The sequence below is a fragment of the Gossypium arboreum genome, chromosome 12, assembly GCF_025698485.1.
Source record: "Gossypium arboreum isolate Shixiya-1 chromosome 12, ASM2569848v2, whole genome shotgun sequence".
Taxonomy (NCBI): domain Eukaryota; kingdom Viridiplantae; phylum Streptophyta; class Magnoliopsida; order Malvales; family Malvaceae; genus Gossypium; species Gossypium arboreum.
The window spans coordinates 114030868-114101219 of NC_069081.1; the positions used below are offsets into that span (position 1 = coordinate 114030868).

The 70352-nt window shown below is 33.5% G+C and overlaps 7 protein-coding genes across 19 annotated transcripts; 4 read left to right on the top strand and 3 right to left on the bottom strand.

Annotated features, from left to right (window-relative positions):
- The first annotated feature begins 16324 nt into the window (after positions 1–16324).
- On the top strand, positions 16325–34932 carry LOC108479299 (uncharacterized). Of its 4 annotated transcripts, XM_017781808.2 has the most exons (35): positions 16325–16712; positions 16866–16956; positions 17339–17433; positions 17550–18079; positions 18183–18393; positions 18500–18811; positions 19606–19759; positions 19865–20002; positions 20634–20715; positions 21749–22035; positions 22158–22271; positions 23052–23296; positions 24153–24395; positions 24522–24677; positions 24941–25078; positions 25158–25400; positions 26366–26493; positions 26882–27005; positions 27965–28126; positions 28272–28419; positions 28510–28610; positions 29016–29177; positions 29699–29746; positions 29843–29950; positions 30508–30582; positions 30929–30979; positions 31397–31540; positions 31633–31763; positions 32318–32405; positions 32837–32896; positions 32964–33210; positions 33440–33591; positions 33732–33802; positions 34119–34275; positions 34509–34932. In XM_017781808.2, exons 1-35 carry the CDS (start codon positions 16557–16559, stop codon positions 34668–34670), a joined length of 5514 nt encoding a protein of 1837 aa, XP_017637297.1. In that variant the 5' UTR covers positions 16325–16556; the 3' UTR covers positions 34671–34932. The 4 variants fall into 4 exon arrangements, with proteins under 4 accessions (XP_017637297.1, XP_017637298.1, XP_017637301.1 ...); XM_017781809.2 differs by lacking the exon at positions 29699–29746; XM_017781812.2 differs by lacking the exon at positions 16325–16712 and having other exon boundaries at positions 16922–16956; positions 17557–17679.
- A 2155-nt stretch (positions 34933–37087) lies between these two features.
- On the top strand, positions 37088–40059 carry LOC108476511 (glutamate dehydrogenase 2-like). Of its 2 annotated transcripts, none has more exons than XM_017778726.2 (9): positions 37088–37479; positions 37573–37686; positions 37951–38172; positions 38248–38322; positions 38422–38538; positions 38619–38869; positions 38972–39047; positions 39140–39226; positions 39391–40059. In XM_017778726.2, the coding sequence occupies exons 1-9, from the start codon at positions 37372–37374 to the stop codon at positions 39574–39576; spliced, it is 1236 nt and encodes a 411-aa protein (XP_017634215.1). In that variant the 5' UTR covers positions 37088–37371; the 3' UTR covers positions 39577–40059. The 2 variants fall into 2 exon arrangements, with proteins under 2 accessions (XP_017634215.1, XP_017634218.1); XM_017778729.2 differs by having other exon boundaries at positions 37460–37479; positions 37573–37848.
- Positions 39792–41054, bottom strand: LOC108476512 (light-harvesting complex-like protein 3 isotype 2, chloroplastic). The gene is made up of 3 exons (XM_017778730.2): positions 40543–41054; positions 40293–40430; positions 39792–40198 (listed from the first exon to the last, which is right to left on the bottom strand). The coding sequence occupies exons 1-3, from the start codon at positions 40907–40909 to the stop codon at positions 39951–39953; spliced, it is 753 nt and encodes a 250-aa protein (XP_017634219.1). The 5' UTR covers positions 40910–41054; the 3' UTR covers positions 39792–39950.
- Positions 41055–42007: 953 nt separating this feature from the next.
- LOC108477859 (ankyrin repeat-containing protein BDA1-like) lies at positions 42008–44134 on the top strand. Its single transcript, XM_017780340.2, has 4 exons — positions 42008–42279; positions 42546–42594; positions 42679–43264; positions 43349–44134. The coding sequence occupies exons 2-4, from the start codon at positions 42548–42550 to the stop codon at positions 44132–44134; spliced, it is 1419 nt and encodes a 472-aa protein (XP_017635829.2). The 5' UTR covers positions 42008–42279; positions 42546–42547.
- A 709-nt stretch (positions 44135–44843) lies between these two features.
- LOC108476924 (ATP-dependent Clp protease proteolytic subunit-related protein 4, chloroplastic) lies at positions 44844–47620 on the top strand. Of its 4 annotated transcripts, none has more exons than XM_017779298.2 (8): positions 44851–45259; positions 45544–45747; positions 46024–46079; positions 46491–46617; positions 46734–46811; positions 47047–47160; positions 47249–47361; positions 47492–47620. In XM_017779298.2, exons 1-7 carry the CDS (start codon positions 44990–44992, stop codon positions 47318–47320), a joined length of 921 nt encoding a protein of 306 aa, XP_017634787.1. In that variant the 5' UTR covers positions 44851–44989; the 3' UTR covers positions 47321–47361; positions 47492–47620. The 4 variants fall into 4 exon arrangements, with proteins under 4 accessions (XP_052879010.1, XP_017634788.1, XP_017634787.1 ...); XM_017779297.2 differs by having other exon boundaries at positions 44854–45259; positions 47453–47620; XM_053023050.1 differs by lacking the exon at positions 47047–47160 and having other exon boundaries at positions 44844–45259.
- A 2988-nt stretch (positions 47621–50608) lies between these two features.
- On the bottom strand, positions 50609–54738 carry LOC108476770 (histone-lysine N-methyltransferase, H3 lysine-9 specific SUVH6-like). Of its 6 annotated transcripts, none has more exons than XM_017779092.2 (3): positions 54568–54738; positions 53648–53890; positions 50609–53538 (listed from the first exon to the last, which is right to left on the bottom strand). In XM_017779092.2, the coding sequence occupies exons 2-3, from the start codon at positions 53852–53854 to the stop codon at positions 50986–50988; spliced, it is 2760 nt and encodes a 919-aa protein (XP_017634581.1). In that variant the 5' UTR covers positions 53855–53890; positions 54568–54738; the 3' UTR covers positions 50609–50985. The 6 variants fall into 6 exon arrangements, with proteins under 6 accessions (XP_017634581.1, XP_017634579.1, XP_017634580.1 ...); XM_017779090.2 differs by having other exon boundaries at positions 54501–54738; XM_017779091.2 differs by lacking the exon at positions 54568–54738 and adding an exon at positions 54396–54512.
- Positions 54739–63573: 8835 nt separating this feature from the next.
- LOC108479710 (GATA transcription factor 26) lies at positions 63574–69277 on the bottom strand. The gene is made up of 8 exons (XM_017782452.2): positions 68542–69277; positions 66858–67220; positions 66099–66531; positions 65285–65357; positions 64934–65037; positions 64498–64684; positions 64299–64413; positions 63574–64202 (listed from the first exon to the last, which is right to left on the bottom strand). Exons 1-8 carry the CDS (start codon positions 68579–68581, stop codon positions 63898–63900), a joined length of 1620 nt encoding a protein of 539 aa, XP_017637941.1. The 5' UTR covers positions 68582–69277; the 3' UTR covers positions 63574–63897.
- Between the last annotated feature and the right edge of the window lie 1075 nt (positions 69278–70352).

Sequence of the window (70352 nt, forward strand, 5' to 3'; positions counted from 1 at the left end):
ATCATCAAATCAACAAGTTCTATATAACATATTCATATTAATTGAGTACCAACATCATTCGAACGTATATATAATTATACATCTCAAACATTTTTCTTTCATCTCATTTTCACATTTAACATTTGATAGCTTATGCATAACATTTCACTCACATTCATTTCAAACTTATCATTCGATTATAAAAGCACATTGCATATTTACCAACATGTTATACTTGCCATTAGGCCATATAAGCATGATACAATACACTATCATTTCATCTTTAACATTCGGCTAAACCCTTATCTTACAAGGAACACCGAATTCACATAACATATCATTTCACCAAAGATTACGCACGCTAGGCACGAAGGCACGAATACACATCATCGGCACGAAGCTCGCTAGGCACGAAGCTTCGCTAAGCACGGAAGGGCGAATACACATCACCGACACGAAGCTCGCTGAGCACGAAGGCTGAATACACATCACCAAGACGAAGCTCGCTAGGCACGAAGGTCGAATACACATCACCGCACGAAGCCTACTAGGCACGAAGGTCGAATATAATACCAAAGACTAGGCTCATGGATTTATCCCAGATATAATACCAGCACGAAGCCTGCGGGTCTTTAAGCCCGGGTACATATCAAATATCATGCATATTTAATTATATATTAACACATCTCATTCAACATATCACATTTCCATTTCACCATTCAAACTTAACCCATAGTGACCATTCGACTATAAGTCATATGAATAAATTATTTATCGCGCAACTTAGTTCAAGTAGAACCAAAATGTCACGATTCATCTAATATATACATATTGCTCACTGATTCGCACACAACCTTTCAAATTAGCAATTATAAGATGGTTCCGCACATAGCCCATCCTTATCGATAATTTACGATGGTTTTACCCTTACTCACATATATGTCATAGGCATTTTCACCTATGCTTCTCAATTCACATTCATGATTCAATTCCAATCGATTTAACATGCCTAAGTACATATCGCATACGAATAATTTACTTTACTGAACGAATCCACATATCGATTAGCCCATAGTCTTATAGCACCACACTTTTAATGGTTTACCTCATCGAAGTTCACATTTAATCACTTTAGTGCCAAGCCATATTCGGCTATCACAAAGGACTAATAATAATAATTTTATACACATAATGGTTTCCTTTAGGTATTTAATAATCACAAATCGTGATATCTCCACCACCACATATACGGCATAGTTTATTCATTGTAACACTCATTTAGTGCATCAAATTTCCAAATCCAATTCAACTTAAGCATAATAGCCATAATCGGCTTATAGCCTTAAATCATTACATATTCGCACATTAACTAAATAAAATTTACATTCCTTTACCATATTAATTTAACTCTTGGGCATATAAAAAGGAATCAAGCTTAAACACTTAAGAACTTACCTCGAATGTTGCCGAATGATTACAACGGCTATTCGATTACTTTCTCTTTTCTCTTATCCGAATTTGCCCCTCTATGCTCTTGAGCTTAAAATTTAAAGATTTTAAACTAGTCATTATTCGACTATTCAAGCATCACTTTCAAAATATAATATATATATATATATATATTCAACTTTCACACCTACTGATCATAGTAAGCTTATAAGAAATCAATAAGCAACTCATTAACAAATTTTTGTCAATGTTTACCACATAATCATAATTTCACTGCAAGCTATCTTCCTGAGCAATAGTCACTAAATCATTTATAACTGGAGCTATGAAACTCCAAATCAAGTTCCATTAATTTTATCTGAAAATAGACCCATATATCTTTTACCCATAAAATTTTCAGGATTTTTGGTTTGGCCAATCAATACCAGATTTTTCTTAAAGTTTCCCTTATTTCACTGTTTGACTAATCTGACCACTCTTCACTACGAATCAAATTTCTCATTGTAAAAAATTCAAAATATTTTCTCGTTTATTTCATTTGAAACTAGACTCATTAAGGAGTCTAAGCATATAAACTTCATCTTATAACCATTTTTGTACAATTTATAATGATTTTATAAAAACAGAATAGAGGATCTAGAAGTCATTCTGACCCTGTCCCATATCATTTCAAATATCTCATCATCGGAAATTATTTTGCTTACACGGTTTATTTTATAAGAAACTAGACTCATTAAGCTTTAATTACATAATTTATTCAGCTTATAACTCATCTCCCACAATTTATGGTAATTTTCCAAAATCACATTACTGCTGCTGTCCCAAGCAGATTTATTATCAATTCTCTCTTTCACACATACCTTGCATGCATGTTATTTAAACATGCATATCACAAATCAATCATCACATACCTATAACTTCACTTAAGCATAATCTTCCTTTCATCATTTTAAAGCACAACATTACTCAATATTATCCAAGTTCACATTCGGCCATAATACACACAACATGTTAGCCGATTTTTCCCCTTAGCATCTAAAGCACATGCATGCTCATTTGCTTGGCTCAACTTCATCTATTCTCCATTTTTCATCAAAAGAACATGAAACAACAACCATTTCTCTCATTTCCATTCATGACCGAATGCTCACAACACAACCAAATATCAAAAATATGCTTCATGGGTTAAGGTAGAAACAAGAAAAACCCATGAACATCAAAATAGAAGCAAAGCACTATGAACTTACCTTGGATTTTCTTCCCCAAGTGACCGAACATTCAAGAGCTCTTTTCCTCTCCTTTCTCTTCCATTTTCGGCTACCATGAACAAGGATGGACAAAACTTTTCCTTCACTTCCTTTTGTTACTCTTATTATTCTAATTACCCAACAATTTATGACACAAAATGGCATATAATATTTGTGCCATACTCATGCCATAATTTTAATAAAAAAATTTGCACATGTTGTCTACCACCAACATGATGGCCGACCACTACATGTAAAATGGGAGGTTTGACATGCAAATCCTCCTATTTTACACTACAAATTATTTGGCCACTACAATCTGGCCTATAGCATTTTCAGAAATTTTCAAATAGGTCCTATTTCATAATTTTACTCTCAAATGACAAAATCAAAGCATGAAATTTTCACACATGCACTTTCACATATAATAAACACAGAATATAACATTTAATTATTTTTGTGACTCGGTTTTGTGATCCTGAAACCACTTTCCGACTAGGGCCAAATTAGGGCTGTCACACATTTACTATTCATTTTTTACGCTAATCAAAACCATCTCAATTGCATTAGCTCAAGTAACCAAAATATCCTAATTGAAGTCATTAATTATAATTGACTTACTTGAGAGAAGTAATCCACCATACCGATTGAAACTCGCACTTTTATCACTTATGCCTTTACTGTTGTCAAATCCTTACACGAAAATTTGAGAAATTCCAATATCAAAATCACCACATTACCAAGATCAAATCAGAAGTATAGTCATGCTTGTCATGATTATCATAAGCTGAAGAACGCACTTCGAACATAAGTCATAATTGACAAATTATGGAATAAAGATAACAAGAAAGCCGAATAAAGAAATCCAAGATTGAGAAACCCAGAATAAAGAAATCCAGAATAAAGAAACCCAAGATACGATACTATGTCGGAAAATCAAAAACCAAACTCATAGGAAAATATAGAAGATCTCGAAAATTCCTCAGAGAAAAGAAGTCCAGAAGAAAACATCATTTAATCCGACCGGAATCAAATATAACAAGAACAATGTATCTTCCCATACGTATATATTCAAATAGAGCATTAAGTAGAAGAAACAGCATCATAATATCATACATATCCTCTCATCAATTCTTATCAGACGAAATGTAATAAAATGCCCGAGGAAATACAGTAATACAAATTATAAACCACTCGGACTACCAATGCAGCCATCTAACACCAGGATTAGAAAACATTCCCATATAACAAGAATTTCTTCAAAAGATCAACAGCCATAGAAATTTTTTTTTTTGAGAACGGATAAATACATAGAACATCTCGTAAGAAACTCATAAATCATCCAACAGAATCGTCACACTCAGATATTACACATTTCAAATATCATTTCCCACAACTAGTTCTGCCATCACAAATTTCATGTTAGACCTTTCACTAAAGAAGACCAGTTCTGAATCAATTTTGATTTACACTTTTCTCGACCTTGTATCTGAGTAATTCAATTTACCAAAGTAAATTCATTCTTTAACTGAGATAGTACATAGCTCCAATAGCTCCAATAATCTTTATATCAACCTAATACTTTTCTAGCTCTAACTTTATTTACCAACTCATTCTTAATCTCTAATCATGTTTATGATTATTCTATCACTGAACTTTTTGGTTTCTCAACCGGACACTTATTCAGTACAAATATCATGAAATTCCATTATAAGCTCCACTTCGGTAAGGGGGAGGGGTTGTAGAGCCTCTGACTCGACTTTCTCATACATATACATATGACACAATTTCCATCATCATAACAACATCATCAAAATCATATCATTCATTCAGGCAATGCATCATTCATGTTGGTTTACACAAATTTTCTAGTTATCCCATTTAGACAAGTATACTAATGCATGCATCCTATTTTTTTTGGATAGCTTGACTTATCCATTCATTTACTCAAACAAATCATACTCATGACATCATATAAGGGCTAAACAAACATAGATATTTGCATCACAATCGCAACTTTCATTTCGTGCATCATCATATACATATCATTACAATCATATAATTCAGTCCAAACAATTTAACATAGATAAATTCATTTCATTATAATTATTTATCTCATAAAAAATATCATTGACATTCATCAACATTCAGCGTTCAATCAAGGCAATGACATTTTCATTCATATCATGATATTAGGAACCTTTACTCATACCTCTACGAATTTCTCGTTATCCCGTTCATCTTATCAAGTAAGCCAAGTGCACTACATCATATGAGCATTAAGCAAGTATGAATATTTATCACAACATGAACTTTCATCTCACGTGTTATCACATATATATATATATATATCATAAACTTTTATTCATACTTTTCTGAATCGAGACTCATCATAATCATAATTTTATTCAAACACCTTCGCATCACATTGAACATGGTCAGTGCAGCTCGGTTGGAGAGTACCTTTGTCTAAACAAGACGGTGCTCATACGCGTTGGGAGGCATCACACTATCACGGATTCGTGGCATGTATAGCTAGACTCTTACACAAGCTAGGTTAGTCCGAGAACTGACTAAACCATAGCTCTGATACTATCAAATGTAACGCCCTGCAACCGAGACTGTCTCCGGAGTCGAGTACGAGGTGTTACTAAATTTAATTCATTAATTAAACAGCTTAAACAATTTATTTTAGAATTTCCAGACAATCTAGCTAACTGCATCACAGTCGCTTAAAAATTCATATCTCGAGTTTTGAAACTCTAAATTAATATCCGTAAATTTTTCTTGAAACTAGACTCATATATACATCTACTAAATTTTTTCTAGAATTTTTGGTTAAGCCAATTAGTACAGTTTATTAGTTAAAATATCCCCTGTTTCAGGGTTCGACTACCCTGACCCCTGTGTATTACAAATCAGATATCTCCCTGTACAGAGTTTCAATGATTATGCTGTTTGTTTCTCATAAAACTACGCTCAATAAGGAATCTATAAATATAAAACATGACTTCTAATTATTTTTGTACAATTTATGGTGAATTTTTAAATTCAGAATAGGGGATTCAGAGACCATTCTAACCCTGTTCCACCAAAACTTAAATATCTCATAAAATATAACTCATTTAACTGTTTTGTTTATCCATATGAAAATAGACTCATCAAGCTTTGATTTCATAACTTATTCATTATTTAATTCCATTTTTACTATTTTTAGTGATTTTTCAAATTTATGTCCTTTTCTTTGTCTCGATTCTGCTTTTGTGGCCAATTTTACCTTTCCAAGGATTTTCATGGTTTAGTTAAGACATAAAGCATGCATGTTATCATATATAAACTTGATTAGCCATTCCAATAGCTAATCATTTACAAACCCTTTTCTTACCAATCCATAACCATATCATATGATCATATACACAAAAGGATTATAATGCTATACATGCCATATTCCTAAAATATGCAAGCCACCATACCGAGATGGTCCGTTGATAGTGTCAGCGTGCCTCCGACCGTCCTGATCTCCAAACCAGCTTGTCAAAACTACAAGGAATGGAAGGGAGGGAGGCATAAATGCTTAGTAAGTTCACATGCAAATAACAAATAACTTAACAAAGCAATTATACCAACCAACATTAGCATAATATCACCAAAACATATATCACATTTCTATTCATCATTCATCGTCTTACTACATTATTGTTGTCGTATCAAGTCTCAACCCAAGGGTTAAGTACATACCTGTCCAAAGTGCCCATTCCACAACACTTACCAATACGTCACTTGCATCTTGAGTATTCTTCCATTTCACTAGAATTTTACCCGTTGAACACATCGGAATATAACTCGGATACATGGAAAGTTTGCACATAAGTGCCACATATGTAGCCAAGCTACCATGTAACCCTCCCATAAGCGAACTCGGACTCAACTCAACGAGCTCGGGTGTTCACATCCATAAGTGAACTCGGACTCACTCAACAAGCTCGGATACCTAGTTACATCTCACGAACTTGGACCCAACTCAACGAGCTCGGACATTCGCATCCATAAGTGAACTCGGACTCAACTCAACGTGTTCAGATGTTCGCATCCATAAGTGAAATCAGAATCAACTCAACGAGTTCAGAAACCCAAATATCCGAATCTATTCCTAAGGTTCAACGGGACTTTCCTCGTTCGCACTCCTTTACCATTCTCCTTGGAATACCAATGACGATACTTCGATCATCTTTCACATTTTTCACATAATTCATAAAATTTTTGCATACTGTCCAACAATGACCACAAAGCATAGAATTGCATGATAACAATCATAATATCGTATAAATAGCATTAAATGATTTAAAATAACGGTTATATTACAATATTTACATATGAACTTACCTCGATACAAAATATTAGCAATCCAGCCTATTCCTCGTAAACTTTGTTTTTCCCTCGATCACGACTTGAATCTTGTTTCTCTTGATCTATAATACCAATTTAATTTATTTAATACATACATTCATCAAAACAGCCCCTAGTAAAAACTTTGGCAAAATTACTATTTTGTCCCTAAACTTTTACATATTTACACTTTTACCCCTAGGCTCAGGAATTAAGCTTCATCCCTTATTCTTACATTTTATGACATGCTGATCATTTTTCCCTTCTATAGAAACATCAAATTCACACTCTAACATGTACTTATGAATATTAGGTATTTTTACGATTAAGCCCTTTTACTCGTTTTCACTTAAAACAGAGTAGTACAAGTTGTCTAGCATAATTTAAAACCTCATATTCTATCATAAAACACTAAAATACACAAATTTTACCTATGGGTATTTTTTTTAAATATGAACCCTAGGTTGAATTATTGCTAGCATAAGCTAAATCGAGCTACCGGGATTTCAAAAACATAAAAATCATTAAAAACGGGCATAGAAATCACTTACAATCAAGGTTTAAAAGTGTTAAAACCCTAGCTATGGTGGAGAGCAAAATTTGGCAGCAACTTATGGAGAAGATGATCATTTTTGTGTTATTTTTCCCATTTTATTTCATTTAATATCCAAATGAGCAAAATGTCATTTCTTACTAAACTTTCAAAAATTCCATCCATGTCCAATTTTTGTCCATAAACTTAGAAATTGGTCAAATTGCTATTTAAGACCTCCTAATTAATATTTCAAATCAATTTCATACTAGAAACTTCTAGAATGCAAGTTTTGTAACTTATTCAAATTAGTCCCTAACTTCAAATTAAGCACTTTATGCATAGAATTTCTTCACGAAATTTTCACACAATCATACAATAATATCATAGACCTCAAAATAATCATAAAATAATTATTTCTGTCTCAGATTTGTGGTCCCGAAATCACTATTCTGATTAGGCCCTAATTTGGGATATCACAATTAGATTTCTGTACAGAAAGAAATTTGATTCGTAGTGCACAGGGGTCAGAGTAGTCGAACACTGAAACAGAGGAGACTTTAACTAATAAACTGTACTAATTGGCCTGACCAAAAATTCTAGAAAAAAATTATTAAATAGATATATGAGTCTAGTTTCAGGAAAAATTCACGGATCTTAATTTCGAGTTTCGGAACTCGAGATATGAATTTTTAAGCGATTGTGACACAGTTAGCCAGCTTGCCTGGAAATTTTAAAAATAAATTGTTTGAGCTATTTAATTAATGAATTAAGTCCGTTAAAACCTCGTGCTCGACTCCGGCGATGGTCTCGGGTACGGGGGCGTTATATTTGGTGGTATCAGAGCTATGGTTTAGTCGATTCTTGGACTAACCTAGCATGTGTAAGAGTCTAGCTATACATGCCACGGATCCGTGATAGTGTGATGCCTCCCGACGCGTATGAGCACCGTCTTGTTTAGACAGAGGTACTCTCCAACCGAGCTACACTGACCATGTTCAATGTGATGCGAAGGTATTTGAATAAAATTACGATTATGATGAGTCTCGATTCAGAAAAGTATGAATAAAAGTTTATGATATGTATATGATGATGCACGAAATGAAAGTTGTGATTGTAATGCAAATATCTATGTTTGTTTAGCCCTTATATGATGTCATAAGTATGATTTGTTTGAGTAAATGAATGGATAAGTCAAGCTATCCAGAAAACATAGGATGCATGCATAAGTATACTTGTCTAAATGGGATAACTAGAAAATTTGTGTAAACCAACATAAATGATGCATTGCCTGAATGAATGATATGATTTTGATGATGTTGTTATGATGATGGAAATTGTGTCATATGTATATGTATGAGAAAGTCGAGTCGAGGCCCTACAACCCTCCCCTCACCAAGTGGAGCTTATAATGGAATTTCATTAGATTTGTCTTGAATAAGTTTCGGTTGAGAAACCAAAGAGTTCAGTGATAGAATAATCATAAACATGATTAGAGACTGAGAATGAGTTGGTAAATAAAGTTACAGCTAGAAAAGTATTAGGTTGATATAAAGATTATTAGAGCTATGCACTGTCCCAATTAAAGAATGAATTTACTTTGGTAAATTGAATTACTCAGATACAAGGTTGAGAAAAGTGTAAATCAAAATTTATTCAGAACTGGTCTTCTTTAGTGAAAGGTCTAACATGAAATTTGTGATGGCAGAACTAGTTATGGGAAATGATATTTGAAATGTGTAATATCTGAGTGTGACGATTCTGTGGATGATTTAATAGATTTCTTCTGAGATGTTCTATATATTTATCCGTTCTCAGAAAAAAATTTCTATGGCTGTTGATCTTTTGAATAAATTCTTGTTATATGGGAATGTTTTCTAATCCTGGTGTTAGATGGATGCATTGGTAGTCCGACTGGTTTATAATTTGTATTACTGTATTTCCTCGGGCATTTTATTACATTTCATCTGATAAGAATCGATGAGAGGATATGTATGATATTATGATACTGTTTCTTCTACTTAATGCTCCATTTGATATATATGTATGGGAAGATACATTGTTCTTGTTATATTTGATTCCGGTCGGATTAAATGATATTTTCTTCTGGACTTCTTTTCTCTGAGGAATTTTTGAGATCTTCTATATTTTCCTATGAGTTAGGTTTTTGATTTTCTAACATAGTATCGTATCTTGGATTTCTTTATTCAGTTTTCTTGTTATCTTTATTCCATAATTTGTCAATTATGACATATGTTCGAAATGCGCTCTTCAGCTCGTGATAATCATGACAAGCATAACTATACTTTTGATTTGATATTGGTAATGTGGTGATTTTAATATTGGAATTTCTCAAATTTCTGTGTAAGGATTTGACAATAGTAAAGGCATAAATGATAAAAGTGCAAGTTTCAATCGGTATGGTGGATTACTTCTCTCAAGTAAGTCAATTATAATTAACGACTTTAATTGAGATATTTTGGTTACTTGAGCTAATGCAATTGAGATGGTTTTGATTAGCGTAAGAAATGAATAGTAAAAGGCTACATGATGAATTGTTTAGTAACTAGAAGAAAGGATTACTTGAAATGTCATTCAACGGTGTTTAGATTGGCTCGGGTGTTTAATCTGTGTGAATTATTTATCTGAAAGATTTCATATGACAATTATATCAGGATCATTTTTTTAAGTCTGATAATAGAATTTCATTTCTTTACGAATAAAAGGCAAATAGTCTGAACGAGAAGTGTATATCTCTTAGAAAATTTTGATATGAGTTGAAGCTACTAAGAATGATAAAGTTTTCATCTTACGAAAGCTGAAAAGTTTATTACATGTTAGCAAGGTTTGGACAGATGAGAATATTGCTAACCAAAGCGTCTGAACTGGACTAGTCTGCATTGAGTAAAGATTTCTAATTTTCAAGAATGCAATCGTTGTATGAATGGTGATATGTTTCATGAAAATAAGGTAATGTGATAGTTTGGAGCTTTTGATGTCACAGAAAATTTGAGTTGTTGATGGGGTTAAAGCCGAGTATCAGGATCTACCAGAATTATATTTGTCAGTATTGATATTAGGATGAGAATGAGAAGGATTATTTTCGAGGCTATATCAGAATTATTTCCGTAGCGGAAACAGGATAATGTGATAGTGAGTAGTAAACTAAAAGAGTACAGTGAGGATCAACTTCTGATGTTGAATTTCAAATTGGATCCGATTCATGGTATTATTATTCCGAGGCTTATACAAAAAGAATTGTATGAAGCTTACAGTGAAAATTTGCCTATTCATTCAGAGAGTAATAACGTGTACTGTAATTTGATTCAGATGTCATTGGATTGTGATTTATCGATGATGAAAATTTGTATGATTATTTTGGAAGAGTGCAGGTCCCTTTGATTGTTGGATTTCTTGAAATTCTAGTCTCCATTAACCAAATTGAGATCTGAGTTTTATGTCAAGAAGACAAGGGAAATTGAGAAGGGTTGAAAATTTAAGTACAATTTAGCGATGAGTCCGTAGGCTTTCAGAATATATGAGAAATTAAAGAGATATATTGGAGGCACCGCCTGAGCGAAAGTTCTTAGGCACCGAATATGAAATTGATGAATCTAAATGAAGACCACTTTTCCGGTAAGATTTTCGGGGACGAAAATCCCTAAAGGGGGGAGAGTTGTGATATCCCGAATTAGGGCCTAATCGGAATAGTTGTTTCGGGACCACAAATATGAGATAGAAATAATTATTTTATGATTATTTTAAGGTCTATGATATGATTTCATGATTGTGTGAAAATTTCGTGAAGAAATTATATGCATAAAGTGCTTAATTTCAAGTTAGGGACTAAATTGAATAAGTTACAAAACTTGCATTCTAGAAGTTTCTAGTATGAAATTGATTTGAAATATTAATTAGGATGTGTTAAATAGAAATTTGACCAGTTTCTAAGTTTATGGACAAAAATTGGACATGGATGGAATTTTTGAAAGTTTAATAAGGAAGGGCATTTTGGTCATTTTGATATTAAATGAAATAAAATGGGAAAAATAACAAAAAAATGATCATATTCTCCATAAGTTGCTGCCAAATTTTGCTCTCCACCATAGCTAGGGTTTCAACATTTTTAAGCCTTGATTGTAAGTGATTTCTATGCCCGTTTTTAATGTTCTTTACATTTTTGAAATCCTCGTAGCTCGGTTTACCTATTTCTACCAATATTTTGAGCCAGGGTTTATATTTAAAAATTTACCCATGAATGATATGGATGAATTTTGATGTTTTATGGTAGAATATGAAGCTTGAGATTGTGTTAAACAACTTTTGCTAAGTGATTTTACGTAAAAACGATTAAAATGACATAATAGGTAAAAATATCTAATGTTCATAAGTAAATGTTAGAGTGAGAATTGGATGTTTCTATAGAAGGGAAAAATGATCAGCATATCATAAAACATAAGAAAATAGGATGAAGTTTAATTTACGAGATTTGGGGCAAAAGTGTAAATATGTGAAAGTTTAGGGGAAAATTTGTAATTTTGCCAAAATATGATTTTGGGTTGATTTGAATAATATGAGTCCTAATTAGGCTATATTTTAAATGATAGAGCAAGGAAAATCGAAATTCTGGCTAAAATCGGCAAAATACCAAGTTGTGGACAAAATGGTAAAAATGACCATTTTCGCATACGAGGTAAGTTCATATGTAAATATTGTAATATAACCGTTATTTTAAATCATTTAATGTTATTTATACGATATTATGATTGTTATCATGCAATTCTATGCTTTGTGGTCATTGTTGGACAACATGCAAAAATTTTATGAATTATGTGAAAAATGTGAAAGACTACCGAAGTATCGTCATGGGTATTCCATGGAGAATGGTAAAGAAGTATGAACGAGGAAAGTCCCGTTGAACCTTAGGAATAGATTCGGATATTTGGGCATCCGAACTCGTTGAGTTGAGTCCGAGTTCGTGAAATGTAACTAGGCATCCGAGCACGTTGAGTTGAGTCCGAGTTCACTTATGGATGCGAACGCCCGAGCTCATTGAGTTGAGTTCGAGTTCACTTATGGGCAGGTTACATGGTAGCTTGGCTACATATGTGACACTTATGTGCAAACTTTCCATGTATCCGAGTTATATTCCGATGTGTTCAACAGGTAAAATTCTAGTGAAATGGAAGAATACTCAAGATGCAAGTGACGTATTGGTAACTGTTATGGAATGGGCACTTTGGGCAGGTATGTACTTAACCCTCGGGTTGAGACTTGATACGACAACAATAATGTAGTAAGACGATGAATGATGAATAGAAATGTGATATATGTTTTGGTGATATTATGCTAATGTTGGTTGGTATAATTGTTTTGTTAAGTTATTTGTTATTTGCATGTGAACTTACTAAGCATTTATGCTTACTCCTTCCCTTCTATTCCTTGTAGTTTTTACAAGCTGGTTTGGAGATCAGGACGGTCGGAGGCACGCTCACACTATCAACGGACCATCTCGGTATGGTGGCTTGCATATTTTGGAAATATGACATGTATAACATTGTAATCCTTTTGTGTATATAATCTTATGATATAGTTCATGGATGACATGTAAATGTTTGAGAATGATTAGCTATTGGAGTGGCTAATCGAGATTATATTTGATAGCACGTATGCTTTATGTGCTAACTAATCTATGGAAATCCATAAAATGGTGAAATTGGCTATAAAACAGAATCACACAGCAGCAGTGACGTGAGTTTGAAAAATCACTAAAAATAGTAGAGATAGAATTAAATGATGAATAAAATATTTAATTGAATCTTAATGAATCTATTTTCATGTGGAAGAAAAAAAATAGGTAAAAGAGTTGTATTTTATGAGATATTTACGTTTTGGTGAAACAGGGTCAGAGTAATTTCTGGATTCCCTATTCTGACTTTAGAAATTCACCATAATTTGTGTAAAAATAAATAGGACTCACAATTTATATGTATGGATTCCTTATTGAGTCTATTTTTAATTGAAACAAACGTCATAGTCATTGGATTTCTTTACAGAAAGAAATTTGATTCATAGTGTACAGGGGTTAGAGTAGCCAAACCCTGAAATAGGGGAGACTTTAACTAATAAACTGTACTAATTGGCCCGACCAAAAATTCTAGAAATAAATTAGTAGCTAGATATATGAGTCTAGTTTCAGGAAATATTTACGAATCTTAATTTCGAGTTTCGAAACTCGAGATATGAATTTTTAAGCGACTATGACGCAGTTAACCAACTTGTTTGGAAATTTTAAAAATAAATTGTTTGAGCTGTTTAATTAATGAATTAAGTCCGTTAACACCTCGTGCTCTACTCCGGCGATGGTCTCGAGTACGGGGGCATTACAAAATCATTTAAAATATCGATGGATACTCGGGTAGTACATATAAAGTGTATAAGTTTATACTTCATCAATTCATATTCAGTAATGTTCATACGAGCACATAAATGGGAAGTTCTCTCTTAAGCCATATAACGGGAAGCTTATCCGGGCTGTATAACAAGAAGCTCATAAGAGCCATATTCAAGAAGCTCATGCGAGCCTATAACAAGTAGCTCTGAAGAGCCATTAATAGGAAAGCTCCAGATAGCGATATATCAGGAAGTTCAAGCGAGCCATATCAGGAAGCTCCGAAAAGCCATTAATCAGGAAGCTCACAAAGAGCCTTTAATCTGGAAGCTCACGAAAAACCATATAACTGGGATGTTTATAAGAGCTGCGGTGTACCCACAACACATGCAGGATCACGACTGATCAGGGTACTCCGAAGAGCTATTAACGGGAAGCTCGCAAGAACCATATAACGGGAAGCTCGAGAGGGCTAATAACGGGACGTTCTTTTGAGCTTTGGTGTGTTCGCAATATATGCAGGACCACAACCAATTCAGGAAATCCTGTATCCATCTAATTTTATTTATTAAAACGAGACTTGACATTTATCAGTCTTTGTCGGATATATAATCAGTTTCATATAAATAACAATTACACAATTCACATATATAACATTTAATTCATACATATAAATATACACAATTTAGTTACACGAACTTACCTCGACAATATTCGTGAACTTGTATGCTACTATTCCGTTACTTTTTCTTTACCTCGAACTAGCTCCGTATTTGATCTATCCAAACCTATATGAGTAAATTTAACTCAATTTAATACAATTCATATTCAATTCACTTTCTAGGTAAAATTATCATTTTGCCCCTATATTTTTAATTAATGATTATTTCGTCCCTAGGCTCGGAAAATGAAATTTATACAACTTAATCCTTATTCCAAGCCTAACCGATTTTTACATGTAACATTTACAACCCAAGTAATTCGTAAAGTTTAGAATTTTTCCATAAATTTCACATCTTTACAATTTAGTCCCTAAATCACAATTTCATCCAAATTCAGTTTACAAAAGTTGTTTATCTGTCAACAACCTTTCATTTTTTACCATAAATTTCAGAATTCATACATATTAAGCCATGGAAAAACCCTAGTACTTTGATAACTTTACAAATTAAGCCCCGAGATAGCTAGAATAAGCTATTACGATCTCAAAAATAAGAAAATTACTAAAAACGAAACAAGATTACTTACTTAATTAAGCTAAGTAAGTTTGCATGAGCTCTTTTCTCTTAACTAGGGTTTCCATGTTTTTCTATTTAGGAAAGATGATGAAAATGATGATATTTTCTTATTTTATTAATTTATCATATTTTACTTTCCAATTTCATCTTTTTCTTTAATTAAATTTCCATGAATGAATCATCATACTTATCTTCTAACTCCACTTAATGGTCTAACTCCATATAAGGACCTCAAATTTTGAATTCCATAGCTATTTGATACTTATAGCTACTAGAACTTAACTTTTGCATTTTATGTAAATTGGTCCTTTATTAAAGTAGACATGTAATCGGTAAAATTTTTTTAACGAAATTTTTATACGATATTCTTTCATAATGTAGACGATGAAATAATATGAAAACAAATTTTCTTTCAGACTCGGATTTGTGGTCCCGAAACCATTATTTTGATTTCACTAAAAACGGGTTTTTACTCGTTTAAACCCTAAAATTGTTATATAACATGTCATGATTACATATGGAACATAATAACATGTAAAATTTGTTGAATTGTATAGTACTAAGATCATAATTGCTTTGGCAACAAATGTAGCACCCAGTAGCTCAAACCTGATGATTGGGTTGAGTATGGAGTGTTACATTATTATTTTAATATATTAATTTTATTATTTTAATCAAAACCTCATTTGAATTTTATATAATGCTTTAATATTGGATAAGTGGTCGAATTAGTCAGATCACTAATTTTTGGTTCAACCTTCCGTCCAACATTAATTAAATAAATAATTAAAATGAGTAAAAACATAAAATGGATCAATCCTATTTGTTATCCCAATTTTGGGATTTTTACGTTTTCTAAATAATTTGTTCAAAGTCCAGTTCAATCCTCCTTTATTTGAATTTGTATACCAATAGTTTTTGATTTAATCAACTAATTTGATCCAAATCTAACCACACTAATTTTAAATTAATTTTTATAAATATATTTATTAGATAAAATTTTCATCAAGTGTACTATAATCTAAGATTATATAAAATTATTAAAAGATAAAAAGCAAAGTATTTGTTATTTAAAAAAAGTTTTCATTTTCATTGAGAATTTTAAAATACTAGAGATGCTAACCTAATGAATTAACGTATTTTATTAATTAAAAATGAAAAGGCGGAAACGCCACCAAACTAGGGTTTATAAAAGAAAAGGCGGTTTATGTCGTAACAACAATTTATAGCCGTTGCGCCATTTTCTTTCCGGTTGAAGTTCTATAGAGAATTGGAGGAAAAATTTAAAAAGAACAACAACAACAAAAAAAAAAAAGAGTTTCTCATTGGATGCCATGGCCGCCGCCGTTATCTCTTCACTGTCAAAGAGCTTTGGACAAATTCCTCCATCGGCCATTCCACCTATGTTGGATTGTATATTGACCTCAACTGCCGTATCTTCGTCGTCACTTTTCTCTTCTATTCTCGACGATCTCCCCGATCTCATTGAGGTAAATTTCTGCTTCTACTATACTAAACCCTAATCGAAAAATCGCAATTAGTTTTTTTTCTTATTTTATTTAAAAGAAGTAAACTCTACCATTAGTTATTTTCTTTTCCATATTTTTTATAGCAATTTGTGCATTTTTTTTTTGTGTGTGTAGAGTGGTAACAGAGATGGGAAATTGGATTCTGATCGTCGGAACAGTATTGCGTCAATGATTGGAGCTTTATGCCATCTTCTTACTAAAGCGAGTCAGTTATATTTTCCTTTGCTTTTTTCCATTGACACTTTTCAGAAGAAAAATGTAAACCTAGTCCTGCGTTTCTTTATGGTAGTTTATTTTCGTTTGTTGTTTATTTCCACCGTTTTGAAATGTTACGAAGAAAAGTTGGGTGACTCTGGCTTATCTCATAGAGAACTTAAAGGTTCGTTTAAGGTGAAGTCGAGTTCATGTTTACCTTGCTAAGAGACTGTAGTGGCTGAATTAATTGTCACCTTGGGTGATTCTGAGATTTGTAATTTAATAAATAGGTTTTATCTGTTGAGCTGAAACTAATGAGACTTTTATCCTTGCTTTGTTTACGGATCACAATTTATTTATGAAGTTCATTACTAATGGCAATTTCTAAGCAGATATTGGTCGTGAAGAGCTGCAATCTTTTTTATGGAAAGGGTTTATTCCACTGATGAAAATGGGACATGATTTTGACCAAGAGCTTCTTAACCAGGTAGAATAATTAGGTGCTTTTATTTAGCTTATATTTACCCTGTTTGACATCTAGTTACGTGCATCTTCTTCTTTTTATTTTTTATAGTCTGGTCAATGCATGATGTTTTATATTAGATTGCAGATTCATTTTTTGATGTTGTGCAAAGTATTCATGCCTGGGAAGTTCTGGAAGAAAATTTGGTGCCTTTTTCCCTAAGGTCTATTGGCTTGTCTGCTGGTATAATTCAAAATGGAGATTTGCAAGGTACCGGATTGGATAGAAGCTCACTTTTCTATGTCTCAAGTGACTTGATTGAGAAGTTAATAGAAAATTTGCATGTTGGCAAGGATTGTAACCTGTTTATATCTGGATATTTTCCCTTGCCACTATCATGCCATGTTTTAAGCATTACTTTGGATGCTGCGCTACGAAATTTTCAAGCTGCTCCACTTACAGGCTCAGTTTCAGAAAACTTGTCTTCTGTTAAAAGTTTCACTGCTAATTTACTTTGGAATTTGTGTAATGTGACTGAAAGATTACTCTTACAAGGTTCAGAAAGTCGGTCTTGTACAATTGGCTTTCTTCTACCTGTCATATTCAAAGCATTTGTTTCTCAAAGCTCTTTTGAAATCTCAGTTCATAGGGAGATACATATAATGTCCAGGTAGATGGTTGTTTGCAAATTGTGCTTGTTATTGATTTTCTTTTTACCTTATTTAACTTGACCTGAATCCTTACATTACTGACTAAATCTGGTTGGCTTTCAGGAATCTTTTCTTTATGAGAGTGTGGAAGTGCTGTAGAAAATTGTTCTCTCTTGGATCATTAGAGAGGAGAGATGCATACAGGATACTTTCCCTATATTTGTCTTATTTCTCCTGTGGTGGAACTTTTCAAAATGCTAACATGAGTGATGGAGCGGAAGAGTTTGATATAAGAAGTGAAAAAGATCTTTGGAATGAAATCAAAAGAGGATTGGTATTTGACCAAACCTTTTTCCCTCTTCTTGTTGATTTAAGTTTATCTAATATAGATGAACTTACTGTCCTTTTCATTATTATTTCTTTATTTGATGATGTGTCAGGTTGATGAGGAAGGCCTAGTGAGGAAGCAGTCATTGCATATACTGAAGACACTGTTATGTATGGATAGTGGGAACCAACATCATTCTGATATTTCAGAGAAGAAAGCCCAAGGGAAACATTCAGTTCCTCATGGTGTGACAAAGAGAGAGCTCTGGGCTTATAAAGAAGCAAAGTCACTAGGGGTAGGGAAAATCTGCAACGCAGTTGATTCAGGCATGAATAGTCAGCAGCAGTGGGAGGCTTTCGTTCTCTTATTTGAAATGCTTGAAGAGTACGGTACTCACCTTGTAGAGGCTGCTTGGAATCATCAGGTGCTGATAAAATCCATTTTTATGAAATTATTGGTTCAGTTGGCTTAATTAGATAGACCTTAGATCACCTGTATGTACATTGATAGAGGAGTAACCGATGATGATGGTGACAGAAAGACATTATAGAAATTTGATTTTGTCTGGTTAGCAAAAGTTAATTTATGTGATAAATAATGCAGCAGGGACATGTTCTCTATAAGGGAAAGTATGAAGAAAATAGTTGCTAGGTGTTAATTTCAACCACAACACCAATGAGAACTATAGTGCATGATGCTTGAATGAGAGAGTTTTTAGACCCTTGGATGTGCAGAAAATGTTTGAAGAAATATGTTATATTATTGGCAAGAGATTGGAGTACTTTTGTGGCCCTTTTGAGGATTCTTTAATTACTTGTTTAGACACTTGGATGTGGTGGCAAAAGTTTGAAGATATAAGGTTTCTGTCATTGTCCTCCTGAAGTTACTCAAAATTTCTTTGCACAGAATATATGATGAAAAGATGTTGGTAATTGTTTGCCCTAGTTGACTATTTATTATTTTACAGGATCACCTACACAATCAGTGAACTTAAGTTTTTGATTTATAGTTATGGTCATCTTTCCACTTGCATGGCGGCATGTCTCTAATGTATTATGTCCCACTGTCTTGCTGTAATGAAGCAACCTTCTTTCACTGATGCTAAAGAAGATGCCTTATGACTCTTATAATATTTTTTGTTTTTTCTGTAGGATGCGAAACTCTATTAGAACCTCCGTTCTTCTCTGCCTACCTGCCTAAGTATTTTGTTTCTTGCAGATAACTTCGTTGCTTCAATTTTCTGTCTCACATGATAACTTCGTGAGTGCTATTAGTGGAAGCATGCATCAAACTCAGTCAGAAACTTGGGCTGAAGTCTTTAGCTGGTTATCAATTTTGTGGAAGAGAGGGTTTTGTCATGATAATCCTCAAGGTATTGATGTCTTGCTGGCATGACCTCAATTAGGGCTAACTTAATTTATGGTTTATTGCAGACTTTTTCATAGTGTGCTCTCTCTTTCTTTTCAAAATAATGCAGTTAGGTGCATGATCATGCAGTCATTTTTGGGAATAGAATGGAGAAATTATGGAAGCTGTGTGAAGTCAGTACCTGAGAGTTTTATTCACGGTTCATTGATGGAAGCTTTGAATGATCCAGTTCACCACAGTGATTTTGGTTTGCCCTGAATCTGATTTACTTCCTTTCTGAATTAGCTAGCATGGAATAGTTTGTATTATCATATTACCAATTGGATTTAAATAAGTAGATTTATAAGAGATAAATCTTACAGTCTTGTCACTTTCACGGCCTGATCTCTGTTTCTTCTTTCTCAGTTGATGTGCAACTTTACATAAATAAGCCTGAGACCCCCATTGTTTTACCCTTTTTTCTTTCTATGTTCGGGCACAAGTCATTGGCATGCAATCTGATGCAAAATACATTTTCTCCTAAACTTCCTAGCATGCTTCAATCCGTGTTTGTCATTAACTGTGATTATGTAATTTGGAACTTAGGTTGAGCATCTCCATAAATGGCATCTCTCCTTTGTTCTCTTTTCCTCTTGTTTTCTTTTCTGACCTTCTAGTTAGCCACCTAAGTAAGATACTTCCATATTAAAATTTCATGTAAAAACGCTTGAGTTTATTCATGTTTTATTCTTTGTAGTCTCACTCTCTACGTTAATTTGTGCAGTTGTTGGTTTACTCCATCTATTTTGACTGGTTAATGTTTCTTTGAATCTTCTGAGCTGAGATGATTAACTTAGAATTCCATATTTCAATAAGCTGTTCTTTTTCTCAACTTTTAGGTGTTAAAGGGATTTACTCTTCAAAAACAATTGAGGGTGCTACTCATTTTTTGCATCACTATTCAAGCTACTTGAATGCAAGGTATGAATTATAGGTCTGATTTTTTTTATTTAATTAATTAGTTTTTTAGTATTGTAGAATGCAACTTGTAGAAAACTGTAAAACTAAGTTAGGTTGGCAAGAATGATTTATGTATGATTATTCTTTTTCATTCTAATTAATGTTGTCTTTGACATGCATATTAGTTGGGAATAAACAATGAGTATTAGCTGTTCATTCGAATCTTATTGGTGAGCTTTGCTACTTAAACCCAACTGAGACTTTTTCCTTTATGCTGGACATTGTTGCCAAAGTAAGGTTTCTAGATACTCAAAGATAATGAATGAAATGTAAAGACTCCTAATGTTATGCAATCATTTTATCTTTTAGGACATATCTTAGATACATGGTAGTTGAAGAAACTATTTTTCTTTTAACTCCATATTGCAGCCTTTCAAGAATGCTTTCTTCATTTTTTTTATTTTTATGTTTTATGTATATAAACTCTAAATAATTGTTTGGCTTGCAATTGGGTAAGATTTAGAAATGTTAGATCACTTAGCTTCATATTGACAATGATCAGACTTTCAGTACGGTGTTGGTTACCCTAAATTTTATCAAATCCAAGTGTGCTTTTTTGACCAGTTATTTCCCTTTTCATCTAGGTTTGGGCTTCAATGAGTCCTCTTTTTCTCTATAAATAACCATAAAAACTATTTTTTTTAGTGGGCCACAGTACATGCATACCTTTGATTTCATTATGGTCAAATCAAAGAGAAAGTACTGGCTGTCTGGCGCATTGGAAACTTCTAAGCTGTTAAATGGGTCAAATTCTGTTATGTTTGATGCTTACATGCCTTACAAGTCACTTCCCTTTCTTCAACCATTGCACTCCTATGAATCTATAAATTCTCTGTGAATAAGCTCTATAACGATGTTCACTAGTTGGGAGCAGGCATATGCAAATGCAAGAGAAATTACTTAAATCTCTGGAGCAGTAGAAATGTCTATAATGATTGATGGACAATAACTGTTCTGTTGGGATATCCTTGAGCCTGATATGTTATTGTTACAGGGAAACAGTTATCTTTTTAAGCAGCTTAGCATCCCTTGCTAAAAGGAAATCTTTTAGTAGAGCCGGCTTGATGGGTCTTGCAGAATGTATTGCTGCATCTGCTTTTGGGGCTTATAAATACAGCAACAATAAAGTAAAATCTTATGAATTTGGTACTGTTGATGAGGTCCAACTGGAATATTCTTTGGAGAACTTTCTGCATGATAATGGGACAGAGTTGCTCGATTTTCTTAGATATGTTCTTGAGAGTAGCAAACAACATTTCAATCCTAATTACCGTTTTCGAGGTACCAATCTGGTTAAGAATTTTAATGATGTTTCTTATAGTTACACATATACTATGCAACCACTGAAGGCTTTCAGAATCCTTGTGACACCTTCTTTTTTTTTTTTTTTGTGTAATTGTCAGTCTGTGAAAAAGTAGTAGAGGCTGCTGCTTCTATGGTGCCAGCAAGTGATGTTTCTCTTGAGATACTTTTGCACTTCATTTCTACTTTGCCACGGGAAGTTACTGATTATGGTGGTAGGAAGAACATTATATCTTATTTTATAAACCTAGCTATTTGCTAGCTTCATTTGCTGCTGCATTATCCATAATGGCATTTATGAATTTCCATATGAATTAGGTATTCTTTATGCGTCTTTTTTCCCTATTTTAGATCTCTGGTTATGATTTAAATTGAGTCGAATGATTGTCTACTGAAAAAAAAAGGAGCTCAAAGCTTTATTTATTGAACTTTATAACAACTCTCTTTTCACTGTTTCACTCGTTTCACTTCCCTGACTGAAAATATGTTTTCTCTTCACTGGAGCTAAGGAATTGGAGGTTTCAAGCATACAACCCTCAAGGGGGCTTTATTGAGGAAATGACTGTTGCACAATGTAGTAACACTTTTGGTGTTGTGTAGCTAGCTTTGAGTATGGTAAGGACTGGGTTCAGAAGATATTTAAGTTGGATGGGGACACTTTTGGTGATGTTTTCGGGAAAAAGCATCAGAGGTGGATGAGATTTATATAAAAATTTCTTATATTGTAATGATACAGGATGTGGGGAAGATAATTAAAATATCCTTAGTCTGAAGTATGCCTTAGCTATCGAATCTTCTTTTTTTCTCTCTGAAACTTTAGTGCTTGTTTTACTTGGTACCTTATGATCTGGATTTTTTCCTCATCTCCTATTACCTTCTTATCGATCTACATCAATCCTAATTGCATGAAATTATTTTCTGAAGTTGCTTTGCTTGTCTATTTGCTCAATGGAGGAGCTTCTTTTTTATATGTATAAATTGGTCCATCTCTTCAGGTTTGCTACGTGTAAGAGTACAAGACTGGCTTTTGCAAAATCATCAAGTTACTCGTTCTGGTGGTATCCAGATGCAGCTTTTGGAAAGTCTCAATGAATTTCCAGAACGGTTTATTATTCATCATTGTTTATTTCAAAATTTTGACGATGAAGACTTGGATGTGTGGGAATTTGAAGTGAGAAGATGGGCAAGAGTACTATTTCTTGTAATCAAGGAAGAACATCAATTAGCACCTTTAATGATGGTTTGCCTTCAATTTTCCCTTTATGCGCTCAATCTTTTTATTTATCATTTTATTCTTTTCTCGTTGTTGATCGGTATATATTTTAGGTTATAGAATGTAACTGAAAAAAACCAATTTTTTACTTCAAGGCATTAATGGTAAGGCTTAAATGCAAAATTGACCTCTATACCCCTTTCCTCATTTAGATACCTAAAGTTTTTTTTGGTAAAAAATGATACCTAAGCTATCAATTTTATCTCATTTTACCCCAAAACATGATATGAACCAATAAGAACGTGACATGTGGCATGTTCTTATTGGAGATAGTACACTTGGGTAAATGAGACGAAGTTTATATAGTTTAGGTGCCACTTTTGACTAAAAACACTTTAGGTACCTAATTACAATTTTATAGTTGAGCCTAATGTTAAAACTCTTTCATATCAAAGTTTTAAAATGTAAGCACTTAGTATGATGTCTCTCTGAAATATGAATGTGCAGATATCAATTTGAAAAAGAAAAGCTCAAAGATCATTTGTTTTTTATTTAAAAAAAGGGGATCTTTCTCCCTTCATCATGGTCCTTTGTTGGTTTTCATGTTTTCATATATCTTATCCTGTTAGGATGCTTGTGTTATTTACTTATTCTCTTCTCTAATGCCTGTGCTCTATTGAACATCTGGAATCTTAGTTACTACATTTTGTCGGTTGAAAGGTTGTACAGGGTTCTGTTTCCCATGAAAATGTTCTGCAGCTGACTGCATGAAGAATCGTTTGCATTGTATCTGTTGATTCTGGCATTCCTTTTCAAATATCATTTGATAGTTTTGCACAATAGGAGTCTGAAATTCTTTCTTTTTTTATATTTGATTGTGCAGTTTATACAACAACATGGAACAAATATTCGTAAACAAAATAACCATTCAGAGTGGGTACCTGTGAAATTTCTCTCCCTTATATTGGGCTTAATTCAAGAGATCCAGGTAATGCAGAGGAGAAAACATGGGCCCAAAGTTCAAACCAAATTTGAAATTCAGCGACTGGAGACAGAGGAGCAATCAAGTGAGGCAGAAGCTTCAAACATTTACAATATGTTCACTGATTCTTTACTTCTTATACTGGTAGTTATGCCTTCCTAATTTGTTTTAATAAACAACGGGAATTCCTAAATCATTTTGTCAAATAATGAGCATTGCTAATAACCTGTTATTGAGAGAGCTCTACATAGATGTTCTGTTTGCATGCAGGAGGAACTTGTATCCTTTTGCAACTTGTCTTGTTCCATATTCTCATCTGGTTCTGATATAGAGGACAAGGTTCTGCCTAGTTCTGTGAGAGGAAAACTTGGTGGTCCTAGTCAACGAAGATTATCAATTTCCTTGACAACTGCTGTGTTGCAAGCTGTACGTCCCATTATATTATTTATTCATTTCATTAATTGATTTCTTCTTTAGAACTGTAGCTTATGTTCAAGAACTTCAATATACCTCACCTTCATCGACTGCAAAGAAGATAATTTGAAACGACTGCCTTTGGTGCTCATTAATTGCTCTCTCTCTCTGCATTTCTCATCTATAAATATTCTCTTTTATAGTTACTATTTGTTCTTATTTCTTTTAAGGTGAAGTTAAACATGTCTAAATTTCATATATATATATATGAACAGACAATCTCCGTTAAAGCTGTTGCATATATCTATGCCTGGTGTGCACAACACAGAACCGGTATTCTATTAAATTCTGCCTTCACTGCTGTGTGGAAATTCTTCTGTAATACTATCACATCTCCAACTTGCAACTCTGAGGTGAGTTTTTGGGCATCTTGTTGCAAAATATGACCTTTCTTTAAACATTTGTGTGACCAATATGATTGCCTAAAACCAGAGTGAAGCTGAAGTACGTATTGCTGCATATGAAGCGTTAGCTCCTGCGTTGAAAGCACTTGTCTCTGTATTGGCTCCTCAAATTTTGGTCCTTTTTATGGAAAATAGCAAGTCGTTACAACCTGCAATAGAAGGTGAACCTTGGTTAGATACCTTGGTTCTTTCTTTTCTTCAGAATATCAATAATCTTCTTGCTGTTGGGTTTATGGTGCGCACTAGGCGGGCAGTTTTGCTTAATTGGAAGGTAATGCTTATTTGTTAGGCTGTTTTTGGCCATTTCTTATTTGTTAGGTGTAACATTAGTCTTCCTTTATCTTTTTTCGTTTAGTTTTGGTGTCTGAACTCATTCAGAGTTATACTGTTGATTTTGATGCACTCCTAAAATTGGATGACAGATGTTAACTTGAAACTTTTGTGTATCTTTCCTTCAAAAAGAAAAAAAAAATAGTGTATCTACAATATATATATTTAAAATTCTTATTATGTTTTCCTTCTAATTTTGCCTAACACACATAGATGTAACCTAAATTTTTTGGCTTTGTATCAGTATTTTTAAGATTTGTGCTCTTTTCCCTTCTAATTTGCCTTGACCTTAAAAATTATTGAAGATTTTGCTAAAACTAATTAAAGATGTTTGGTTGTTAATACAGTTATTTTTCATAGCTTAATGAACAGTTCAAACTGTACTGGTATGAGGTTTTGAATTCTAATGTGATCAAATCATTATATGTCTTAGTTCGGATGAATTTTAAGTTTTCCATGTTTAAATATTCTTGCTTATGTATAATGTAGCATTTAAGATTTACTTTTGTTACTATATAAAATCATGATTAGAAGTGTTTTCTTTCCACTTATTTTAGGATTCTTGTTTGAAATTATATTCGTCTGTATTGAGGTATTCTATATTTATTTAAATCTTTATAGAGGATAAGGCTTTTTAATTAAAGTATTTTTTGGAAAATGAGTTTAGCAAAGAACGATTTTGGTAAATTTTATTTTCTAAAGTTCCACAAAGTACATAATGTTAAGGTTTTGAGAGTACATTTTTCTTCTTTTTGTATGGAACTTGTATATAGGTTCTTGAGATGTGAAACTTGTCTTAAATTTTGCTTTTTTTTTTCAGCTTTTAATTAATACATATTCAAGTTCATCTTTAACAGTAACAAATTCATAAATCAAAATACTAACTGATTTTCGTGATTGATTCAGTGGGTTATCTTGGAATCTCTACTCTCAATTCCTTATTATAGTTTTGGGAGTAAGCTTCAGCAAGAGGATGGTAGCTTTTTTTTCTCTGATGCTGCTCTCATAAACATTTTTACTGATACTGTTGAGAGGTAAAAAAAATTGCTGAGCTTAATCTTTTATTATTTACTGGAAGAAGGTTGCTTACTCAAGCAGTATTTAAATTTGCATCTCTTTCCTCTGGCTTTTGAGATGCCTATGCCCATATTAACTCATATATTTCACCAGCGTATTTTGTCGGAAGCGAAAGATGCTTCTATGTAAACACTAATTTGCAAACACGTATTTCAACATATATTGCTTCATTTATTTACATGTTATATGATGGAATGTTTCAAATTGTTGTTCAATCTCAAGGTGAGTCATTTAGCAGTACTTGTTTGTTCTTGTCTAATTCTGTCACATATTTCTTTCCCTTTTGATTATATGCCGACAAGGTGATCCTAATACTGTTTGATTTCTTCCTGAATAACCTTGTAGCCTTGAGAATGCTGGGGAGGGTTCTGTTTTACCCATCTTGAGGTCCATCAGATTGGCCTTGGAGCTATTTGCTTCACGAAGGTTGTCTTTGGTTGTTTCCAGATTCACTGGTGTAGATTCTCAGGTTCACATAAATTTTCTCATTTTAAGCTTATGCATATATGATCTTTTGTCTATGCATTTTGACAGCTCCCTGCTCAGTATGGTTTATGTGTGATGCAAGGGTTGCAATTGATCAGGGAGCTGCTATTCCCTCACTGTTTTGGAATTTCAAGTTTGAGATTTCAATATTTGGTCATCATTTCTGCACTAATCATGCATCGAAGCGGTTACACTATTCAGCACTGAGATCTTTTCTAGGAGCCAAGGATGCAGGGTTTTGTTTTGTCTTTGAATGATGATAGGGGATAATATTACAATTCTAGACTGAATTCTTCTGCCTTGAATTTTATAAACACAAAAATATTTCTTTCATCAGCAATAGTGGCTGCAGAATCAATTTGACATTTTGAAGGGGCAGTTCATTGTTTTAGTAATATGTGTGTCAAAATGACAAGCAGATTAGACATGCTGTGTCTTAATGAATGGCATTCATCTGTATTCTTTCTATCAGTTTCCTTTCCTGGCAGTGTTATTTTTCATTGTCATTTGTTTAAGGAGTGATTTTGTGTTGGGGGATACACCTTTTGAGTACTGGAATTTTCTTTCAGTAACTTAGTATATAGAATTACCTCGTGCACGTAATTCAATGCTAATATATAGATGTTATCAATCTTTACTTTTATTTTCCCTTACTTTCTGGAAGTAACTCCTGTGTTGTCTTTTATCTTGTGTCTTTCTGTTAAAATCTCGCTGATCTTTTCTATAATATTGCCTTTGTAAACTGCGTTATGATATTGCCATTTTGTTTTTTGTATTTTATTATATTAGTGTAATGCTCTCAGAAAAAAAACCAATTACAAATTTATATAGGTGTGGAGGAATTAATTCAACTTTAGCAATTTTAATTTACCATCTAGTCTTGTAGTATATTTGTTTGCTTGGATGAAGCTATATTCACATATTTTCTCATAATTGATGCAGATGATTTGGCGTTTGGTTCATTCTTCTTGGATATTGCATTCTAGCTGCAACAAGCGGAGGGTTGCACATATTGCTGCACTGTTATCTTCTGTCTTGCATCCATCCTTGTTTAGTGATGGGGACATGCATGATGCTGATAATGAACCTGGGCCCCTGAAATGGGTGTGTGGTTCTTCTCTTCTGTATATGTATGAATTTATGGGTGTTGGTGTTAGTGTAAGGGTGTGCTTATTGTGCATGTGTGTTGTTTTTGTATGTGGTAGTTCTATAGGACTATCTCATTTGTTGCTCCATGTCAATGGTACAGTTTGTTGAAAAGCTTCTGGAGGAGGGCACAAAAAGTCCCCGGACTATCCGTCTTGCAGCTTTACATTTGACAGGGCTCTTGCTATCAAATCCAACAACCATAAAATACTACATAAAAGAACTGAAGCTGCTAACACTCTATGGCTCTGGTGTTGTCTCATTCTTTTCCACTTTTTGGGTCATATCCATGTTAACCTTATATACTAAAATAACTTTCGAATCTGAAATTTCTCCTCCAGTTGCTTTTGATGAGGATTTTGAAGCCGAGTTATCTGAAAACGATGATGCAAGAACTGAAGTTACATTATTGACTAAAATCCAAGATTCTGAGTTGACCGAGGTAAGCTCTTCAATCTATCAATTTATTGTTTTATTATGTGTATATAATTCTATAAATTTGGGGGTATAAGAATTTTAATATCGTCTTTTAGCCCAAAAATAACTTCTTGTTTTGGCATGTCATCATTTAGTATCTTATGTATTAGGGTTAGGGTCTCTAAATAAGTTTCTATTAAAAGATACACATTTGGTTTTGTAAAATCTAGAGACCATGTTCTGAAATTATTCATAGGTTCTCTAAATCTGTGATCATCTTGGAGGAGCTTTTGTCTAGATTCTTGGAGGTTTATTGACAATATAGTATTTTTTTTCTTAATGGTGATTTTCTGAATTTCCATTGCATTAAAAGTCATAAATAAATTGCTTTGCTGGAATTACTCATTATATCATATTCTTCTGTTTTCAGGCATTTATAAACACAGAGTTGTATGCACGCGTGTGTGTTGCTAATCTCTTCTACAAGCTTGCTGACTTGACCAATAGGTCGGGATCATCTACCGGAGACAAAGCATCCCAGTCAGCCCTTGAATCAGGAAAATTGTTTCTGCTTGAGCTTTTGGATACTGTGGTATTGTTCTTTTTGACAACATTAATTGATTGTTATTCCACATTGTTAATGAGAATGCTATATCTAATAAGTTACTATGTTTACTAATGCAATTAACACAAGAAGTCTGTAACCTCTTATTGCAAAATTGATTGCGTTCTTGTGGAATTAAATCGAGTTTGTTGACATTGTGAAACAAGTTGGCAAAGGAAGAAATAGGTCATGTTTTACAATTAATGCTCGCATATGCTTGTGACTAATAGGTATTTGGTAAGATTGTTCTCAAGAGAGGAGTGTAGTGTATGCATTTAGATCCCTATCACAAAGAAATCATGTTATTTTTCCAATAATCATGTTATCTCACTGTTTAGCATACACAGCATGTCCACCTTGTTTGTTACATGGCTGCCTTAGCTAACCATTTCTATCCAAACTTGCTTAAAAAGAAAGTACATTCTACTTTTCTGCATTTATTTATAGGAGAAAATCCTCCTCAGAAAATGTTTGGATTCTAGTTCTCATGGCATTCATTTTTTATGAAGCTAAATGATAAGGAGCTTGCAAAAGAGTTGTATAAGAAGTATAGCGCGGTAGCTGATACTTTTCTCTTCATTCTCTTCAGGTTTCTAATTCTATGTTTCAGATTGGTTGGAATGCTTATTATCTGTCCTATCATATTTCAACAGATCCATAGGCGAAAAATACGTGCTTGGCAAATGATATGTGTTTTGTCACAATTTGTTGATGATGATATAGTTGAAGAAGTCACACAGTGCTTGCAAATAGCTCTCTATGTAAGTAACTGTTGCTTCTTTTAGAAAATCTGATAGTCACAGTGCTTGCAAATAGCTCTCTATGTAAGTAACTGTTGCTTCTTTTAGAAAATCTGATAGTTCTTTCTTAACTTATTATAGTTCGCTTAAGTTTCATAATGTGGTAAGTTTGATAAGTTGTTTACGAGAGAATAACAAGTAATTTTTTGGTTTTGATAGAAATTTCATGAAAGCCTATCTCAAATATTTTTCCTTTTCCTGAATGCCTGCTCTGTGTTCGTGTATGTAATGTTTAGTTTACTTTATACTTCCAAAACACTGAATGCTTCTATTTGGTGTCGACAGAGGTTATTGTTAGGTGGTTCCATAAATCAGGCAGTATTAACACACTAATTTTCTTATTTTGTTGCATACCCCTGGTAAATGTACTTGTTGTATGATGCACTTTGTAGATTAATTCATTGGCTTCCATTGCTAGTTAGAAGAAACTGATAATACTGAATGGTCTCTAATTAATTATTTTGACCTTGGATTGTGTAACATATCTCCACTAATATCTGGTCATGTCTCTTTTGCAGAGAAACAACTTACCTTCTGTTCGCCAGTATTTGGAAACATTTGCAATTAATATTTACATGAAGTTTCCCTCTTTGGTAATGCACCATCTTAAATTTATTTAGTAAATAAAGCTTAACATTCATGCAGGAGATGTGTGCAGAAACACACATATTCCAACAGTCTACATGCCTGAATTGTCAAATATGAATTTCAAGTGAGTGAAAGGAGCCCTGTCTAGAGTCCAGACACCAATAAAAAAGAGGCCTCTTTAGAAGTTCACTTCGCTTATGCATGGCATCATTTGCTAAAAGCTTGAATGATGCTACTGCTATCTAGAAGGACCAGCCACATTTTCTGAAATCATGTTTGAAGCTTCTATAACTTGATAGGTGTAGTGTAGTCTTTCAGCTGATTTTATTGATTGTTATAATCATATCACAGGTTGCAGAGCAATTGGTTCCCTTATTACGAGATTATGACATGAGGCCACAGGTAAAATAACCAAATAAGGATATCTGTGCTTCCTCTGGTTAATTTTTTTATTATAGATTTTCGATTTATAAGTTGTCGTTGTTACAAGTTGCAGCATTCTTCATCCTATGTTAATTTAGTCATTCTTTTTGAGAATCTTATAAAATTCACCATTCACATGACATAGCATCTATGAAGAATGATTTATATTGGCTTCATGTGTAGTTGAATAATTACAGATAATATGCAGCATGCATACCATACTATATATATGGAAAGGAAAGCATGTACCTCACAAACATATTGACACCGACACATGCACACCTCTAACCAATTTCTTAGTCTAGTTAGATGTAGTTACTCACTACAAAGGGGGAGGATATTAACTCTCTCACTTATTCACATTCTGAATTTTTGTGGTGTATGCATCAAATGCAGGCACTTTCTTCCTATGTCTTCATAGCAGCTAATGTGATCCTCCATGCTTCTAAGGACATTCAACTCAGGCATTTGGATGAACTACTTCCTCCCATACTTCCGTTACTAACATCACATCATCATAGCTTACGTGGCTTTACTCAGGTCAGTTCCTCTCAAGTTGACGAATGTCACGTTCCAAATTTTTGTTGTCTTTACTTTGTCAATGCAATTTTCTTTCTAACATTTTTTTGCAGGTTTTGTTACACCAAGTACTTTGCAATTTTTTTCCATCACTGGATTCTAAAAGTTCTGAATTCATACCTTTGGAAAAAAGGTGCTTTGAGGATTTGAAATTGTACCTGGCAAAGAATTCTGATTGCATGCGGTATGGTAATTTATCAACATTTTCTAGTATCATATGATTGGCAACTTTGCGATTCTAAGAACTGTGTTTTAGGTTGTCAACTAAATTTCCTTTGCAATGTTAATGCATATTTTGTTAAGTTTGTAATTTGTCATTTCGCTGCCCATGTTACAAGGGTAAATAGATTGACAATTTAGCATAGAAAATTCATGTTTCCAAGCATTTCAACTGTTATGGAGATATATTATGCAAAGAAAATTAGAAAAGAGTAAGATAAGAGAAAGAATAGAGTTAAAAGGGGGTGTTCCACAAATCTAATAAAAAAAAAAAAAGCGACTATACTGGGATACAACTGGTTAACTTGAAAAGGCATATTTTTCATATCTCCACTATTGAATAAGATTCATCAGTGGGAGTTGAAGTAGAGACAAGAGATAGTACTCTCCAATAAAGTCTAGTTACACAAGCAATACTAGATGAATAAGATGGCACTGCAATATTTTAGGTGTCTGCATTACATGCTGCTGATGAGTTATGTATGTGAACCTTGAAATGTTTATTTGATTGCCTCTCAGCTTGCGAGCTTCAATGGAAGGCTATCTGGATGCTTATAATCCCAAAACCTGTGTTACTCCTGCTGGAATTTTTGTTAGTCGGGTAGAGGTATGATATTTCATAAATGCTTTTGGCTTAGTTTTGAAAGTTTAGGGAGCTAAGTGTTAGTTTCTAAATTCGAGTTATGACTTTCACAATTTTTTCTACATGAATAAATTCTCTGGCAAGCTAATTATGATTATTGAGAAATCATCACTGGATAAATACTATTGGTGGACAAATTTTCTTTCTTTGGTGAGGATTCACTTAGTACTGTGGTTTTGTAATTAACTTACCTGCTGACAGACTTTTGCTTCCTGAAATTGCATTGTTATTGAAAGATCAGGGTTGTAAATTTACTTATTGCATATTTACTTTGAACTGTGTGATCAAAATATTAACATGGTGTTTGATTTTGTCGTAACCTATATTCATGTTTCTGGAAATGCTTTTGTTCTTCTCCATTAACTCCCATTTTCGCTCTGTGGTAAAAATTGCAGGAAATCGGGTTTGAATGTGTTCCAACATCTCTCATGGAACAAGTGATCAACTTTCTGAATGTAAGCAGTTGTGTGCTTTATATTTTTTTGTGATGCTTTCTTCATATCTAATTTTCTGTTACTTCAGGATGTGAGGGAAGACCTGAGATGTTCGATGGCGAAGGATATTGTCACAATCAAGAATGAGAGTCTAAATATGGCTGCAGGTTCTGGATCGACTGAAGAAGTATCTAGCGCTTGTGAAGAGAAATTGGAGTTGCCTAAAGATGCTCATTTGGACTTCCAGAAAAAGATTACTTTCTCTAAACATGAGAAGCCAGACTTGGGTTCCAGTTCCTTATTGTGCAAGGGAGAAGTGTACAAGCAACTTCTTGGTATGTATTAAGTTTGAGAAGTTAATAATTTGAAGGTTAAAGCTCTCAACAGTTTGCACCGTATTTGTGAAATTGCATGTTCTAGGCTTGGATTATGAGAGACTGTCAATTGCATTTTTAGGCAATAGAGCTGGTGACATTCATGTTTTGACCCCTTCATTCTCTCTCTTCTTCTGATAACCCAAAGTTTTTAATTGTTGTATTGCATCACTAATAATGCGCAAAACAGAAATGGAAAAGGAAGATGATCTTCTTGATCAGTTGTGGAAGTCTAGAAGCTTGGCTATGGAGAGGATAAGAGGAAATCGGCAGCATATTATCCTAGTAGCATCATTGATTGATCGCATACCCAACCTTGCTGGATTGGCACGTACCTGTGAGGTATGCTGGTTATTAAGTCGTATTTCTTTTTTCTTAGTACCTTGATTCTTATTTATCATTTATTATTTTGAAGTTATTATTGCAATTTATTTAGCATGTCTACTGTTCACACAAACACTCCTAAGTCTTGTTCCTTTCAGGTTTTTAAAACACAGGGGTTAGCTGTTGCAGATGCAAAAATAGTACAGGACAAACAGTTTCAACTCATCAGGTTCTGATGATAGTTTTCATTTGTGCTGTAACTCTCTGTATCACCCTTATTTGTTTGGCATTTATCATATGAAAAATGAATGCCTATTCACGTTAGGTGAATGATTGTGTTCTTATGTAACTGGAGTTAATGACCTGCCTTCTGTTTGGTTGAGACTTAACTGAAGATGATATGCTAAATTAAGAACAAACATATACTACCCATTAAAACTCAACAAAAAATAAATGTGGACACTGTGATTGTTATATCTGAGTGCTAAACTAAATAGCAAACAAAAATTGACATATCATCCACTCACATAAACTGTGCTCTGCAGTGTGACAGCAGAGAAATGGGTTCCTGTTATAGAGGTCCCTGTAAATAGTGTGAAACAATTCTTGGAGAAAAAGAAGCGGGAAGGTTTTTCGATCTTGGGACTAGAGCAAACTGCAAACAGTGTACCTCTTGATCAGTATATCTATCCGAAAAAGACTGTAAGTGATCCTTTAACAAGTCTATTTGGCACTTTGCTGTCAAGTAATTACTCGGCCTTGTTGCTAGCTTTGTTACACTAAGCCCAGGTGTTATTTCATCAATTCTGTTGGGTTTTTAATTTTAGCATTTTTCAGTTTCCATTATCAGCAGAAGGTGGTTCTCTGAAAAAGTAACTACCGACTTGAATCGATGCAGTGAGGGAATTGATGTCTGTGTTCTATTGTCTTGGTAGGTGTTGGTTCTTGGGCGTGAAAAAGAGGGTATACCAGTGGATATAATCCATGTTTTGGATGCTTGCATCGAGATACCTCAGCTGGGAGTTGTTCGATCACTTAATGTACATGTGAGTGGAGCCATTGCTCTATGGGAGTATACTCGACAGCAACGATTGTGATACGTTACAAGTAATTTTCAAACTCTACTTGTCATTTTATACTCGAAATCAGCAGCCTTGGACATCTCTATCCTTTCCATTTAAATGAATCATATTGTACCCCAATATCTTCAGGTTCTATCATTTGGCAAGTTGTAAATTAATTTGTTGTACCTGATTTGTAATTTGATAATGTACTATTTTTGGGAATTATGCCCTTGGGACCTCTCATTCTTAAATAAATGGTACTTCTATAATTGTACCTTTTTTTTAACTATATAAATGTACCTGATTAGTTATTATATTTCATAAAATAATTATTTATTAGACATTTCTTTGGAACACCTAGTACAATCTCAGTTCTAAGTCAAGGAATATTATATGTTTTAATGTGTGCTTAAGTGTTAATAAATATTCAATTAATAGAATAACATTGATTGCAATTTTACAATGATTATTATTTACTACAGCCGTTGTAGAGTTTTTAAATTTTATTGTTGTCTTCTTCTAATTTTCGCTTTTAAATACTAATTAACGGCTTTTGGTGGTGTTTTAAAAGTTTAATCCATAAATTAGTAGTTTTTTTTTGAAATATCATAAAATGATATCTAAATCCTTTTTCTATTTTGGTATTTATATATTTTCTTTGATCATAAGTAATATTTAAGCTACTTGCTTTTCTCAAGCTGGTATCTTTATTCATTAAATTGTTGAGTCTAATTTCAAAAATAAAAATAAAAACTATATATATATATTATATTTTGATATTGAAAATTATTTTGATGATATCTAAAGTGCTTTTTTAATTATAAGTAAAAGATTTTAAGATTATTGTTTGAATTAATGCAAGTATTAACTTAAGAAAAAGTGGAAAATAATATAATTTAATTATTTAGTTATGGGTTAATTTTTGTGAGGATGTACTTTATATCAAATTTGAGTAGTCATTTGTTACTTGCTGGTTGATAATTCCAATATCAGAGTTATTTGTTACTTATTTTAGTAGGATTTTAAGATTTGTAGTTATTTTTACAAGTTAATTTTGTTAAATATAGGTATTTTATTTTATCAATGTTTTAAGTTAATTATATATATATAGTTTTAAATTGGATTAATTTTTAATGTGCTTTTATTCAATGTAGTTTCGACAAAACAAAAGAAAGAACATGTTGATATAAGTAAATCTTCGTGTTAACAGAAAATTTCTCCGCCCAAATGAAAGCAAACAAACGACTTTTTGCTTCAACGGAAATATTTTTTGTTACTTGATAGTTTTTTAAAAGCTACAATTTTTAGAGGTTATAAAAAAGGAAAAAGAAGAAAAAAGAGGAACCCCCAAACTTTCACACATTAACAATGGACGGATTTTAACAAGAACACAAAGTTTCTCTATCATTTTTTCATTTTAATTTTAAGATGTTCTCAAATTCTCCATGAATTAATTTCTTTTCTAGGGTTGCAATAGATTTCATGCTTAGTATCTGACTGTTATCTATTTCATTTCTTTTTATTGTTAATAAAATTTAGATTATTTATTCATTTTTGCTCTTCTTTGATAATAGCTTGGTCAATTATTAATTTGACAAACTTAAAGAAATTGGAAGAATATTTTTTGTTTTAGGTATAGAATGGGTCAATCATGATTTTTAATTAGGATAGGAGTATATTTGATTACCTTGGGTAGCCATAATTGAGTTAATTCTTAACCAATTTGGTCTACATTATTGGCATAGGAATAGAATTCAATAGTTGGATTAATTTAGTTCTTTAATTGCTCATAAGAGAAGGAAGTTTAGCTCCCCTGATTAGTAATCAACTCTATTAGGGTAAACCGGGTGGAGATAGATTAATTAACTAATGTATTGTATGAAATTGTAATCCTAAATTTTACTATTGATTGTTTATTTGTTTCAATTTGCGTTATGTATTTTTAACTTTTGTAGGACCGATATTTTATACTACTTATAATGATATATATACTTATATGTATGATTTTCAGTCAACAACTGTATAAGTCTAAATTCATTGGATGTGATAAAATAACAAACATCCGTAATGGGATTAATATTATAGTAAATAACACTAAATTGAGGAGTAAAAATAAAGTAATATGTTTAGTGAATAATTTATATGTTTATTGAGCATTACAAGCTTAGTTTTTTTGTTTGATGTTATGGATAGGAGTAATTATTGTATAAAAAATAAATTATTTATATTTTTTAACGATATTTAAAATTTTGATATATTTTATTTAAATATTAACATTATTTAAATATTAACAAGTTCTTTTAACAATACATTTTAATCAGTTAAATGAGTATTTTATATTTGTATAAATTTAGTTATTAAATTATAGATGAATATATATTCAAAATAAAAATGTAAAGAAATTATAAGGAAAAAGAGTTGAAAATCGAAACCTTTTTTTCCGAACAAGGTCCAACAGTTTCAGTAGAGGATAAATACAGGGAGAATTCTCCAAGCACCCTCTGCCATGTGTGGATTTCCTGTTTCCATTTATGAAGTGTGGATTGCACCGTCTCAAATAAATGCAATATAAAACATATATGTTTATATATATAATCTCATTGCCTACCCAACTGCACAGCTCTCCCTTTGCATTAACTATAGATCATCTTAATTAGCACTCTTTTCATTGTTCTTGCTGTGTGTTTCAGCTTCTGGGTTTTTCACTGTTGAAAATTATTAGCTTTAGGCAATCATGAATGCTCTTGCTGCAACTAACCGTAACTTTCAACTCGCAGCAAGGATACTTGGGTTGGACTCTAAGCTTCATAAAAGCCTTTTGATACCCTTCAGAGAAATCAAAGTAAATTTTTATGTGCACTCAAATATTAGTTGATTCTAGTTTTCTTTTATTTCCATATTTATACGGAAAATTTTTTAACTGTGTATTTTTCAGGTAGAATGCACAGTTCCAAGAGATGATGGTTCTTTTGTCTCTTATATTGGGTTTAGAATCCAACATGACAATGCTCGTGGACCTATGAAAGGCGGAATTCGTTACCACCCTGAGGTTTGCCTAAATCCATGGCCTTGGTTGCAAATATAATAGTTTAGGATTTGATTCATTAGACAAAAAAGAATTAGATGTACAGTCAAGTTTCTGCAGCTTTTTGAATGATTTAAGGTGGACTTACCAGATTGAAAGCGAGATTAGTGATGATAATTATAAATGGTAAAATATTCCTATCTTTCATAACAGCTTAAGAAGATTATGTATGTTTTACTCCAAATTTTCCAATGTGTACTGTGTATGGACATGTTTTTGTTGCTCTAGGTTGATCCTGATGAGGTGAACGCACTTGCTCAGTTAATGACTTGGAAGACAGCTGTAGCAAATCTTCCATATGGTGGAGCGAAGGGTGGAATTGGTTGTAATCCTAGAGAGTTAACTGTAAGCGAACTAGAACGAGTTACGCGCGTTTTCACCCAGAAGATCCATGATCTTATTGGAATTCATAGAGATGTTCCTGCACCTGACATGGGAACTAATTCACAGGTACCCCCTATTTCTTGCCCACTGAGCTGCTTATTAGTTGTTAATGTTAATTAACTGTACTCTTATGTTGGGCAGACAATGGCATGGATTCTTGATGAATATTCAAAATTTCATGGTTATTCACCTGCTGTTGTTACTGGAAAACCGATTGTAAGTTTCTCCGCGAGAGATTCTCATCTTTATTAAGGGCGTGTTTGATAGAGTAGGAATAGTTTTTTTTAGCTCTTGTATATTGGTTTGGCATTGTAGGAGCTTGGGGGTTCACTAGGAAGAGAAGCTGCAACTGGACTGGGAGTTGTTTTTGCAACTGAGTTTCTTCTTGATGAATATGGAATGTCTATTGCTAATATGAAGTTTGCTATCCAGGTACTTCCAGGATTCTTCCTCTTTAATATGCTTCTTTGCATATAGTGTTTGGTTTAATAACTTGAATTACTATCTTTTAGGGATTTGGTAATGTGGGATCTTGGGCAGCATCATTTATTCATCAAAAAGGTGGGAAGGTTGTTGCAGTTAGTGACATAACTGGTGCAGTAAAAAACCCAAACGGAATCAATATCCCAGCTTTACTGAAACACAAAGAGAAAGCTTATAGTTTGAAGGATTTTGAAGGCGGAGATGCCATGAATCTAAATGACGTGCTTGTTCATGAATGTGATGTTCTGATTCCCTGTGCATTAGGTGGAGTTCTTAACAAGTACATACTCTGCACTTCTTACAAACAAAGCTTACCGTTCATCAATTCCTTCCTTTTTCCTTTCAAGAATCAAAAGTGAATTTATTTCATTTTCTTTCAAAGGGAAAATGCTGCTGATGTTAAGGCAAAGTTCATCATAGAAGCTGCAAATCATCCTACTGATCCAGAAGCAGATGAAGTAATATGGCAACTGTGCCTTCAACTAAGTTTTTCATCTAGTAATTTTCTGTTTCAAACATGGTTACATAACGAAATCTCTGTTTCATGCAGATTTTATCCAGGAAAGGAGTGATTATACTCCCAGACATATATGCAAATTCTGGTGGTGTGACTGTAAGTTACTTTGAATGGGTTCAGGTAATACCAACTATTCACTTTCCCACACTGCCCTTAAAGCATAATGTTAAGTTGTGCATTGATAACATCCTTTTTGTGTTGGAGTATATCTAATTTATAACATAAGTTCATTATGCATTAGAGTGTCCACATTTACGATAACATGACCGTGTATGTTGGCATAGAACATTCAAGGATTTATGTGGGAAGAAGAAAAGGTCAACTATGAGCTTAAGAGGTACATGAAGAGAGCTTTCAGTGACATCAAAGCAATGTGCCATACTCATAACTGCAACCTTAGAATGGGAGCCTTCGCCCTAGGAGTCAACAAGGTCGCTCGTGCTACGGTTTTGAGGGGTTGGGAAGCATGATAACCAATCCTTCTTCTGTTCACTGTAATATATTTCTTTTGTAAATACCTGCAGGCTTTATTTCGTACCTTGTTTCAATGGAGTGTTAGTGACTTTTAACCTCATATTGAGCCTCCTACACAAATTGAAGAGTCTTGGCCAAGAGTTGGGAAAGTAAATAAAGCAAAGGGTCTAATATTACCATGTCATTCACATGTTAAAAACATCAACTGGAATTTTCATATATTAAGCATTGCATTGATACTTAAAATAATGCTCATAACAGTTAAAGATTACAACTTAATAACCTATTCAAATTCCGATTCTTGCTTACTCACAAATAGGGGAAAACTACAACTACAGGATTGTTAAAAAGGCAAAGAATTCCAATTGAACTAGTTACTATTGGAACCATTGTTGTCATCCTGCCATGTCGCTTGCCATTGCTTGTCATAAAAGGTCGTCTCTTCAATCAGTTTCTTGATGTTATCTAAATCCTCATTCTTCCTGATTAAAAGCACTCCCACAACTGCTACAAACAACAGAGTTTTGGAAAAGAAGTTGCCCATTTGGTCAACCAGACCTACTCCAGTCAAGCTATCAACAAGGTAAGCCATGAAGAACCCTATCATTGCTGCCCGACCTGCACAAAACTCAAAACCACAAATTGTGGTTAAAACATTATAGGTCTTCACACTATATCAGGACGAGAAGGATATAGATTTTTTTTCACAAACCATTGAGCAATTCAGCTTCAGGTAGATGGAATCTCTTCATCCATGCCCACCAAGGAATGATGGATGTATCAAACACTACAGGGTCTTCATTACTGGTGGTTTCTGGATTATCCTGGAGCCATTTTCTTCTCCTGACCTCTGAGAAAAGGGTTCAAGTAACAAACAAGAGGAATCACAAAATAGGGAATATTATTGGACTATAGTGCCAAATATAGCAGAGAATCACCAATGTAAGTCTAAAAAGTGTTACCAGCATCAATAACAGCATCCCAGTCAGTGGTTCCATCTTTTGCAAACTGTTGCAAGTCCCAAGTGCCTCCAATCCACCTAGGGTCATCAAACTTGCTCAAAACCTCAGCATTTGCAGCCGATGTGGTCATAGCCGCTCCGTTAGACCCAGCAGAGACTTCCACGGCGTTTTCAATCTGGTTGGATGCTGGGTCTTCGACAGCAGCAACAGAAGCGGAAACCCCAGCTCCATTGTCTGGTAAAGACTTGGGAATAGTGGATAGTAGAAGAAAGGGTCTCTTGAAAGGGAGAGAAAGACTTGAATTGTGGGTTAAGTGTGGTCTGACAGAGAAAGATGTAGGTAGAGGAGGAGGAGAAAACGTAGCCATGGATATGGGCTTTTTGAGGGTTGAATTATTGATGAAGTGATGAGTGTTTTTATTAGTTTGAGTTCATGGCTGAGTTTAGTTTGTCTGGACTCTGGAGTGGCGTGTGTTCTGAGGTTGTCACATGTCAGTTATCCTATGCCTGTAGGATTACTAATATTTCGACTTTAAAAGGAAAATAAATAATAAATGAAGTTGGGGAGCAATTTGGCTTCATTTTACTTTTTTACGACTTCATAATAAATGTAGTGAAAATCATGCCTGTATTCATTCCTACTTTAATTTCTTGTTGAAAGTGTCTTAATTACGCCACTTTCTCTGTTCCCACTTTGGACTTTTCCGAGCCTTCATTGTCTTTTTAGGTTCTCTAATCTACCTTCTTCAGGTGTGAAAAAAGTTAACCGATTATCATAAATTCCTCCAAATGAGTGAAGAAAGTTGGAGGCTTTGATCATAGATTCTCAACTTCAACCCCGATGCAGATTTGATAGTTTTGATAAAGGAAATAATTGTGTTTGTTTGTTGTCGTTGGTAGGAGCTCCTCATATTCTTACAGTTTTTTTATGTTTTGTGTTTTTTATCAAGAGGACAGGGGGAAGGGAGGTTGAGCTTCCCCTTTTTTTACTTCATATTAACCTCAAAATAGTTAATTTTAAGGTATAAAATTTATTTTATTTTTTAAAAATCAAGTATAAAAGATAATTAGATAGATGTATGTTTTAAAATATTAAAGGTAAATTATTTAAACAATAATGTTAATAAAATAAAATAAAATACTAAAAATTATAAAATTCAACATTAAATGATAAGTATCCTTTATCCACTTATCATTTTTCATATTTTTATTGAAAAATTCTATCACTTATTATTACATATGTGGTAAATTATTTAAAAGTTAATATTAAAAAATAAAAATTTTAAAAATCAACATTAAGTGATAAATAATATGTGTAAGTTTTAAAATACTAAAAAGTAAATTATTTTAAAGATAATGTTAAAAAAATTTAAACCCTTATCTATTTATCATTTTCACATTTTTATTGAAAAATTCTCAAAATTATGACTATTAGGTTGATTGAATTCTTTAAATTGCAAATGATTGATTAGGAGTCTATTACACAAAAGGGGGTTGAATGGCTATTTCAGCCTCTTCCCCGAATGTCATCCTTTTCATCCCGGAATGGTATTCCGTTCTTGGAAAGTGGATGGGAGCAACCTCCACTGGACTTGGTATCGTATTTATATTGTGTACTTGGGGAATGCCACTAGTTCCTTCTGTCACAGTGTTAACATTGGCTGATTTTCTTTACCTTGAACTTGAAGATTAGCAGAAGCTTATTTACTTGTACATGAACTCAACTGGAACAACCGAGGTATGCTTTTCTTATTGAAAGTTGACCGCGTTGTAGTCTGTAGGGGCATAAATGCAGTATTTTCTGTGGTTATGGGCTTCGATTAGTTATATTTTAATGTGTATTATTCCTTTCCTAGTTTCACATCTATGATTTTAAAATAATTTTTCCTGGAAAAAAGTTTCAGTCAATTCTTATTAGAATGGTAATAACTAATAAATAGTTTGGCGTGATACGAACAATTGTTTGACCTAACTCTGCTGACATTTTATGCGTTACTCTACAAGAAATGCCTGAGATATTGCCACATGCACTGCCAATTCTTTTTATAAGAAGGTAACCATCCCATCTCTCAGTTATAGTTTTCAACGTCGCAAATATAATCTCCAGGTTCATTCTTGTGAAAATTCCCCTTATCAGATACTGCAGAATGGATGAGCAGTTGCGGATGGCGGCTGAAAATGGAGACGTTGATGCATTGTATATAAAACTCGCCCAGGACCCATATCTTCTAGACCGTATTGATCACATACCGATTGTTGATACCCCGTTGCACGTTGCTGCCATTGCAGGAAAGCATCATTTTGCCATGGAAATTGCAAACTTGAAACCCTCACTTGCTTGGAAGCTAAATCACGTGGGACTCAGTCCTATGCATCTTGCTTTGCAGCACAAATGCACCAAAATGGTGAGAGGGCTAATCACAATCAACAGTCAGCTTATCCGAGTGAAAGCAAAGGGGATGATTACACCTTTACACTATCTGGCGCAGACAGAGGATCCTGATCTACTAGCTGAACTTTTATGTGCTTGTCCGTCATCTATTGAAGACACCACAATTCACTGTGAGACTGCTGCCCATGTTGCTATTAGAAACTGCTCAATCAGATGTTTCAAAGTCCTTCTGGGATGGCTTCGACGAGTCAACAAAGAAGACATTCTGAACTGGAAAGATGAGGATGGTAACACTGCACTGCATATTGCCATATCTACTAATCAGACAGAGGCAAGTTTTTAATTATTTGCTATATATGAATGATTTCGAAACATAATAATTGTAGACTAATTAAAATTTATTTTGATCATGAAGGTGGTGAAGTTGTTGGTTAAGCATGCGAATGTGAATGTCAAGAACTTCAATGATTTGACAGCTATGGACATATTTCACCTTCAAGGATCATTACAGAGCACTGAAATTGGTGAGATTCTACATAAAGCTAAAGCAAAAAAAGCATCTGATCTTACCTCAAATATGACTCTTGGAGATTACTTGAGCAAGGAACTTACTCTGATTGATAAACGAGACAAATATTTTGGAATCAACATCCAAAATAATCCCAATGACATCCGAACTGTAATCCTTGTGGTGGCTATACTGATTGCAACAGCCACCTACCAGGCGGGGCTTAGTCCTCCTGCTGGGTATTGGCAAGATGATTATAAACCTCCAGCAAACAATGGCACCACTAACAACACCCACAATAGCAGCCTTGGGGATGGGCAAAGGCAACGCCGGGCAGGACAAATGATAATGAGCCCTGCTGATCTTTTCTATTTCTTAGCTGTTAATGGTTCAGCATTTTATCTGTCAGTTTGGACGATTCTGGTTATTATAATCGGCCTCCCATTTTCGAGAGCTGTCTATACATCAACATGGTTGCTTCTTCAGGCTTATTATTCTTCCATGACAGGGACCTTTCCAACACAGGGAAGTATGGCTTTAACTGTTGGGAGGTTTTTATACATAACCTTCACTGTCATATCCACCTGTGCGGCATACATGATTCCTTGGAGAGCATTTTGTAAACACCAAAAGCTTAAACGTCGGGTGGATACAATGCGAGGAAGCAGGGTACTTACCCATCCCGAAAATTAAAGCAGGGTATTTGCAGTTATGTTATTCTAGGGTTGAAATCTGTGTAAAGATTTGTCCATATATAGCATAGTTACACACTACTTGTTTGGTTTTGGAGTTGTCTAGTTACTCCAAGACTCAAGATGTCATATGCTCTGTTCCTTCACTTTTTATTGCTAAAACTTGTACTCGTAAGTCAGCATGCAACTTTCCCAAGAATGTAGAGACCCCTAAAATGTAATGCTATATAATAATACTATTTTTTACACTTGCTTATCAAATATCATTATATATGAAATAATTTATATTTAAAGCTCACGTTCAAATCCTTTTAAATGTGATTGGAGGTTGAAAATAAGGAATCCGCCATTTTTACAACCTTCCATTTTAGGGACACAAATTCTTCGAAGCCATCCTAGTATTGAAGAGCTTTCAACATGCAACAATATGTCAAAATCAGTTTTGCTATTGATATTTACACTTAAAAATTCAGTCAAAAGATATATATTATGTGAGATATATATTATTTGTTCATAATACAATATATGATATAATTTCTCAATCTGAGTATACGTAATTAGTAGTACTTTTTCTATTTGTTATTTTATTTTTTGGCATAAAGATTAATTTTCAAGCATAACAATGAAGGCCGCAAAAAGTTGAAAGAATGCCACCTATTAAACGACAACGTTTATTGTGAAGGGATAAAAACGAAAGAAAATAAGATAAAATAATTCGGGCTAACCCAACCCGTTTCAAGGTTCCTATGGGAGTTGATCCGGATATAGTTTTCTAACTTCTTTGTTTTGAGTATTAGAATTTCTTTCTTTACACTCTCGTCCAAAACACTGCTCTCTCGAAGCACTATAGCCATCAATGGAGGTCGCAACCGCAGCCGCATCAAGCTTTGCGCTCCACGCGCGCATGTTATCACCGCCAACCTCCGCACGAATCGCAAACCCTACCCGAACCCTAACGTCTCCTCCATCGACTTCTCTCCGAGTTTCTCTCTCCACTAACTTCCTCTCTCCCTTTCCCACCGTTGGCAGCGTCTCCGGAGATTTCTCCGGGTTGAAGCTACGACCCGACTCTCTCTACCCGGCTTCTTTCTGCCGGTCCAAGCCCAAACGAGGAGTTGTCACCATGGTACTTTCAAATCCTTTTAATTTAATCTAAATTTCCTTACTTTGCTTTTCTAGGGTTCTCAAATGTTTATCAGCAGTGGTAATAGTTAGTAAGTAGGAAATTTTATCATATAAGACTTCTGAAATTTTATTTCTAATACTTATTTTAATTCTTAATCTAAATTGGAGTGTTATGTGACAGTTAAGTTGCCCCATCCAAGATTAAGTGTGATAAATAATGGGATTAGTTAAGGATGCAATTGAATAAATTCATTCGTGCTGTGTTTTCCCGGAATTTTGTGATAGGTTATTCCGTTTTCGAGGGGAAGTGCATGGGAGCAACCTCCACCAGACTTAGCATCGTATTTGTACAAGAATCGGATAGTTTACTTGGGAATGTCGCTTGTTCCTTCTGTTACAGAGTTGATACTGGCTGAATTTCTTTATCTTCAATATGAAGATGAGCAGAAGCCTATTTACTTGTACATAAACTCCACTGGAACAACCAAGGTATGATTTTCTTATTGGAAGTTGACCCTGTTCTAGAGACTGCAGTAGTTTCTGTGGTTATTGCCTTGTTGGCATTGGATGCTAAATGAATGCCAAGGAATGCAAGCTTATGTTTAGAATGCATTTTGAATCTGTCTTCTATTAAAATGTATTTTATGTGAGCTTCCTAAGTAAGAAAATAATTCTCTTTTTTCTGGCATTATTAAGATACTAAAATGTTGCGTTTGTTTGCTCCCTTTTTCTAACATTATTAAATTTTGTTTTCACATTTTTCAGGGTGGCGAGAAGTTGGGTTATGAGACTGAAGCTTTTGCAATCTATGATGTTATGGGGTAATTACGCTTTCTGCTTTTTAGCTCATGCTTTATTCCCAATTGACTTGCTTTATGAGTTGCACAAATTTTGCATTTATGAAGTGTTGGAATTATTGGAATTCTCTTCCTGGATTTGTGTGGTAGTTTCAACCTCAAACTCAAGCAGCATCAACTACTCATAAATAGTGAATGCATCATTCTTTGTGAATGATGATAGGGCCCTTATACCTTCAACATTTCGATAGCAGCATTTTCATTTAGATATGTTGAGGCCTAGCTACTTGCAGATTTTATTCTTCCTAGACACTACGTAGATACTACCTGCTTTAAGCTGGGAAACATTTCTGAATATATTCTACAAGCCACTGTACATTTTTTGTCCTTTCTAACTTTTTTTGTTGTGTTTCTGAATACTTTCTTTGACTGCAGGTATGTTAAGCCTCCTATTTTTACTCTCTGTGTTGGAAATGCTTGGGGAGAAGCTGCATTGCTTTTAGCCGCTGGTGCAACAGGAAATCGTTCTGCTCTTCCTTCGTCGACAATAATGATTAGGCAGGTTGGTTGTCGGACACTGAATCTCTGATGCTCTTAACTATCAATTTCTTTGAATATGTTGCACACATTTAACATTAATGTTTAATATTCATTGCTTTTCCCTCTACCAATCTGCAGCCAATTGCTAGATTTCAAGGTCAAGCAACAGATGTTGACCTTGCAAGAAAGGAAGTAAAGAATGTGAAAACAGAGTTGGTGAGAAAATAATCTCTTGTTTAAGGATTCTGATTATATGCCAATCTTTCATTTGAAAACACCGTGGTCCTGCATAACGGCTTGTATTTGCTCAGACTTATGACTAAACTATAGGCTGCATATATTAACTATAAATTTACTCAGTAAAGCTGACTTTACAAATTTTGCTGTTGGATTTGCTTCGAAATTTGGGCTGAATACAACTGCATGTTTCTTGTACGTATTACACTCAAAGGTTAAACTCTATGCCAAACATATGGGAAAATCAACTGAGCAGATTGAAGAAGATATAAGGCGCCCAAAATATTTTAGCCCTAGTGAAGCAGTTGAATATGGCATCATAGATAAGGTTCTCATACTCGAAGTGGTTATTTGTTCTGTACTAATTTTCTTGCATTTCTGTACTATATTCTTTTTCCAATTTTTATAATTTGCAGGTATTGTACAATGAAAGGAGCAGTGAAGACAGTGGTGTTGTTTCTGACCTTAAAAAGGCTCAACTTATCTGAACATAGGAGAACTTGTACCTGTGACAGTTAAAACTACTCAGGTATAATCTTGAATCCGAATTGTATGATTGACTACATGTCATTTTATATGTTATAGACATTTAGAAATACCATGATGCACTTTGTTGTCAGGGGAGCGATAGACTGAGTTGAAGGATATTTTTACTGCAGCAGTATAGACCGAGTTGAAGGAGGACAAGAGAAGCTCAGAACTGTGTGTACTTTTTTTCCGGGGAATGCGGTCTCTTCATTTGTACCACACATTTTTTTCAATAAATAGTATGTTTAGTTATAACACAAGTAATTGCAATTAAATTTTGGTTCCCCTTTTCTTTCTTCTTCCCCCTTTAACGTGCTTGTGCATTATAAGTCATCGCTGAGATAATCTCCTTAGTTTGAATATGCAAGCAAAAACCCTATTGATGCAGCAGAAAGGAAAATTTTAATACCCAACAAATTCAAAAGAAAATTAAGGATCGTGAAAGTTACCCAGATTATTTGACCATTTTAATCTTGTACCAAGATGAAGTTGGGAATGATGTTTTGCAAGTAATTGAAAATTCCGGCATTATACTTAAATGATATTATGTTTCAATAAAAATATAAGAAAATAACTTTGATGTGAATTATAAATTTTAAATCATTTGAAGCCATTAATATAAATTACTTGTAAAATTTAACTTGATTATATGAAACTATATTTTAAATATATTGCAACTTCAAATATGTAAGGTTATATATTTAAACTATATTTTAATTAAAAAATAATTGTATACTCAATATAAATAATAAACAGCTCTCCACAAATGTATGTTTTGTTCAAAAGCTTTGGGTTCAAAAAGCAGTTTTGTCTGTTCAGCAATAGTGAATGGTGCCTAAGACAGCAAAGTGCTCATCTGCTACTGATCGGAAGGATGAAATGGAACCATATAAGACATCAAAGATTAACGAAAGTTGCAGTTACCAAATTTTGATAAACGTAGAGGGCATTAACTTGCTTACTGAATTCAACTCAAATAAGTAGTCAAAAGCTCAGAAGCTGCAAGTTTGATTTAATGTTCAAGATGGAAGATGTACTCAGTCAGCCGTCAGGCGCTGCAATTCGTCGGGGTCTAATTTCTGCCATTTAACGGTAGCCTTCTTTGTCACTGTTAGTATTTGGGAAGCAGGACCGACTGTCCAACCATGCAAAAGTACATCTGCACGCGGCAACCGAAAGCAACTAGACGTTAATACAGACAACCTAATAAGAAAATGGGCACACTAAATTCAAGTAAAGAACTCTATTGTGGAACATTCAGCTGAAAACAAGTTTTGCAAGAGCTAGTTCACCAACCGTACCACCACAACCACTAAAACAAATCAGCTCAAGCGAGAACGAACCCCAAAGCTAACTTCTAAGACGAACCCCAATGCAGAAGACTTGGCACAAAAGTAAGTTAAAACAACCATCAAAAGCATTAAATTGGAGGCTTCAAGAAATCTTGCAGAGTCTATGATCCTCTTACGTCAGACTAAATTAAAAGACCTACTTACACAGTAATTTCTGGCCTTATACACAACCAAGAAGAAAAGCATATCCACCTTGAGCATGGAAGTTAAGAGCAATTAAACTAATAGTATAATTAATGAACTTGAATGGTAATCAAGATGAATACCATCGTCCCAGTGTGGGTTAAGCCTATAAACAACAAAAAGCATGGGTTTCTAATGGGAATTTAGATTTTTATGATCATTAGTCTCATTTCATAGAACCAAGAATCAAAAGACAAGGTACGAGTAGTACTATGGAATAGAAAAAAACAGCTTTCCTTTCACTGTTAGTTAAGACTATCTAGTTACCTAATCAGTCAAAGATTTGATTGATTTGGTCTGTCAAGACACGAGACAGCCTGAACATATTTATATGTTAAGACTTTTTTGACGTAGAACTTACTGAATATTGTTTTAATAAGCAAATGGATTTTTGGACGTTCTCATTCCATTCGTTAAAGTTGAAATCGAAGTGGGGTGCATTTGTGAAGAGTTTGAATTCGACTTGGATTATGGTTAGAGTTTTGAGTTTTACTTGATATTTTTGCCCACTTGTATTAGGTTTTTATTAGAGAGTTTATATTTGATGTAAGTGAAGTTTTTTGGGTAAGTGATTTGAAACAATTGGGGTAATTATTTCTTCGTGTGAGGGTAAATTAGGTGTTTTAATCAATAGGTAATCCAAAAGATTATTGAATAAAAATCATTCACTAAACAAGGCTCACAAAGTAAGATTATTTCCGAACAGCGTTAACAAACAATTGTGTGCAAATCTCTCTTTACGTTCTCTAATTTTCACTTTTGTTTGGTTGTCTATTCAATCTTGAAACTGAACACGTATTTGGAACAGTCTAGTTAAACTTATAGCAAATTGATGTGTTTTTTACACACAATTGGTTGAGAGACTCCAAGTTCTATACAATTTGCATGTACAGGAAGCACAAATGTTTAATGTTTGGTAAGGTAGAGATTTTTCAAGTCTAGAGTTGTTGACTTATTAGTAAGATGCACCAGAAATTTCTCCAGCAGTATGCACCAAGGCAGTTAAACGTAAATAAATAAGACTTTATTAAATAAAATAGTTCTATTTCATATCTTTATATTTATACTTGAAAGAAGCTTACGGAGAATATTGAAAACCAAACAGTAAAACAATAGAACCCTCAAGCATAAACACAATGAGCAATGTTGGTACTTACAATTTGTGGCATCTTCCTCACTCACTTCAAGAAACTGAGCAGCATCTTGGATGCTTGTTGTTGAATAAGCAGATAGTAGCAGTTCACCTTCAAACATCCTCTTAGAGTGAAGCTCTATAAAACGGACAGCAAATAATCCTCTCAACTGCTATATTGCCTTGAATCTGTGTTGGAAATTCTATTATACTTATTTTCTATGCAATTTAGCCCCTTCTATATCGTACATATCAGTCAAAACAAGCATTTCAATTATCGTAGCCCATGCTAAACCATAATGTTTGCATTAGAGATTTCTTTTTCACACTAATTTTTCCCTTTATTTATTTAAATTCAGAGTTCATCTTTCACATATAAAATTAATCTAATTACTTAAACTAGCTTAAAAGCTATGGTAGAGAAAGCTTGCCTCACAAAGCAACAACATGAGCAAAGAAATTCTAGCAGAGCACCATATGCAGAAAAAAACAGCCAGATTAGCTTCATGTCAGAAACCTATAAAGGTAAAATCGTCATGAACCAAATCTATAAGGTCCACGAATGAAGCAAGCCAAAACAGTTTATCCATAACATGTTCTGAATCCATTCGAATCATTTGAGTTTAATTTACACAAAAAAGAGGACTTGCCACGGATTAGAACATCTATGAATTAGCAGTAAACCACAATGACGTGGAAATGATTGTGCTACAAAGATTAATGGTGTAAATGTGGGTGCATGAAAGCTCTCACATGTGATAGGTGTATTGATCAGAGTTTGTACCCGATGCACATCCATAAACGATATGTTCACTAAAGAAGATCATTAGCAACAAAATAAAACCAAAAACAACATTCATTTCATTTACACGAAGCCCTTGCATATTCATATTTAACTATGAACTTGTGCATAGCTCAGTGCTTCTTTAGGAATCCAAAATGTTCTTAATGGTCTGCCTTAATATAGCCTACCAGTGCATTTTGAAGAGCCACAACAGCAAACTTTCTTTCTTATGTCACCATTCTCATCGTGAACTTGATCTATCATATAATTGTAATGGTAAGTCAACTCTTGCAAGGGAGGAATATTTTCGGCAGCAAAGAACATTATGTGCGGGATTCTCTTGTCGTCATGATCATAAAGGACATTTTGTGCATACAAATTAGGTGAACAACTATGGTTTATGAATCTGCCCATATTACCAAACCGTGCCGCATCAATGGTGAAACCACATTCTGGTACAACTTGGCGGAAACTTGAACGTGAATCATGTATTAGTGTTGAAAGGTCATCCCAGAGAGAACTGTCACTGTATTTATTTCCGATGTCAAACAGATATTCATCCTTCCCTGTTCTTTTTTCAGCTTCCCTATCTTCAAGGAGCTCTCCAGCATACTCACAGATAAAACTTCCGGAAGGGATAGAATTTAAGGATCTAACACCCCAGCCCGTTGATTTTGTTTTAAAGATTTCAAACTGAAATTTTATGCCATGTTGACTGACCCTGTTGTAGCAAGAAGCAGGACACTTGCAAGTAGGGCCACATTCATAGACAAGGGGCTTAGTTTCAACAATGGCACCATTATGGTTATATGGGATCTGTCCTCCATTTCTCATCACACATGAACATTTCACAGATTGAGAACATCCATTGATACAATCACAACCTTTGGAAGGAGTACGGAGGCACCAATCAGGATATATCATGTGAGGTACATACAAAAATAGTGGAGGTCTTTCACTGTCTCTGGTGTTTATAGCACAAATGGGAATTATCTCCTTTCCTTTTGAGATGTCCTGTACACAGAGCCCTTCCCGCACTTTAGATTTCCTTACAACTTTCCAAGCAATCTCTGGTTGACCCGGAATTCTGACCAGCTTAAATTTATAAACCAGCTTACCATGTGGTCCCGGTTCCTGCTTAAACTCCTCCACCACATAGAGTCCATCATAAACATATGTCTTACCTCTACCTTCTGACAAACCAGAAGACCTTGTCTCCCCACGAATCACCCTCACTGGATTCTTCACAAATCTGCTATTTGCCAAAGCTAGGTTTCCTCTTTCAAGCCTCTGGTCTTCAGGTTGCTTACCTTTCTGCATCACATTTCCTCCCTGACCCATATAAGTCAAGATATCTGAGTTATCCAACTCATCCTCATAGGCCCCCGATGCTATGATACTAGTGGCAATGGTCCTTTCCCCTTGCTTAATATAATCTATACCACCTTGACTTGGGCGATGAAGGCCAACAATATTGAGCTCAACAAAATACTGAAACTCATCACCAACTTCAACACCAGGAACCGATCCAATAATCTGTTTGCCTGTGTTGACGTATTCCATTTTCTCTTTGAGAATCTTTGCAGCTAGGGAATCCACCCTCTTAAGAGTCTTTCCTTCTCCCTTTATCTTTGATTCTTCTTCATGTAAGAGCTTTCGGCAGATGGCTTGAAATAGGCGTAATATCTCTCTTACTTTGTTCCTACTAGTCATTGCATCATTAGCACGACCGGTACTAGTTCGGCAAGGAGGAAGGCTCACATTGTTACCATATGATCTCTGAGCAGAACTATCATTTGTGTATAGCACATCCTGCTGGAATGAGTCTTTCTTATTCCAAATAACCACTTGGCTGAGTCCTTGATGAGCCCACTTCGTGGAAGAATTGTTCTCGGTATTAGCTCGTGATAGCAATGCGAAGCTGTTCATCCTTTTTCTTTTAGATGAACCACCAGCCAGACCAGTCTTGCAGGTGACTTTCCTGTGCAACCAAGGGGAAGCGATGAGGCTTGGAACAATTGACCTGTCTGATAAAACTTCTTGACTCTCATGATCCTCCTCAAGCAATTGATTCTCAAAGGCAAATGAATCAGAAAGATTTGTCTCAAAATCCTTGTCCTCTGCTTTCAGAGCAATATTACATATAGGATTTTCCTCCGAAACTCTAATATTTCCATCTCTTTTTTCAATTACTTTCTTCAACTTGCTATCAAATTCCTTTGCAGAAGCTCCACAAGGAGATTTGGTGCTGTTTCCAATTATATTGTACATGCACTCCTTCACATCATTCCTAGAAGAAGCTTCGCAAGCACCTTGCTTCCTCATTTTTTCAGAAGGTGGCTCCTCTGGTTTAGATTGAATTTCTTCTGCTGATAGTCTAGGAGCTCGACCTTCTAGAGCAATTACATCCTGAACAGCTTCAATCACTTGTTTACCATCAGTACATCTGGTCTTTTCAGAGGGCTTTTCTTCGTTCACTACGGTCACTAGTTTGATACCCTTGTTCTTTAGAGAGGCAAGCCATTTCATGCGCTCCTCCTCATTAAGAGGAGGAGCATTTCTTCCACAAAATGGAGGGAAGTCTCTCACGACAGTGACTTCTTCCTGAGTATAATACTTCCTTCCTAGAATCCTCCTCCGACTGCTCTGATCAGGATAGGATTTCACGCCACCTTGTGGAAATACCTCTATTTCTGAAGTAGCAACATTCTCCTGAGGCAAATCCTTCTGCAAACAAGAAATTCCATTTACCTTAGTGTCACCTAAAAACCCTTTCACACTCAACCTTATCTACCCAATCAAACAATAATGCAGGGTTTTCAGACTCGTAAACTACCTGTTCACTTGGTCCATCGATCGGTTCATCCAACCATCCACAATCTGGCGGAAAATCTCGAATAGCATAAACTTTAGCGTGCTTACACTTGGATGTTGAGGCAAAATGACCATTTTCAGTTGAAACTCTTCCCGAGCATTTCTCAGAATGAGTACCACTTGCAAGCTTTGATGTTTTTATATGCAGCATGTCATCAGAAACCACCATTTCAAGTCATATGTCATAAAGTGCACAAAAAGCAACCTATAAAAACAACATAAATATCATTAGACAGCAACTGACTCAAAGCTTTACCAAAAAATTACCCTAATCACCTATTTCTAACCAAGAACAATGGTAAAACAGAAATTCAAGGCCATGAGACTTAGTTTCCAAAAATAGCAAAAATGGCTATATCAACAATCAAATACTCCAACCACGAAATAACCTAAAGCAATGTCCCAATACTAAATAACATGCCAACTAAAACGAAGGAGAAAAAGAAAAGCACATAGTAATTTCAAGACAATGGAAAAACTCAAACTCCATATTCAACCAAATAGTGAAGAAGAAGAAAAGCAAGGAATTAAAATAAAGAAGCGTTAATAAATCTATTTTCTCATAAGCTCGTCAGCACCTAAACACAATAATCAATTCTTTCTAAATTTGAAGTTTTCCTGTAAACCAAACAGGACAAAAAAACTCAAATTTGCCATGCATTAAAACGGATACACAAAAGAAAATTAATGAAGGAAAAAAAAAAGGCTACTTTAGCATGCAAAGAAAATCACAGCATTAAGAGTAAAAAAACCATGTGAAGTGATCAAAGGTGAAGAAACTATGAAAAAATGGAGAGAGAAGAAGAAAAGTTTACTCGAAAATATTTGAGAAATAGTAGTAGTAGTACGAAGAGAGGACAGAAAGAGAAATGAGGAACGGACGGTTACTAGCGGAGAATAAGCTGGGAATGGAATCAACGGCGAAGATCGTGATGCTGAACCAGAAATGGTGGTGTTTTTGGCGCGTAGTGGAGAATTGGTTTTTCCCATGTTTACTGAAAAGAAGAAGCTGCCATATAAAAAATGGTGGCGTATGTCAGATGACTGTTTGACTCCTGCCACTGTTCTGTTTTAAGCAATTATTGCTGGCATTGATTTTGCATTACTGGCATTGATTTTGCACATTATTTTTTTTTTACCAAATCTTCTATTTTGGCTAAATCTATTAAAGTTTTTTTAACGGTGGTAAATTTAAATTTTGAACTCATTATGTTGAAGGTAACGTTCGTTTCAAAACATAAAAACAAACAAAGCAGAATGATATCTCAACAAGAAGCATATCAATTAAAAACAAACTAAAACACAATTCCTTTAATAATTTTCTTTATATAAAAAACTAAAATCAATTACAAAATTATTCCGGTGTCATCATGCATAAACCTAATATTCAATCATAATTACTCCACAACTGTTGTCAGAGTTTTCTGTAAAGCTATCAGACTATAAGGAAAAGCTCTCATCATCCCAGCCAGTGTATGCGCAACTACATTAGCTTTTCTAGAAGTCTGATGTCTCTTACATAGCTCCTGAATTCTCAGGACCAATTCTTTATTCAATTGCCCATAGAACTTATCTAAAATAGCTTCTACAGTTTGAGCACAATCTATTTCGACTATAATATTAACCAAATTAGCATCTCACCCCAAAAGGAGTCCATTTGAAATCGCCCAAAGTTCAGTTTGTTCTACACTACATCTGCTAATGTTTCTCCCAACTCCCTCACGCCATGTACTAAGGTCATCTCTCGCCACAGCTGTTGTCGAAGCTAACCCCGAATTAGAATCCCTTATCCTATCCGTGTTCAACTTAATGAAACCCAAAGATGGAGGTTCCATGCTTAACATTGTCTCTTACTCATAGTGTTATCTACAGAGATTTTACGCCTATGTTTGATGGAACTCACCTAACATCATGAGGTTTGGAGAATGTAAGATATATTAAAAGATTCCTTTAAAACACCCACAAATTCTTCTGTTTCCACAAATTCTAAAAATTAATGTCAAATAAAGATTTCCAGTTAACTTCCGTGAAAACTAAATTAAACTCGTTCTTCAAATTCATTGAAATCCAATCCATCAATGGAGCGGAAAAAATTAAAGCAAAACCCTCAAAGGGATGACTTGCTTCCACACTTCACGTGCATTACCACAATCTTGAAGCACATATTCTTCAAGGCTCCCACAAATGGTACAAGAAGGGACACCAAAAAAACCTCTTCGGCATCGTTTTACATTGGTCAACAAGCGTTCCTTAAGCACCAACCAAAGAAAATGTCTTACTCTTTGAAGGCAGGTAAAAGACCAAGCCATCTTCCATTCATTATCTTCTGGATTTAAAGAATTCTGCATAAGAAAGTTATAAGCAGATTTAACAGTGAACTTCCCATTAGCGGACCAGTTAGAGTTTAGTTCATCCTGTCCAACTAAAGGGCTTGGAGACAGAATGCTTGTAATGTAAGAAAGAATGTTATTTTCAACAAAACAACACAAAGTAATTCCAATTCCAATTGTCGTCTGCCAACAAAACCTCCCTTAAAGTAGTACACACATTAATAAACTCAATGTTATGACAAAAATTGAATAAAGGTCTAATCTTCGGAATCCAATTATCAATCCAAACCTTAATAAGGTTGTCAAAGCCAACTAACTAAACAAGGCTTTGACGTAAAAGTGGTCAAACCTTGGAAATCGATCTCCAAACAAAAGAACACAAGCCCCTTGAAATATCTTCAGGACATACATATGTAACCTTGTATTTGGCTCGGAGTATCTTCACCCCCAATGCTTGCTTATTCGTGAGGAGATTAAACCCCAACTTAAGCAAAAAGGACTCGTTTTGCACCTTAAGACTTCGGAATCCAGTCCACCATTAGTGAGAGGTTGACAACAATCTGACCATTTAACCAAAGTGAGAGGTTGACAACAATCTGACCATTTAACCAAAGACAGCTTATGCCTCTCTGTATCCTTACCCCAAATAAATCCCCATACAAGCCTCACAATTTTTGCACAAACACTAATAGGGACTTCTATCGTTTGTATAAAATAATTAGATATTGACAAAAGGAGTGATCACACAAGAGTGACCCTTCCTACCATGGAGAGCATTTTAGCATCCCAACTGTCTAGCTTCCTCCTGATTTTATCCACTATAAGTACTCATTGTCACCCTTCAATGAAATAATGACATTCCCAAGTAAGACTCCAAATCATTCGTCTCAGCAAAACCAAGAATGCAGCAAATTTCTACTATTGCACAAGGCTCAATATTTTTAAAGAAAAACACGTCTTGTTAGCATTCACTTTATGCCCCGAAGCAGTCCCGAACACATCCAGGACATCCCTTACCATCCGTGCCTGATCCACATCTGCTTCCGCAAACAAGAACAGTTCATCAGCAAAAAACAGATGCGATATAACTGGGCCCTTCTTTACAATAGAAATAGGCCTCCTAGAGTTATCCTGACCCCCTTTATGAATACTAACTCAATCTCTCCATGCAAAGAACAAATAGATAAGGGGAGAGAGGACAACCTTGACAGATTACTCTCATCGGAATAAACTCATCCAAGAGACTCATTCCAAATAATCTGCATAGATACAGAAGTAATGCGTTCCATAATAACCCTAGACAGCGAACAATGGATAACAGAGTGTCTTTGATAAAATCCCACTTAAGTCTATCATAAGCCTTCTCCAAATCCACCTTAATGGCCATCCAACCCTTCCTTTTCTTGGTTAGCAACGAGTGAACAATCTTTTGGACAATAATGATGTTGTTCGTAATATGTCTCACTACTACAAAGCTGACTTGGTTCTAACTTCTAAGCAATAGGTGTAGGAAACACAGGCTTGAACCGGTTAGTAATAATCGTTGTAATAATCTTATACAAGACATTACCAAAGCTGATAGGACGAAATTGGGACAAGGATTCTGAAATCTGCACTTTTGGAATAAGCACTAACAGGGTTCTATTAATAGATCAGCTAATGGGAAGACCAGCAAAAATACCCCGGATCCAAGAACACACATCCTGACCGACAATCTCCCTTTGGTTCTGGTAGAATAAAAGCATGGAGCTCATCCGGGTCCGGTGCCTTCAACGAACCCATACTAAATAGAGCACTCCAAATCTTCCATGGTTACATCCCTAGCCATATATTCCAACCCAACCGAATCAATATTTGGAAATAAACCATGTAAGGGAAACAAAGCATGCCTTCAATCATTCAGAGAGTAGAGGGTCTTGAGAAACGAAACCGCTTCGTACGAAATATCTAATGGTCATTTGTAACTCAGTTAATTGCAAATCCAAGAAGCATTGACTATTTGTTGTGTTTGTTTTTATTTTTTTTTAAATCACACATATAATCATAAAAAAATTTACATTTTAAGCATATTCACATTACATAGTTTGGTCATTTTAATCTTCCATAAAAATCACAAATAGTAAGTTGACATGGCAATTAAAAATCAGTATAATGATAAATTTAGCTCTCAATTTTTATATATTATATCAATTTAGTCATAATTTAAAAATTAACCCACAAAATTTACAATTATTCTCAATTTGATCCTAAATCTAAAAGAAATAAAAATATATATAATTATATAAATATTTTCAAAAATATAATAATAAATTTAAGAAATATATAAAATAAAAAATATTAGTGACAAGAAATAATAATATATAAAATTTAAAATATATAAAAATAAATAAATAATTTCAAAAAGTATAATAATTAATTTAAATTTTATATTAATATTAATATTAAATAAAAATGTATGAATGGCTCAAAAAGAAATGAACATGAAATGCATTGATGAGTAATAGAGAGAGATGAAGTTGGACATCCCTAGAGACATGGAACTAACAAAGTTATCTCTCTTGGTTCAGTATTTTCAATTATTGGGCTAAGTTTTCTAGGGCTTTGGTCGTTTAATTGCCATACTTGAACTACCCAAGTTTGAAAGTTATTGATGAAATATTTAAATCTAAAAAAAATATATTCAAGTTTTTCTATTAATGAAAGATTTTACATTACATTACTTTCTCTACTTGAAGATTAAATCTTTGTTTGTTTTTAAAATAAAAAATTCAAAATATTTGTTTTGTAATAGTTTAAAATTTTGTTAATCTTTAAAGAAATTTAATTAAACAATATAATATTAATCATATATATATATATATACACTATAAGAAAGTTTCAATTTAGGAAAGAATCTAATGTGTCATAATTTATATATTGTCATTTGACACTTTAATAAGTTAACATGTGTATATATTTAAATTCTAAAACCGTCTTTGATAATTTTGATCAAAACCTTAAGGTCAACCATCCAATATAAAATTAACATTCTTATTAAATATGTATATTTTAAAATTCGCAATAAATATCAAATATTATTTGCCATATTGAAAAGAATGAAAGCCTCATATTTGCAAATACATAAAAGAAGAAATCATGAATATATAAAAATTCTAGTAATTATTTTGATAAACAATAATAAGCATAAGTTAAATATCTTTTACTTCGTATTATGAGTAAGAAAATAAAAAAAAAATGATATATGGCAAATAATAAATATATTAAAACTCTAGATTTCGCTTTTAACCCTATATAAATAGCTAAAATTTATTTTTACACATGCTCACAAGAAGTTCAATTGACAAATTGCTTAAATTAAATACAGTCAATATATATAATATTAGGGAATATAAATTTTCAAATATATAAGATATGGCAAACTAAATTTGCTTAAAAAATTGACAGCCTATTTGTTATAGCATAAAGATGCCCTTAGAAGTATTATTTGAATACGTTGATGCCAATGATGTCGATTATAAAAATCAATTTTGAGCTTAGTTAATCACCGATATTTAATATTAGTAACTATAATTTCGATGTAGTTTGCAAACATTTTAAAATAATGTTACTTATCTTTTAATACAATATTGGAGTAGGGATGTGGATCACATAATTTGAACTTGTATCAAATTGATGTTTTATAAGAGTTTTAACTATTGCTCCATACAAGTCAATATAATATTAATTTTTATTTTTATTTTATTTTATCTTTTATATAATTTCAGTTAGATCACTAATTAAGTCACATATTTTATATAATGCGTATATTTTAACTTATTACTCTCCATGTTGATATCAATTTTGAAGAATATTAATTGTCAATTTGTACAATTATTGCCCAAAAATTTAATATATGTTTCCATAATTAAATGTCTGAATAAAATTATTATTTAAAATCAATATTTATTTACCATTAATTCATGCATCAAATATAATTGATCGTTCAACATTATAATCAATTTTTATTAGAAACTAATTTTAAACTAATTATTTTAAGCATATTAAATAATAAAATTTAAATATTTTATATAAATTTTTAATAAATTATTTATACAATTATTCAAATTTTAAACAATATTTATATAATTTTAAAATTTTTATAGCGTACAATATAAGTATTTTACGGCATTAAAATATAGTATTTAAATAGTTTGCAATAGACAATATTTAAAATACATTACTTTATATTATTTGTAAAAATCCACAGTTTTTAAATAATTTTATAATAAATTTAATATTTTTAATTAATAAATACAATTAACTCAGGCATCACACCAGATAAAAAAATAATTTAAAATATAATACTTTATTGAATTTAAACCGACTTAATATTTTACCATATTTACGAATGTAATATTTGTTTAAAATGAGCGTTAAATATATATATATATATATATATATATATATATATATATTATTCAATAGGATATCCAAGTTTGCTCAGGACAGAATTTGCCTCAAAAGAAGAAAGTGCATTTTGTTCTTATAGTTAGTATAATTCTTTGAAAGGAATTTTTAATACTAATATATAATTATGTTTTTATAGTTAATATAATTTAATGGTTTGTTAAAATATTAATAATAAATCATTAAAATTTACTAATATTATTATAAATAAAATATATAAAGTAAATAAAAATAAAAATATGAAAATAATTATTTTGATGTTTAGGTAATTAGTGGTTAAAAATAAGAGCAACGTATTGTGTTGCAATTTGTAAGGAAGGGATAAAATTGTTTTTGAATAATTGAAAAAAATCAAAACGAAAGAGTGGATTTTTTTTATAGTTTTAATAATACAAAATTACTATTTATATTATAAAATACTTATTTTTAGGGATAAATTTCATAGTTCAAATAGAACTTTAATTTTGATTTAACTGTATATATTTTAAAAATAAATACATCAATTTATTTATATATTAGATAAATATAATTATTTGTGTATGCAATATATAAACGCATACAATGGTTCTATAATGAAAATCGTGTTAGTGGTTTATGAAAATTGAATCAAATAAAAATCTCATGTATAAAATTACACAAAATCGAAGTTAATATATAACATTACATATTTGATCAAATTCTATTATATCTTAATTTTTTTATAATAATTTAAAAATTGAAGTAACCAAACTTAGTAAAAATTTATTATAATAGAGAATAAATTACATATATAATACAATGTGATACATAAAACTATAATTGTATACTTATTTAAAATAATTATTTTACCTTTTACTTAATAAAGATCAGAATTAAACCTTAAATACCTGTATTGCATCGATTCCACAAGAGGCGCCAAGTCATCCAACGGTCAAAATATAAAAAAGGCGGGAATCTATTCAAAAAACATAGCATATTTTATTTCCTGAAGTGCGGTTGGTTGAAGCTTAAAAAAAACCTAAGCTCTCATCCAAAGCGACGCTCATTTTCGTCAGTCGGATTTTATTATTACTCCTTCTCTGGTTGCCGAAATCCCGCTGATTTTCCGGTTTCTTCTACCGGAATCACAGCAAAATGATGAAGAAAGAAACATAATGATAGGGAAAGTAATTAAGTAGTAGGAGATTTGGATACACCGGTGGGATGATCCAAATTCGCATAGAATGAAAGTGAAATGGATAGAAAACGGGCATTGCCTTCATGCGCTAACGGGAAGGTGCGGGATGGTGAGATTGCCGATGAGGAACTGGAGCTTAACGAAACGGAGTTGCCGGTGGGATTAGTTACTTCTGGGTAGCATTTTGGTAAGCCAGATGGTTAAACTTCTTGGGTTTGTCAAGTTTTGGTAAAAAGAACTCTCCAGCACCTCTTAATTTTGATAATGAGCAAAGTGGTCCCTCTAAAAAAAATAGAATAATTTAATCCCATCATTTCGAAAGTGAGCAATGAATGACAATTAATCACGATCTTAATTTTTTTCATCAATTGTACATAACTCTGATTGATATAATAATAAACATAGCCCTCAAAGTTTGCATATCATGTCAACTTGGTCTTGATTTAACAAATTTAGCCCGTAACATTTGTGCAAATGTGTAAATATTGAGGCTAAATTTGTTAATTTTTTTAGAATTAAAGCTAAATTGACAAAAATATGTAAACACCAAGTGCTAACTTTGTTATTATATCAATTAAAATTATATGTAATTGATGCAAGTAATCAATGTTTTGATTAATAGCCCTAAGTTACTCAATTTCAAAATTGATAGAAATTAAATCGCTTCAATTTTTTTTTTAATAACAAATTTACTCAATATTAAAATTGAAAGGGATTGACGAGTTACTTTTATCTCAAAGTTTTTACTGAGAAAAAGATGGAAGAATAAATCACAACTATGTAATTGACTTACACACCGCCGGAGCAAATCATTACCAACTCATACACTACAAATAATTTAAATTGCTCTTCTAATTCAAATCCATCACATAAATTTTTAGAATCAACCTTCAATATCACTAAACCAAGAGTTAGAGTTTTGCAATATGTTAAGGGGATAAATATCAAAACTCTACGTAAATTTTGATTCAATGTGTAATGTGAGCTTTGATTTTGTACAATTTCATACATGAAATTTTGATTTGATTCAGTTTTCACAAATCACTAGCAACATTATCGAATTAGCATCATTTTTATTGATATATTGCATACAAACAATCATATTAATCCAATATAAAAATAAATATGTATATTCATTTTTTATATGTATACAATTGAATCAAAATCAAAGTTTTTATATATATATAAACCACAATTCAAATTTTATATGTATAATTACACCAAATTAAAGCTCATATATCAAATAGCACATCTTAAAAGGATTAAGATGGAGTAAATTTACCCTTCAAAATCCAGTATCGAGAGGTCCACAGTTGTGGCTTTTGCACACGTGTTGATGTCATAATTGGTTAGTTGTTGGATAATGGAAATGGACCATTAAGCCATATCTGGAACTTATTTGTTGTTTAAAGTCAAGCCTTAAGTAGTGGATAAAATTCAGGACCTGAGATGAAAATCGAAAAGTGGTTTGTGTTTTTTGACAATATTTGTCAACCAAACAGGTAAAAGGTACATTTTTTCTCACCTTTTTCTCCCCCATCAATTAAGGGGTGCTAAAGTGATTGCATTTACATCAAAGCATAGACTAGTGCACACCCCATTGTTCATTTTCATTTAGCTCACGAGTCATACCAAAGAATAGGTGCCCCCACTTTAGTAGGTTATTCCGGATTTCCAAAGCAAAAATGCTCCCCACCTTACCCAACAAAACATCCCCAATGATCGGCCCACTACATGGCAGATGCAAGGGCGACCAGAGATGGTTGCATTTACCTTGTCTGAATTTTGCCTTGCATTGTCTTCTTTCATTGATTTCACGTGTCTTGTCAAAGAAGCCTATAGTATCTTTGCACTTCCTTTCTGTGTTATACTAATAAACCTGCAGTGTTTGAGAAGTTACCCTAAAATGCGAACTGTAATAGTGGGTTTGCAGTGTTCTAATCATAGATATTCACATTCTAAAGTGATAATGGGGTATATAAATTTGAGTCTATGCAAAAACTACATTTGCATACAAAAACTTTGTAGATTACCACCTCTTTTGCTTTTCCCTGTTTGGAGCTATATATTACAGTATGTTGTCAACCTATACAAAAAAAGAACCCAACCGAAATTCATCTTTTAGCATTCTAAGTTCAAAAAGGTCAAGGGATAAAAGAGCAACCATCAAACCCAATTCACAGACTTCAGTGTTTGGCATGCAAAATATGTTGATCCCGGTCCTGGGGATCTCTTGCAGAAGGAGTAGACTTTTATAGTTCTAGTAATTAACAACCATTGCTAAGGATGGACATGATGTGAGCGTGCTGAGCTACTACTAGTGCTAGCCTGTTGCCCAAAACTTAAAGTAGGATGAAGCAGTTCGGCCTGCGGAAATGACCCATTGGGTGGCACATCCAGCAGCAAATCTTGGTCAGAACTTTCATTGACAAAATGGAGAGAATCCAGCAGAAGAGAGCTACCATCAGGAGGCAAGGCGAATAGGCTTCTCGGACTAAAGCAAGAACCATCATTGTCTATGACTTCTTTGTTTTCGCAAGTAGCCTTCATGACCACCCTTTTGGGGCACTTTATGGTCCTTGCTTCTGAAAAAGAAAAACAAGTTAACGATCACAACAGCTCACAAGATTAACGATGGATTTATTTCATGCAGGTAATAACATCCGAGAAAAGATATAGACCTGGAAAATTTTGACTTTGGCTGTCACGTGATCTCTTCATGATCACTAAATTGTTTGATGTAGTGGCAGTTGGTCCTCTAGCAACCACAGGCGCTCCAATACTATCTTGACATCTCTGCAGCAGAGAAATGAGAATATACTCAGGCATCCAGTGAGCAAAAAAAGTTCATTGTCAACAAGTGCATCAACTGATTCAAACCTTAAGCACATGACGGCGTTCCACCCATTGGGATTTAGTCAAATTAAATAATGCAAGTCTTTTCAAAGTCCTACAATCTTCAGCTTTCACCCCTGGGACAGAGATATTAAAAACCCCTTCTGCAAGCAGTTGCTGAAAGTAACATAGGTTCTCCTTGAATTGAGAGCTTTCAAACATGCTTTGGAGGCTGCAGGTGCAAGGATAGCTATCAGAGATCCCACATCATGTTTCAACTAGTGGCCGTCTCATTAGAAAAACAATAACATCACTGGTTTTTCCCCTTTTTCTTTTCCTCAATTATCTAATCTCAACAATATATGCTTCGGATACTATTGAATAGAAAAACAAGCTTATCATTAGTGATTGCATTCCATTTTACACAAACCAGGAACTGCAAAGGTATTACTCCCCATGTTGATAAAAAAGAAACAAATACCTATCAGGAAGTTTGGCAATGTCGACTGGAGGTAGGTACTGCAACAACTGCTGCTGCTCTTCATTTGTTAAATGTTTCACAAACTCCTCAAAGTTGAGGATATCCTGCTCCACACGAAATATTGTCACATACGAAAGAACAAACATATGCACTCGGATGTGAATTTTTCATGGCAATTCAACCTTTTGCTTCAGATGGAGGAATCATGGGGTTGATTGTGAAACATCCGGAGTTTGCATACAAAATTAGGATTTCCTAGTGCTCAATTGAGACATAAATATATATATATATAGCACCTCTAAAATTGAGTTATAAAGCTGTTTCCAACAAAAACGAAACAGGGGAACTTACATTTAAATCTGTGTTACACAGCGGTGACTTCTGACTTTCCAGCATTAGTGATTTTTCAATTTGAGCCTTGTCCCTGTCAAAAGCCAAAAAGAAAAAGGAAATATTCATCAAATGAAGGCACTATTATCCAATTTCTCCCATTCTAGAGAAGCTACAAGCGTATCTTATGGCCCATGGCTCATGAGCCATGAAGAAACCATATACTAAAAAGTCTTCCTGGAAACTGCAGATTCAACAAAATTACTACTTGGGAGATTTCGAGCTTAATTCCACATGTAGTGTGGCTGTAGGATACATGCCATCTTTACTCCCACAAATTTTATCTTGATCTTTCCGAGTGTTAATGGTAAAATTTTATAATATCAGAGTTGAAAAACCACACTGTCTACACCGATACTAGTTTCATACTAGCAGATTATGTTACAATTTGTAAAACTTCAAGCTTAATTCCACATGTAGTGTGGTTGTAGGATACATGCCATCTTTACTCCCACAAATTTTATCTTGATCTTTCCAAGTGTTAAATGGTAAAATTTTATAATATCAGAGTTGAAAAACCACATTGTCTACACCGATACTAGCTTCATACTAGCAGATTATGTTACAATTTGTAAAACTTCAAGCTTAATTCCACATGTAGTGTGGTTGTAGGATACATGCCATCTTTACTCCCACAAATTTTATCTTGATCTTTCCAAGTGTTAATGGTAAAATTTTATAATATCAGAGTTGAAAAACCACTGTCTACACCGAAACTAGTTTCATACTAGCAGGTTATGTTACAATTTGTAAAACATTATACTGAAATATTTACCTCTTAAGTTGCTCGTGCTGCATTCCTTCTTCAGCCGGGTTCTTAGCCTTCTCGATTGCATGTCCTAAAGATTTCATGGCCTTGCTATCGCTATATACAGGGAAGGTTGAAGAATGTGAATAAGCCTCGTTTGTTGAATATTGTTTGTTTTCAACTGAAAGTGAGCTAGCTTCAGATTCCTCATCTCGAGCTATTGAACTTGGATGTCTAATTAGAACACTTCCATGTCCAATCTCAACAGAAACCATGGGTGTTTCACTCTCAAGAAGTAAATCCTCCTCGGAAGATCCAGAGAAATATGAAGACTGTTGCTCATGTAAAATAGTATATAAATCTTTCGTAAGTTTCTCAAGAGGAGATTGCTTTGGACGATTTACGAAGGTTCTTTTCTTAGAAGGTACCATTGACTCCCACACATTAGATTGAGCAGGTCCTGGACAAAAATGGAGAAGACAATTTAAATGAGTACTTCAGGTCATTTTAAAAGTACAACCATGCAATGAAGCCACTGATATCAGCCAAGATCAACTCGGCAATTTAAGATATAATGATTATATTTCTAGGAAGATAAACAACCATTTTCTTTTCAGCCACAAATAGCACTCATGAATCTCTACCAAGTTCACAAGATGGACTATGATACTCCAAAGAATCTAGTATATGATCCAATAGGTCTCTTTCATTTCGTGACAAAAATATGCAATCCACTCTCATGCAGTCAAAAGAGCTATGAGGAATGTTGACGGCATTGAGTCCAACCTGTCAAGTCACTAGCATCTGCACTGCCAAACTGCGCGCAGCTTTCAGAATTAGATATTGCTGATCCAGAACTTGATCTATTACTACTATCTTCATCCACAAACTTACGGAAACCCAGGTTGTAATCAGGGGCAACAACTGCTGTTCCATGATTTGCTTTACTTTTCAGCAGTTTGATTTCTTTGTTCTTTTTTATAGATATGTTCTTCATTCTGGAAGTTCTACGATCCTCATAATCAGCAGGTTCAACCCGAGCATGAAGTGGGGTATAATTTGCAAGGGTCCCTTTAGTCCTCCAACGCGACCCGCATGCATTGCACAATACTGGCTTCTCAGGAGGTCCATTACGCCATAGAGGAGTGCCTATCACAATGCATTGTTGCTAAGAAGTATATACTAATTAAAGATAAGGAGATATCAGAACTGTGATAAGATCATGGCAAGAGCCATGAGCCAAAATTTATAGATTAGTATTTTCTTGGCCAAATTCAAAGATAAATGCACCATCAGATAAATCTTTTTCAAATTATGGCTAATACAATAGACATCTTTTGCCTAAAAAGTACTCAGGGTTGATGCTCTTGCCTCTACCAAGGCCAACAAGTGTAATAGAGATTCCATTAACACTTGAACTTGACACAGATTTAAAACTCACATCAATGACCAGTAAAGGCTACAAATGAAATAACTTGAGTTGCGGTGATTGGTGCAAACACACCATGGAAGTCATTGAGAATGTTTAACTGCAATGATACTTACGCGGATGAAGTGTTTAATGGCCTAAGAGGCAAAACAACGAACTTCAAAATAGAATGGAATGTTACCAAGAACAGAAAAAGAATAAAACAATGAGTTAAAATGGATATGAGTGCAACACTTCAAAGTGATTGACATAGAATTCTAGTCCAATGGAGGTTGATAATTCTTATCAACAAAGACCAAAAAAAAAAATTTAGAGCAAACATGAGGGTACTTGCTTATTAGCATTGAAATTTAAACAATAGCTTATTTATGAGAAGAGGAAATGAGCAAGAATTCTATCGAGAACTCAATGGCAAGTGCACCTATAAAGGAGTCAACATGATGTTGCAAGGAAATACATTTCCTTTAATTGAATAGAGGACTGAGGTTTGGCGTGATATGAAGGCTTACAGACATCAACAGAACGATGGGAAAGCAATACCAATTTAATGTTAAATCTTAAAATTCAACAACATAGACTAGCAGTTCTCCAGTATCCAAAAGAATTCAATCTCACTTTACTTTGTGAGATGTGTTGGAACTTTAAACAAGAGTCAAAGAATACCAACCCCAAGAGATAAAAAGCTGAGAAAATGAATTGAGGTTGAAAAAAACAATTAAATTCAATAACAAACTCAAGTTCTAAGCTTTACATGGATTGGGAAAAAAAAGGACATCTGTTGTTCTAAATCCACATACAAACAGAACAACACAAAGAACAGCATATATTATGAAACTTATTATCTCTGTCCATGTAATCTGGTCCTTTTTCTGCATATTCCCATGATGTAATAATTTATCAAAGCACATAAATCATAGAGCAAAAGTATTGATTTTAGAAAAAGGTTGAACATTTACATATACCCAAGGACTCCAAATTCTTGTTCATTTTTTTTCTAAAAACTTTATATCCAAAAAGTTTACTGGAGAAACAAGAACTCACTTGTAACTCCACAGTGATAGCAAGGTCCTTGCTTGCCCATGTCTTTCTCTTTGGCTCAAGGGAAGAAAAATAAATTTAAAAATAACAAAGAGAGAAAAAAAAAAGAGAGAAAATTTTTATTATTGACAAAAACTTTGACCAAAAATTGAAAACCTTTTTGAGAATAAATTTGATTGGTTTCTTCAACCCTTATATGACAAATTCAACTGGTATTAAAGACTTTTGTGCAAAAACCCAGAAAACAAGTTTAGTTTGCAGAACAAAGAAAAAGCTTAAAAATGAAAAAACACCCAGAAGAGTTTTTTATATCTATTTTATCAGCCCATAAAACATGAATCAATAAAAGCAATAAAAACAAGCCAAAAAATCAAGAAGAAATGAAAATATTTAGAGATGGGTATTTGAGCTGGGAATCTGTACAATCCAATGAAGAAAGAAAGAAATAATTAAAATGACTACTTGAGAGGAATCTAATAAATGGCCGTGAAAAGAAGAAGCTGAAATGGGAAGAAAGATAGAAAGGAAAGAGAAAGGAAGAGAAATAGAAGTGAGCTTTTTTTATGTTTGTATGTATGTATGGATGTATACTAGTCTAAATGTACAAGTAAAAATGTTTAGCTTTCTTTTTTCATTTATTTACTTTACTTCACTTCATTTTATTTACAAATTTATTGATGTTTTTACTTGATTAAAAATGCATTATTATGTTGAAAGATTAAAGAAATAGTTTTAAAAAATGAAAATTATTCAAAGAAGGGAGTAAGGTAATGGGATATTATTGCATACTTGCTGTTGACTGTAAACTTTTCAGCTTTGTTGATGTCCATAAAATATATATAAGTTCCCCAAGAAAAAAAATATAGAATTTCAGAAATAAATTATGGTTAAAGAAAAGAAAAGTCACCATAAGACGACAACAGTAACATAAAAAATTCAAAAAAAACACTGTTTATTTTTATGATCAAATTTTGATTTCAGTCCTCTAATATGTTTATATTTAAAATTTAGTTCAGTATTGTAATTTAACATAATTTGATCAAATATTTTTATGATATATTTAGTTAGTTCAATTAATTAACACTATTAATCATTCTTATTAAAATATTTATGTATATTTTTTCCTTAAAGCATATATTTTAACTTAATCTCATCAATATGATAAATTCATATGATAAATTCAAATAAGTATTCTTAAAAAAATATATGTCAACATTTTAACGCGTAAATTATTTAAATTTATTAATCACATTATCCATGTTCTATTACTTAGACCACCCCTAGACCATTCATGCCTCCTTATATTACTTAAAAGAATACATCTATTTTTTTATCACAGTTAACTCTAATACTCATAAGAGGTCTCGGACATCCATATACATTGATAATCGCTTAGATATCTTTCGATATTACACCATCAAGAATAGTTGTTTATTTCTATATATAAAAATATCAAATTTGTTTTTTTTATTAGGTATTTTTATAACAATATCAAAATTATTTATTTTGTTAGGTCTTTTCTTAAAAAGAATGAACCTAATCTCCACCGCCCAGCGTGGAAATCACTGTCAAAAATTCATTTTAAGCCGTATGATTTAATTAAAAAAGAAGAATTGATGGAATTCGGTCCCACTTAATGAAAATTGTATATAACATATTTGCTTTAGCTTAATGTTTTAGTTAAGATCTAATGAGTCATGGAGGAACTGTGACACTTTGAAAAAAGCAAAAGTCCAAATACAAACTCCGTGAAAAATAAAAAATAAATAAACTTGAAAATTTTCTGAAATCATTTTGATTTATAAATATAGGAT

Bases quoted from the DNA above. Each gene is read 5' to 3' on its own strand.
- LOC108479299 (XM_017781808.2), top strand. From the start codon at position 16,557: ATGGCCGCCGCCGTTATCTCTTCACTGTCAAAGAGCTTTGGACAAATT. The intron at 28,611-29,015 runs GTAAGCTCTTCA...TTCTGTTTTCAG, and splicing joins AAGATTCTGAGTTGACCGAG to GCATTTATAAACACAGAGTT. The intron at 30,980-31,396 runs GTAAAATAACCA...CATCAAATGCAG, and splicing joins ATTATGACATGAGGCCACAG to GCACTTTCTTCCTATGTCTT.
- LOC108476511 (XM_017778726.2), top strand. From the start codon at position 37,372: ATGAATGCTCTTGCTGCAACTAACCGTAACTTTCAACTCGCAGCAAGG. The intron at 38,173-38,247 runs GTACCCCCTATT...TATGTTGGGCAG, and splicing joins ACATGGGAACTAATTCACAG to ACAATGGCATGGATTCTTGA. The intron at 38,870-38,971 runs GTACATACTCTG...TTTCTTTCAAAG, and splicing joins TTAGGTGGAGTTCTTAACAA to GGAAAATGCTGCTGATGTTA.
- LOC108476512 (XM_017778730.2), bottom strand. From the start codon at position 40,909: ATGGCTACGTTTTCTCCTCCTCCTCTACCTACATCTTTCTCTGTCAGA. The intron at 40,431-40,542 runs GTAACACTTTTT...CCCTTTTCTCAG, and splicing joins GGATGCTGTTATTGATGCTG to AGGTCAGGAGAAGAAAATGG. The intron at 40,199-40,292 runs GTTTGTGAAAAA...AGTTTTGTGCAG, and splicing joins TGAAGCTGAATTGCTCAATG to GTCGGGCAGCAATGATAGGG.
- LOC108477859 (XM_017780340.2), top strand. From the start codon at position 42,548: ATGCCTGAGATATTGCCACATGCACTGCCAATTCTTTTTATAAGAAG. The intron at 42,595-42,678 runs GTAACCATCCCA...TCCCCTTATCAG, and splicing joins CCAATTCTTTTTATAAGAAG to ATACTGCAGAATGGATGAGC. The intron at 43,265-43,348 runs GCAAGTTTTTAA...TTGATCATGAAG, and splicing joins TATCTACTAATCAGACAGAG to GTGGTGAAGTTGTTGGTTAA.
- LOC108476924 (XM_017779298.2), top strand. From the start codon at position 44,990: ATGGAGGTCGCAACCGCAGCCGCATCAAGCTTTGCGCTCCACGCGCGC. The intron at 46,618-46,733 runs GTTGGTTGTCGG...ACCAATCTGCAG, and splicing joins CGACAATAATGATTAGGCAG to CCAATTGCTAGATTTCAAGG. The intron at 47,161-47,248 runs GTTCTCATACTC...TATAATTTGCAG, and splicing joins AATATGGCATCATAGATAAG to GTATTGTACAATGAAAGGAG.
- LOC108476770 (XM_017779092.2), bottom strand. From the start codon at position 53,854: ATGGTGGTTTCTGATGACATGCTGCATATAAAAACATCAAAGCTTGCA. The intron at 53,539-53,647 runs GTAGTTTACGAG...TCTTGTTTGCAG, and splicing joins TCGATGGACCAAGTGAACAG to AAGGATTTGCCTCAGGAGAA.
- LOC108479710 (XM_017782452.2), bottom strand. From the start codon at position 68,581: ATGGGCAAGCAAGGACCTTGCTATCACTGTGGAGTTACAA. The intron at 65,038-65,284 runs GTAAGTTCCCCT...CGTGTGGAGCAG, and splicing joins TGTGTAACACAGATTTAAAT to GATATCCTCAACTTTGAGGA. The intron at 64,414-64,497 runs GTTTGAATCAGT...TCTCTGCTGCAG, and splicing joins AACGCCGTCATGTGCTTAAG to AGATGTCAAGATAGTATTGG.